Raw genomic sequence first — 72,089 nt, forward strand, 5'->3', positions numbered from 1 at the left:
GTATCAGAGTTTGTGCTGACGGAGCTCCCCTCACTTGCATCCTACTACATGCCGTTCCAGGCCATGCCCCCCCCAGGATGGACTTTTTAACAAGTCTGGCTGGTGGGGACTTTGTTGTTGTAAAAATGTGATTTTGCTTGAGTTTTTGATAACTAAGCAAACATTGTTATTTCATGATGGTTTGATGTTCAAACTGTATTATGGTTATTATATTTGTTTAAATCAAAATAAAGTGCCGCAGCCACAATTTTGCCAAACTGGTGTGTGGTATTCATTATTTATTTATAATTTATGGTTGTCTTTTGGGGAACAAGTGGTTATGGGTGGAGATTGCGTGGCCTGCGTTCTCATGCCTAAGTGGATCAGTATTTGGTCTCACTTGCGTTGGCCATGCAGCCGTCTTCTCCAATTCAATGCATAAATGGTTCTTATAGCTATTGTGGGCTAGTCTGTAAATTTAGGTACTGCCCCTTTAAATTTTTCCCCATATCTGTGTGCACAAGTAAGGTGTCCAATCAGGTGAAATGGAAAATTCTTGAAGGTAGTGGGCACTATATACAGCAAAGGGGCTGCATTCTTGTGACAATGGCTGTTATTTATTCAGCAAAAGAGCTTCCCTCCCCCCCTCCTGTCGTGTGCACTTATTTGTAGTACAGTATGTCACCCTTAGCATCTGGGGGGTGGGACTTCGTTTTTGTATAAATATGACTTTGCTTGAGTTTTTGATAACTAAGCAATTATTGTTATTTCATGATGGATTGATTTTCACATTTGTGTTATGGGTATATATTTCTTTAAACCAAAATAAAGTGACGTGCCAAACTTTTGCTAAACTGGTGTGTGGTATTTATTATTTATTTATAATTTATGGTTGTCTTTTGGGCAAAAAGGTTCTGTGTTTCCATGACTCTTCCAACACAGACTGCTGTAGGAGAGCACCTTTCCTAATAGGAATGCACCTGTCTCCTGAGCTTTTGGGACTCCAATAAGACCTGGACACAAAATTGAAGATTTTGTCCCACCAAAAACTCTTTAAAGCCTTCAGACTCTGATACAAAACCAGGAGACAACTGAAAAACCAGTGTTCTTGACTCAGATACACTACTCTGGAACCCCACCCTCTGCATTGGTGTGAACCCTGTGTCGCTTTTCCTTAAACTCAATGGCGGGGCCTAGCACATTCACAATACATATAATTGTGGAATGTAATGTGACTGTAATACTACTATAATTCTGTGTTAAATTACTTTTCAGCATTTTAGCTACTCATAGGAGTACAGTACTTATATATATTTCAGATTTTTCCTTTAAATATTTTTAATGGTTAATAAATGCAAATGTAGCATTTTCAAATTTCAAGCAAAATTAGAAGCTGCAAGACTATCTTTAACCTTCTGTTTTATTTTCTCACAACATATTGCACTCTTGGAACAGACTGGAAAATTAATTAGACTGTATTTATTAAATACTTAAATTATGCTAATTTTATTTTTGCAACATGGAGAATTCTATTTATATCCTAGTTAATGTAGAGATAATAGCTTTGCAAGACATCTTCCTATTTTAAAAATATCTATTTACTCAGACACATTACATCTAACTCAACAGTTGACACAAAGTTATTAAATTGGTACTTATGTATTCACTTTATGACAGTAATGATCATTTTGATTATAGATGCACAAACCTCTCCAAATAATTCCACCACCTATTCATCCAATTCTTCTTTGCAATGTGTTTTTTTTTTTTGGAAAATCTATTGCAGATTACAAATTGTTCAACTATAAGCTTTTTTGGGAGTTTGAAATAGTGTTTTGAGGGGATAAGAGGGAGGAAATATGATTTTTATTATGTTTTAACAGATGGCACCATTTAGTCATTTTGAATTTATACCTAAAAGGGTGTCTAGATCAAAAATGTATTGTGTACAAACAAAGAAAAACAAAACACAGGGACGTATTCACACCCAGGTGAGTTACAGTGCCTTGCGAAAGTATTCGGCCCCCTTGAACTTTTTGACCTTTTGCCACATTTCAGGCTTCAAACATAAAGATATAAAACTGTAATTTTTTGTGAAGAATCAACAAGTGGAACAAAATGTATTGGATATTTCAAACTTTTTTAACAAATAAAAAACTGAAAAATTGGGCGTTCAAAATTATTCAGCCCCCTTAAGTTAATACTTTGTAGCTCCACCTTTTGCTGCAATTACAGCTGTAAGTCGCTTGGGGCATGTCTCTATCAGTTTTGCACATCGAGAGACTGAAATTTTTGTCCATTGCTCCTTGCAAAACAGCTCGAGCTCAGAGAGGTCGGATGGAGAGCGTTTGTGAACAGCAGTTTTCAGTTCTTTCCACAGATTCTCGATTGGATTCAGGTCTGGACTTTGACTTGGCCATTCTAACACCTGGATATGTTTATTTGTGAACCATTCCATTGTAGATTTTACTTTATGTTTTGGATCATTGTCTTGTTGGAAGACAAATCTCCATCCCAGCCTCAGGTCTTTTGCAGACTCCATCAGGTTTTCTTCCAGAATGGTCCTGTATTTGGCTCCATCCATCTCCCCATCAATTTTAACCATCTTCCCTGTCCCTGCTGAAGAAAAGCAGGCCCAAACCATGATGCTGCCACCACCATGTTTGACAGTGGGGATGGTGTGTTCAGGGTGATGAGCTGTGTTGCTTTTACGCCAAACATAACATTTTGCATTGTTACCAAAAAGTTCGATTTTGGTTTCATCTGACCAGAGCACCTTCTTCCACATGTTTGGTGTGTCTCCCAGGTGGCTTGTGGCAAAATTTTAAACAACACTTTTTATGGATATCTTTAAGAAATGGCTTTCTTCTTGCCACTCTTCCATAAAGGCCAGATTTGTGCAGTATACGACTGATTGTTGTCCTATGGACAGAGTCTCCCACCTCAGCTGTAGATCTCTGCAGTTCATCCAGAGTGATCATGGGCCTCTTGGCTGCATCTCTGATCAGTCTTCTCCTTGTATGAGCTGAAAGTTTAGAGGGACGGCCAGGTCTTCGTAGATTTGCAGTGGTCTGATACTCCTTCCATTTCAATATTATTGCTTGCACAGTGCTCCTTGGGATGTTTAAAGCTTGGGAAATATTTTTGTATCCAAATCCGGCTTTAAACTTCTCCACAACGGTATCTCGGACCTGCCTGGTGTGTTCCTTGTTCTTCATGATGCTCTCTGCGCTTTAAACGGACCTCTGAGACTATCACAGTGCAGGTGCATTTATACAGAGACTTGATTACACACAGGTGGATTCTATTTATCATCATTAGTCATTTAGGTCAACATTGGATCATTCAGAGATCCTCACTGAACTTCTGGAGAGAGTTTGCTGCACTGAAAGTAAAGGGGCTGAATAATTTGCACGCCCAATTTTTCAGTTTTTTATTTGTTAACAAAGTTTGAAATATCCAATAAATTTCGTTCCACTTCATGATTGTGTCCCACTTGTTGTTGATTCTTAACAAAAAATTACAGTTTTATATCTTTATGTTTGCAGCCTGAAATGTGGCAAAAGGTTGCAAAGTTCAAGGGGGGCGAATACTTTTGCAAGGCACTGTACCTCACTGCGAGTTAACCTCCAGTGTTTGAGACAGTTTGTTAGGAGTTAGTATCATTCAGGCATAGCCCAGTTTTGTTCCAGCACTTCATTCAACAAGTGTGGTTTTAAGTTGGGGGGCTGGCCTTAACAGGGCTCTGGTAGGACAGTAAGAGGCATTTATACGCTGGTGGCATTGGGTGGAGGCCAGGGGGCCTTTGAGGGGTGGGTATTAGGGATAATCAAACTTTTCAAAAGTTCGGTTCGGCCAGAACATCTGAACTTCCCGAAAGTTCGGCCCGGATTTCAGAACCCCATTGAAATCAATGGGGCCCGAAATTCGGTAATCAAAAAACACCATTTTGAAGCCCTAAAACCCAATAAATGCCCCTAAAAAGTGCCTAGGGTTCTGGGTCATGCCCCAGGGACTATTAATCACACAAAAAAAGTTCTTAAAAATTGTCATTTTTGATAGAGAGCCAATTATTGAAAAAAAAAAAAGAGAGAGAGATTTTTGGATTTTGACTTTGGATTTAGTGTCTGGGGTGTCTAAAAGGTGTACCTGTGAAGTTCGGGCTCTGTAGTATGTCCAGAACCATAAAAAAAAGATTGTTTGTATTATGTCACTTATAGAACAGGGATATGGCTCCGCTATTTTCACACCTTGCCGGTTTAGTAGCAAGCGTTTTTTTGGGCATTTTTTGGGGGACTTTGGAGGCAGGCAAAACATCTGAACTTCTGTGTAGGGGTATATATACAGACACCCATGTCTGTATATATACACATACACATATATAGGTGTGAAAATAGCAGAAATCTATGCTTGCACTAATTCACACTAATATGGCTTCTCTCCTATAACACCTATATATGTGTATGTGTAAAATACATATAAGTGTGTGTGTATATATAACCCTATACAGAAGTTCAGATGTTTTGCCTGCCTCCAAAGACCCCCAAAAAATGCCCAAAAAAAACGCCTGCAAGAACACACCCGGGCATTTTTTTTTGGCGCAGGCATTTTTTTGGGCATTTTTTTGGGGTCTTTGGAGGCAGGCAAAACATCTGAACTTCTGTATAGGGTTATATATATACACACACACTTGTATATATTTATACACACATATAGGTGTTATAGGAGCGGAGACATATGCCTGTTAATTATTTAATTAGCGCAAGCATATGTTTCTGCTACTTTCACACCTATATATGTGTATGTGTATATATACAGACATGGGTGTATGTATATATACATCTACACAGATGTTCAGATGTCATTCCTGACTCCAAACATCTCCTCAAAAAAGCCCTATAAACGCCTGCAGCCAAAAAGCAAGCTGACCGGTGAGAAGCCATATCCCTGCTCTGAATGTGACACAAGAGAAACGATCTTTTCTCTAAAGCGGTCACCCTGATATGGAAGGGTTTTGTCACCCTGCCATAGCAGTCAGAGTCAGTTAACCCTACACTACACTACGGTCCCCTTATACTTAACACTTTCCGTACAGAAACTGAATAATTAAAGCTAACTATAGTGGAAAATAGCACCCTAACTACACTAGATATCCCTTTCCTCACACTAAAAATTGCTAAATGACACTTTGTAGCAAAAGTCACAGAACTGCTTCCACTCTCTTCCATGTCCCTGTATAACAATGCTAGGAATTTGGCGGGGGCTATCTTATATACTGGGGGGGCGTATTCACTAATGATTGGACTATGGACCCCCTAGTCACTCCAATCACATTCCTAGCATTCTCCTGCCCCCTCAATTGGCTTTTACTGATGGTTCTGGTCCAATCACGGGCTTTTAAAGCCCATTTCCTGAACCATTGCATTTTGGTCGGTTCTGGTTGCTGAATTCCGAACTTTTTCAGCAAAAAGTTCTAAATTCGGCCGAACCTCGAACAGCCAATGTTCGGGTCGAACTGATGGTCGACCCGAACCATTCGATCATCCCTAGTGGGTATGTCCCAGCTCTCACTGGAGGAATGTTTCCTCCATTGTAGAGGATTTACCTCTGATTTTCAGTAGGGGAGTTCCTCTCCTTGAATGCTTATATCACAGGGTTCCTATGACCACCAATTTCTTGGAACATTAAATTTTATTGTGACAGTGCTAGGCCCTGCAACTATATAATTAGGGGTACAGAGTACAGAGGGTTCTCACAAATGCAGAGTAAGGGGCACAGGATAGCTGTGTTGAAAAAACAGGTCTTTCAGGTTTCTCTGTTTTTTTTTCCTCCCAGACCCAGATCTGTATTTCAGAGGATTCAAAGAGCTTTGCAAGAGAGGAAGCTTCTATTCCTGTGTCCAAAAGGTGTGTGTGCACAGCCCTACAATCTAAGCACTGACAACAGTTCATAGAGCCCCCGGAGTCTGTGAGGCTGCAGGGTGTAAGATTCTGGTACCTTTGGTACCCTTATTGCCCATTTTTCGTTGCATATTGCGTCCCACCTTTTCAGTTAGGTGGAACGCATATACCTTTAAGCCGCATGACATCATCACTGAGCGCCGCTCTGAGCGGCTATTTCAATCGCCGGCTTTCTCTCACAGGTTGTTCGTTCAAACCGCATGCTTAACAGCCTTGTCTTATGCTGCCGAAGCCTCCAGCTATTCTCTTTACCTGGAACAGACCGGAACCTCGCTACTGATCCCGTATCTCGCTACCGGATCACTCCCTTACTACCGGACCCTCCTACTTACTAACCTCACTAGTGATAAGTACCCCACAGGGGATTCCTTCACAACAAACTTACACTATCTACTTCTGCACATTAAGGACTGTTACTATCTATGCATTACTAATCCTATCATCTGCACTGTTACATAGATTGCTAGCTCTTGAGTCTACTACCATCTATCCTTGCACTGGGTTAGTCTCTCCTGTATATGTCATCTGCTGTCCTTACCACCTGTTACTATACATGATTACTAACCTATCTGCATTCTACCTATTACCATCTACTACTCTCCTGAACATTACTATCAAGTGCTTATCATTGCTATCACTGCTCACGCCTGTCCCTTCAGCACATCACCTCTATACTGTCATATACATCCTATCACTCCAGGAACATCTTATTGAGTGTATGTATATTTGTATGCTGAAGCAGGCGGGTCCACAGTGATGAGTCTGGAGAGTTGGATCTGGTAATTCAACACATCTCTACATGACTACTGAGTGGAGATTCTGCAGCTGCAAATCCAGCTCACTATAACAAAAACGCAGAAGCGTTACAGATTGAACGAACACCAAAAAATGGATTCAGCAGAATTACCCACTCAAGTGATACAATTAACACAAAAAGTAAATGCATTAATACTTGCTCTTACTGAAGTAAAAGATGAAAATCAGACTCTGAGACAGCAGATAGCTCGTCTTTCACAGCTTACTGCTGCTCAGCCCCCTGAACCTAAAATAAACCCTCCTCTAGTGTTTACAGGTGATCGGAAAAAAATTTGTGAATTCAAAAACGCATTTCAATTGCTTTTTTGCTAAAACCTCGTACTTACCCTACTGATCAAATTAAAGTCTGTACCACTATTTCATATTTGACGGGTGATCCACGGGCCTGGGCAGACTCTCTCTTTGAGAAAGATGATCCTCTTCTCAACTCCTATCCTTTATTCCTAGCGGAACTCGCTAGCTTATATGAAGACCCCAATAGGCAGAGTACTGCTGATATCCAATTAAGGGCTTTAAAACAAGGAAGGAGACCTGTTGAAGACTTTGTAGCAGAGTTCAAAAGATGGACCCTTGATTCAGGGTGGAATGATACATTTCTGCGAACTCAGTTCAGACTTGGGTTGTCAGAAGCCGTTAAAGATGAGCTCGCCCGAGCGGATTTACCTGGCACTTTGGATGCCTTAATACAACTCAGTATCAACATTGACAGGCGACTGCGAGAAAGAAAGGCTGAGAAGATGGGAATGCCATTGTCCAGTCCTTCTCAGATTTCGGCCGTTGACCCTACTCCTATGGAGGTAGGAACCATACGCCCACCTTTATCGACTACTGAACGAGCCAGGAGAAGATCCAGAAATCTCTGCATGTACTGCGCCTCTCCGGATCATTTGATAAGCGTCTGTCCCCTTGTCCGCAAAAAAGAGGGTGAGTGTTCACATGTCTTGCTAGGGGGATTAACGACTTCCTTTTCTAATCCCTATCTCTTTATTCATTTGACATTACAGTGGGACCAAACTAGGATCACCACCAAGGCTATGATCGACACAGGATCTTGTGGGAACTATATCGATACACGTATTGTTACTTTAAATAAAATACCTATTATTTCAAAACCTAAACCTGTCTCTGTTAGTTTCATTAACGGTATTCCGTTATCTTCTGGTCCAATCACCAATTAGACACAAGCACTCCTTGTCACTGCTAACGAGTCCCATATGGAGACCACCACTTTTGATGTGCTACCTTCACCACATTTTCCCATTATTTTGGGACTCATACATCAACCAACCATAGATTGGAAAACGCGGACTCTAACCTTCCCTTCTCACTATTGCGAGATCACGTGTAACCTCCCATCTTATGGAAAGATCCTGTCTGTGGTGTCAGATGAGATTACACCACTATGCTACCAGGATCTGTCCGAAGTCTTCCTTGAGAAAAATGCTCAAGTGTTGCCTCCCCATAGGGACTATGATTGTTCTATCGATCTACTCCCTAATAGCAAATTGCCTTTCGGTCATGTTTATCCTCTTTCACAGGATGAACTTTCTCATCTCAAGGAATACTTGGATGAGAATTTGGCGAAAGGGTTCATCAGACCCTCTACTTCTTCCACAGCTGCAGGACTTTTCTTTGTCCGCAATAAGGATTCAAGTCTTAGGCCTATTATTGACTATAGGCAATTAAATACCATTACGATAAAGGATCGCTATCCTTTACCGCTCATCCCTGAACTCATTGAACAAGTGCGTGGGGCTACCTACTTTTCTAAATTGGACCTAAAAGGGGCATACAACCTAATCCGAATCCGTGACAGAGATGAGTGGAAGACAGCATTCAGAACCAGATACGGATTATTTGAATATCTTGTGATGCCTTTCGGGTTGTGTAATGCTCCCGCAGCTTTCCAACGATTCATAAATTACATCTTCAGAGACTTACTTGATGTCTGTGTCGTGGTATATCTGGACGATATACTTATCTATTCTCGATCTTTGTCTGAACACATAAAACATGTAAGACTTGTGTTATCCAGATTACTCGTACACAATCTATACGTGAAATTAAAAAAATGCCTATTTCATAAAGAAGAAATATTATTCCTAGGATACATCATATCTAAAACCGGAATCAAGATGGATATGAGCAAGATATCGTGTATTCTGGATTGGCCTATACCAACAACTCGTAAGGCATTACAGCGATTCCTCGGATTTTCAAACTTCTATAGGAAGTTCATCAAGAACTTCTCTGCTATTGTGAGACCTCTCACACAACTTACAAGTATAAAGAAACCATTCAAATGGTCAGAAGAAGCAAATGGAGCTTTCCGCTTGTTAAAATCAAGCTTTACTTCTGCTCCCATACTACGCCATCCAGACCCATCCCTCCAATATATCCTGGAGGTAGATGCGTCAAACATGGCAGTAGGAGCAGTTCTCTCCCAACGACCAACAAATACTTCACCACTCCACCCAGTTGCTTTCTTCTCAAATCACTAAGCAGCCCAGAGGTGAATTACCCAGTGGGTGAAAAAGAGTTGCTTGCCATAAAACTGGCACTAGAGAATTGGCGACATCTACTTGAAGGTACCCGATTACCAATACTCATATATACAGATCATAAAAATCTTCAATACCTTCAGACTAACAAAACTCTTTCCCACCAGCAGGTACGATGGTCATTATTCTTCCTAAGATTCAACTTCCTAGTGACCTACACGCCTGCAGACAAAAACAAAAAAGCGGATGCGCTATCACGATTAACCGAAGATAACTGCGCCGAAATCCCTTCTATTCCTATAATACCCTATGAACGTATTATTGGTGTTGTTCGTTCCCTGAAGGAAGAGATTTTGCACAGTATAGGACTGGATTCACCTCCACCACAACTAAGTACTGATGCAGAAGGCTTCCTCTACTACAACGACAAACTCTACATACCCCCCACTATGCGACTGATGTGCCTATGGCAGGACATATGGGTATGACTAAAACCCTTAATTTGCTTACCAGGCAGTTTTGGTGGCCTGATATGAAGACGTCTGTACAAAAATTTGTTTCTTCATGTGATATCTGTGCAAGGTCCAAAATTGACACTACAAAACCATCTGGTCTACTTTGCAGTCTACCAATACCCCAGGTTCCAAGGGAAGTTGTGTCCTTAGACTTTATAGTAGAACTACCACCTTCCAAAGGATTTAATACCATTCTAGTGTCAGTGGACCATCTGACAAAGATGGCACATTTTATTTCTATTCGCAGACTACCTTCATCTAAGCAAACAGCGGAATTACTAATGAAACATGTGTTCAAGTTACACTGAATTCCAAAGACTCTTTTATCCGACCGTGGTTCACAGTTCATCTCCAAGTTTTGGCAAGCTCTATGTGATATACTACGGATTGAGCGAAAGCTCACTTCTCCTTACCACCCTTAACCACTTTAGCCCCAGCCCTATTTCGGACACTTTTTGTTCACAAGTTAAAACCAGTATTTTTTCCTAGAAAACTACTTAGAACCCCCAAACATTATATATATTTTTTTAGCAAAGACTCTGGAGAATAAAATGTCGGTCATTGCAAAATTTTTTGTCACGCGGTATTTGCGCAGCGGTCTTTAAAACGCCATTTTTTTGGAAAAAATTTGAAAAATCACATTTCACTGCATTTAAAAAATACTAAACAGTAAAGTTAGCCCATTTTTTTTGTATATTGTGAAAGATGATGTCACGCCGAGTAAATAGATACCAAACATGTTACGGTTTAAAATTGCGCCCCCCCGTGGGATGGCGACAAACTACGGTCAATAGAGATCTCAATCTGCGACGCTTTAAATTTATTTAACGGTTACCAGTTTAGAGTTAGAGTGTAGCTCTTTTTTTTTAATTATTGCCCACGCTCTGGCGATCGCGGCGATACCTCACATGTGTGGTTTGAACAGCGATTTCATTTGCGGCTCGACTTGCGTATACGTTTTTTTTTGTGCGCGAGCTAACGGTGACGGGGACGGCTAAATTTTTTTTTTTTTTTTTTCCTATTTATTTTTTCTTTTTTTTTAAACTTTATTACAGGTTTTTAAAAAAAAAAAAAATCTGATCACTTTTATTGCTGTCACAAGCAATGTAAACATCCCTGGTGACAGCAATATGTCGTGACAGGTACTCTTTATGGAGGGATCGAGGGTCTAAAAGACCCTAGACCCCTCCACTACACTTCCCTGTATGCAAAACGCCGAAAACGGCATTTTTGCATACAGCCGTTTTTCAAATCTGCCGCCTTTTGCAGCACAGTAACCCGGACGTGACGTCATGGACGCCGCCTCCGGGTTACGTCATCGGAGACCCGATCGATGCCGTTTCCGGCATTCATCGGGACTCCATCCAGCCGGCGGACATGCCGGCTGGGTGCTCGGGGCTCCCGGTGGGACGGTAGCCCCGAGCAAAGCCGCGGAAGGCGGCGGGAGGGGGGGGACGTCCCCTCCCGCCCCCCCGGGTAACGATCGAGCGGCTCCCGAGCCGCATCGATCGTTACCGACGGAAAGCCGACCGTCGGCTTCAAACAACGGTACCGGGATGATGCCTCTAGCTAGAGGCATCATCCCGGTATAACCCCGCAAAGTCTGATGACGTAGAGGTTACGTGACTGGTACTAAAGTGGTTAAAACAACGGACAGACTGAAAGAGTCAACCAGTGCATTGAACAATATCTACGTTGCTACACCTCATACCTACAGGATGATTGGGTGGACCTCCTCCCTCTGGCGGAATTTGCTTATAACAACGCAACCCACAGCACTACCAAGCAAAGTCCGTTCTACTTAAACTATGGGTTTCATCCCACACTTCTTCCACCACGCATCCTACCATCAAGTAACCCAGTAGCCTCGGATTATCTTACCCAAATAAAAGACTCTCTGGGTTTACTTAATACCACCATCTCACACGCTCATAGTCAACAAAAAAGGTACTACGACCTTCGTAGGAAACCCTCTCCTCAATATGCTATTGGGGACCTCGTTTGGCTATCGACGAAAAATTTAAGGTTAAAGATCCCTAGCAAAAAGCTTGGACCTTTATTTCTGGGACCCTTCCCAATTAAGAAACTTATTGGAAAAGCTGCAGTGCAACTCACTTTACCGGCAGATCTCAGAATACATCTCATCTTTCATGTGTCACTACTGAAACCACATGTTCCTAAGCACGGAATAAGGCCTACCATCTTGCCTCCACCTCCAGTACAAGTTGAAGGCGGAGAAGAATTTGAGATTAAGGAGATTTTGGATTCTCGTATCCACAGAGGAAAACTCCAATATCTCATAAGATGGAAGAACTATGGACCCCAAGACGACACCTGGTTGGATACTTCTGATGTTCACGCACCCAGGCTTATATGAAGGTTTCACTCTAAATACCCGGAGAAATCAGTGCTATAGGCCTTCTGGAGCCGGCCTTAAGGGGGGGGGTACTGTAAGATTCTGGTACCTTTGGTACCCTTATTGCCCATTTTTCGTTGCATATTGCGTCCCACCTTTTCAGTTAGGTGGAACACATATACCTTTAAGCCGCATGACATCATCACTGAGCGCCGCTCTGAGCGGCTATTTCAATCGCCGGCTTTCTCTCACAGGTTGTTCGTTCAAACCGCATGCTTAACAGCCTTGTCTTATGCTGCCGGAGCCTCCAGCTATTCTCTTTACCTGGAACAGACCGGAACCTCGCTACTGATCCCGTATCTCGCTACCGGATCACTCCCTTACTACCGGACCCTCCTACTTACTAACCTCACTAGTGATAAGTACCCCACAGGGGATTCCTTCACAACAAACTTACACTATCTACTTCTGCACATTAAGGACTGTTACTATCTATGCATTACTAATCCTATCATCTGCACTGTTACATAGATTGCTAGCTCTTGAGTCTACTACCATCTATCCTTGCACTGGGTTAGTCTCTCCTGTATATGTCATCTGCTGTCCTTACAACTTGTTACTATACATGATTACTAACCTATCTGCATTCTACCTATTACCATCTACTACTCTCCTGAACATTACTATCAAGTGCTTATCATTGCTATCACTGCTCACGCCTGTCCCTTCAGCACATCACCTCTATACTGTCATATACATCCTATCACTCCAGGAACATCTTATTGAGTGTATGTATATTTGTATGCTGAAGCAGGCGGGTCCACAGTGATGAGTCTGGAGAGTTGGATCTGGTAATTCAACACATCTCTACATGACTACTGAGTGGAGATTCTGCAGCTGCAAATCCAGCTCACTATAACAAAAACGCAGAAGCGTTACAAAGGGGAGCAGCTAGAGCTGTGCATGTCTGCACAGTACAGATAAATTCTGTGGTGGAAAAGACAAAATACCTAAGCCTGAAGGCCAGAGCAGCAGGGAGCTGCAAAAAAGTTGAAAGAGCAGTGCAGAGCTGCGTGAGATGGTCTGAGGGACCGGCCAGAGGTCTAGGCTTGAGACCTAAGCAGCTGTGAGCTTGGAAGCAAAACTAGGAAGCTTAATGTCATTTATTTTAGCTATTTAGTATTTGAAGTGATGATGGAAACCCCCCTTTTTTTTTTAAGTGGGCCAACCAGCCTTGAAACAGTATTTCTGGTGTGGACTGAAGTCACTACACTTGAGCAGTACCCCAAGCATATCACAAAGTGTAATAGTTGTATAGTAAACTAGCAATACACATGGTTAGATCACACTACTGAGAACCAGTGTGGGTTGTAGCTAACCAATGTTTAAACCCTCTACTAAAGCTCTTTACTACACTTCACTCCTTTAAAACCATAAGGCTTAGTGCTAATCTCAGTATCTGAAAAAAGTACCTTACCACTGCCATCATTGTAGTGTTTGGCACATAGACTCTTTATTTGATAAATCTTGAGGAGACCTCTAGTTACCTGGTAAAATTTATCTTAAAATCATTTGTAATTACCTTATTGAAATTGATTATGTGTGCAAGTCTCTAGAAGCTTATTATATTATTAAGCTGATTGGTCAATGCATCTCTTACTAATTTTGTTGCTCTGTGGTAATAAGCAAGACTGTTATTCTGTGAGTTCTTTTCTCAGCTTTAGTGCACTCAAAAATACTAACTTAATATGAAGATTAGATATTATTCTAGCAAAGCAATCAGCTCCTAATTCACAGAACTAACAGGAAATCTTTAGTTTTATGACTGAAAAGTAAATTCACAAAACTTGAAATAAACTAAAACTATAAAAAGTACATGTTCTCATTTCCCCCTTAATTGCAAACATTATCTTCAACAAAACTCACTTGTCCTGTTCTGAAGTATTGAAAAGGAAAGCAAGTTTCAAAATGCTAAATAACTATAGGTTGGACTAACTACATTTAAGTTGCAAAAGTCCTTCATCAAAATACTCTTCAGACAAGTGTCTGATGCTTTAGTCTTTCCAGTGAGCCATAAACAAAGTTCAGACATGAATAGTCTTGCCTTCAAGCAATATAATTAATAATATTAACCTACATATGTATTGTCACAAGACACTTTATATGTTATTGGAAGATTACCATTTCCTCTGATGGACAGATTCATATAAAAATCACCACTTTGCAGTGCTCTCCAAGACAAAGCATGCTTCTCTGGATCCTGTAGGCATCTGTTCACTGTCAATCACTATACTATGCAGAGTTTAGAGTCTAAAAAGTCTTAAAAAGCTGACAAAACAAACCAGAAAAAAGGATATGGCACCATTAAAGCTTTCTATTATATTTATTTTTAGCACACAGTATCATTGGTGTTTGGTGAAGAATTAAGTTGAATTATTTTTTAATGGTTTTGAACAATGTACAAATGTAAAAAATAGAAAATACAAAATTGACCAATGTACCTCACATTTAAATTATCAGCTCATATACAGCAAAAAGATATGTAGCAGAGGGGCGTGGCTTGGCGCACAACGGTGATGGCTGCCTGATTCCTTTGCTCTCTCCGGCCTCACCTCATTCTGCAGCTTTTAGGAGTTCTCAATCAGCTGAGAGATGGGGAAAACATCGGGAAACCAGCCTATATCACGTTCTCGATCTCCCAGGGGGGTCGGCTCACAATCCTGTCAGAACATCCCGGAGCTTTTCACAGCCCAGCAGCCTGAGGCGCCGGCAATGGCCCAGGCAGCTCCTTCTGTCATGGAAAGGACCGGCCGCAGTACATCTATACCCAGAAACCTACAGGAGCTCCAGAGACAAAGAGATGACCCACCTCTGACCCTAAGGGCCTAATTCACTAGAAGTTTGGACTAGAGCTGCTCACTTCTCCAAAACTAACTCCAACCTAAACTCATTAGAAATTTAGTTAGGTGAAGCTGCTGGAGTTAAACCTTCAACTAGGTGCTATAGTGAATTTGGGTTTGGAGTTACCCAAATAGTGAATTTGGAGTTAACCAAATTCCGTTTGTGTTTTTCATAAAAGGAAATTTGTCTATTCTGAATCACTATTACACAGCAATGTCATCTATTATGGTTTATTTTATTTTTAAGGTATAGTTATGTATCTTATGTGTTTTAACCTTTAGATTTACTAATAGCAGACTACACAGCTGTCTAATTATCAATCTTCATTCATCTGAAACTTTCAGGCATGTCTGATTGTATTCAGCACTTTGGTGTAGTGATCTATGATCATAGACAAAGATTGCTAGATCATGAGTTCAAGGCCCAACCATGCTAACACCTTGTGTGTTCACAATTGTGTGTCATTATATTTTTTGCCACATAGTAATACATTGGCTACATCACCTAAAATTGCATGTCAATGGCCATGTATATTCAAGAAACAGACATGCATATGTGCAGGATGCAATTATGCATTTGCCAAGTTTCAGTATTTATTTACAGCTGTCTAAAATTTAAATAGGTGATGGCATATTTGGGATTTGAACTCATGCTCTCAGTGTTTATAGATAGGCGCACTAACCACAAAACCATTGAGCTGAGCATGGTTACCCTTGGAATATTTAGGCCCATGTTTCAATAGTTAACCACTTCCTTACAAGGCAGCTACACCCCCAGTGGTCTGTGCTAAACCCGGAAGTAAAGAGGAAGAAGTCACCTCCCAACTGTAGGCACTGGTATACAGATCGTATTGCACGTTACAGGGAGCAACACAGAGGGAGAACAGCAGGAGTCTGCAGATCCTGTCCCCATCCAGCCACCCAGAGCAACCAATGCCTATTGCCCTGTGCCAGGTGGGCACATCTAATAGTAAGCAGCCACTTTTTAAATAGATATTAATTTGTTAATAAAGTTGCAGTATTACACTATTTTTGGCTTTCTATTTGTCTCCCTGCACATGGGCTTTTAAAACACCTATGAGAGGTAATTATTTGGAGGAGTGAGGAGAAGGAGCTAATTACTTTGTGGAGTTATTTAACTAATATCCAAGAGGAGAGGAGGTGTTCATATGGTTTGATCCACCAAAGGATAAAGGGATCACAGGCTTGTGGGGTCTGTGTGACCCACCTGTATCCGGTAAGAGGCAAAGATTATCATCTTTATGCACTGGAGCACCTGATATTCAAGCAATATCATTCACTACCTTGCACGAACTGTTTTTCGTTGGATCACGGATTTAACCCTTTGAGCACCATAGAAATGCACCTTATTTGATCATCAACGACATTTTTTGTCTAAACAAATATTTAATTCTATTTATTTATTCACCATTTTGTATATGCGTTTTTATTCACATACGTTTCTACATTCGAAATTTACAAAGTGATCACTAGCACTGTATCGGTTCTTTATTGCACTTTCCAGCACCTTATATATATTTTTTTTGCACAATATATTCTGTGGCACCAGCACTTTATAAAAGGCTTATGATGGTATATATGATTATTGGTTTTGAAATTTAACCTACATATTTTTTTACCATTTTTTAGAATAAGTTATTATTTGCCATAATTTATTCCTTGTCACAGACACACATCCGATATTGCACCTTATATTTATTTATTTTTAGAATATTAATATTCTGTCACAGATATACACCAGATATTGAATCTTACATACCTATTTATTTTTTAGAAAATTTATATTCAGGTGCACCATTGTTACATATTTTATATTCAGGGATACCAGCGCCTTTTTACAATTTTTTTACCTAGCTTGTATTGCATCTTGCAATTAAAAGGGCAGCAGGTTCTACAATTCAAAAAAATCCCTAGGAACAAGGCGCCTTCACATTAATTACTTTTTTTTTTTTATATTTCTTACAATTTGGTCCCCCAACACACACACACACACACACACACACATACACACACTTGACTGGAGTACATGGAGAAACCGCTTTCCAGGGACGGAGCCATACCCCTGCCGCTGTACAGGGAGAAACCATACACATGTTCATACTGTACTGGCATTGCACGCACAACAAAAATACAAGAAATGGATTACATTCAAAAGACACAAAAGATATCTGAATTACATCCAGACAAATATGAAGAAAAGAAAACAAAAAAACAGGAGATGTATACAAATGAATAAGCTTTATTGAACATGTATAAAACATCAGTAATCACTCAAGCAGGCAGGTGAAATGTGAAATGTGAAATGCCCCCCCCCCCCCTAACCTCCAAATCAAGTATTCTTTATTCAAATTATAGTGCAAAGATACAACATATGATGAATAGGTGTAGAGCTTACAATATCAACAGTCAAGCAAAATAAGTTGTAAGTTAGTATTAAGCATAAAACATACCCAACATACTTTTATGGTTATTGTTTGCATGAACCTACTTTTCCATTTAAACTACCATCAAATCACTAGAACATACAGCTACACAGAGGCATGAAAATAAAAAAAAACACATGTATAGAGTGCAGAAAAACACACTTTGCAAAAAACTATACCAAACATTTAGAGCATGTAAAGTATTCATCCAACAAAATACACTTACTGCAATATGGGTCCTTAGGCATGCCAGCAAACCCCCCACCCCCCAAAACCAAAAGCAGATTCGGACATAAAGACACGTGGCCCTTCCAGAAGCCAAATGATCTGCTCTTAAATATGCCTTAATATAACATTGGTTAAACTACACCCACCTAGTATAGGAAACGCCCAGCAAAGTAATTAATTGTGTCTGTTGGTTCCTAAAGCAAAATCACCAGTTCACTAATGAATGAAAGTGTTTGTCAAAATGAAAAATCCATTTTGTGCTCATGACATGAGATTATTGAAAGCATTTCTTATGTGGGTTGACTTGATGTAGTATTTTTGGAACAGAAAACTGTGCAAAATAGCAAATGGTTTGAGCATGAGCAGCTGAACCCAGAGATGTTTCAGAAAAAAAAAATATATAAATTATATTTTGGGGATATATATATATATATATATATATATATATATATATATATATATATATATTTGTTATTTTTTGGGGTAGTTGAATTCTGAGTTCTGGGGTTCCACTGCATATGCTCAATCAATTTCCAAATTCTCGGATTTTGCAGCTATTTTTCAGAGTTTAATGTGGTTCTATGTAGGAAGCAACACTAATATGGCTCCCCCCTCAACCAACAAATATATTAATTTCACACATATACAATGTTTTATTTTTGGGGGGGGCGCCATATTATTGTTGCTTTTCATATAGAACAACAGAGACAAGTTGTAGGTAGATCAGGGATTGGAACACCCAAATACACTGCTGCACGGCAGATTTGCTAACCACTTAGCCACCTGGTGCTCATGGCATTTTTGAAAAGCATTTGTGATTTGAGTAGACTTCTTTCTTAAAAAAGAAAAAAAATATATATATATAGAGAGAGAGAGAGAGATACATATACATATCTGTGTGTATATCTATATGTATATATATATATATATATATATATATATATATATATATATATATATACACATATATATATACAGTATATATATATAGATATGTGCATTTCTCTCATTAGCGCCTGATTAACGCCGTTTTAACGCGGTATTAGCCGCAGTATATAGCACAATTCACTATACCTCCCGCTATCTTTTTCTAAAGCGTTATTTTTTTTGCCTACTTTTGGTATGGAGCATGCGCACATGGGCTATCTGGCATCAATAGACTCCGGAGCTAGTTTTGCGTTTTACACTTTTCTTGAAATCTTTTTATCTACTTTAGTGAATTTCGCATTGCTCATAACGTTTCTGATGCAGAGGTATAGTAAATCAGGCCCTAAGTGTCCTCCGCTTGGTGGCATCGGATATAAAAGATACACTAGCGGCTATCGCAGATCTGCGGCGGGACATTCACTCTATGAATGTAAGAGTGGAAGATTTAGAGGAAACCTCAGCAAGACATGAGGCAAATATGCACCGCTCACAGAAATCTATTGAAGCACACACCTCCCAGCTGAGAGATATGCAGAGGCACCTGGAAGACCTGGATAACAGGGGAAGAAGGCACAATTTATGGGTAAGAGGAGTCCCTGAATCTGTAGAATCTGCCCAGATAACTCAAGCTACATCTGTGATTTTCAATGATATACTAGGAAGACCCCCTGACACTGTCATTGAATTTGAGAGAATACACTGGGCCCTCAGACCAAAGGCTAGGGACACTGACCCACCACCTGACATAATTTGTTGCCTTGTCAACTTCAGTTTAAAAGAAAATATACTGAGACAGGCCAGAGACCACAGAGAGCTTCTGTACCTAGGACATTCCATTAAGATTTTCCAAGATTTATCCCCGATCACACTGCAGAAAAGGCGTGACCTACGCCCCCTACTGGACATCCTCCATACTAGAGGGATCATTTATCGGTGGAAGTTTCCCTTTTGTCTCTCCGCCACGCATCAGGGTCGCTCAGCACTTCTAAGATACCCAGAAGATGTAACAACCTTCTGCGCCACACTTATCCTGCTGACAGTATCTCTCCCTGATTGGATGGATCCATACCGAGCACCAACACTTCGTAGATCATCCTCAATAGATACCATCCCCGAAAGAGGATCTTCATAATAGTAGACGTAGATCCCCCTCTCCTCGACACACAGGCTCCTTCCCTCCATGCTCTGATGGCCTCAATAGCCCAACGGCTTCCCCTGTGCATCGGAGACCGAGGCAAGATTACCATTGCTAAAGCCGTCTGTAATCACGCTTGTTATTGCAGTTTCTAAGGCATTTTCCTGTGACCCTTCTATTGCTGTTCTTCATGTTACTCACACCATCCACCTTCAGGGCGGAAATGTTTTAGAGGCCCTTAACCACACTCTTATTTTTTCAGTCCTCTCATGGTTAAGTGTTTCCATATCAGTTCGACAGCTTCATCACTCTTCTGCCATATCTATACCCTGTCTACAGGTCTCCCCACGCCTGGTGAACATTTCCTGCTTGAACCCCAGCTGTGAACATGTCATATGCTGTCCAACTACATCTACGACATGGTACTGTGCACCCTCTAGGGTTTATTATGCTGGCACTAGCTACCTTACACTTTAAGGTCCTGGTTTTCAAACTTCTTCCGAATATAGCTCAAATAGTCAGGCTGGAACCTTATAAGGGGCTACAAGCCTATGTTTCGTTTCATCCTGCAACATAATAACATGCTTTCTTGAAAGAATCTATTTTTGGCTATACCCTTGCAGCACTCTTTTTGCTAGATTTTCAATTAAATGGTCAACCTCAGAGATGGGGTGCCATATTTGGTATATGGGGAGACAGTATTGTTTATCTCTGGTTGGTGGGGGCTTTGGTGCTCCGGGGGAACCTCCTCTTAATTCTTTATTATAAACCACGTTATACCCTAACATGTAGGCCACAAAACAACTTAGGATGGATATTTCCTATTACGACGCTATAGTTACAATCACCTATTAAAAGGTACATGTGCAGACGCATATTGCATACAATGTTTTATTCTTGTTGTGGGGTTGGTTCCCTCGGGCGCTGATATCCTTCTCTGAGGAAAACGAAGTTATGTTATAAGATATTTTTTTTCCTTTATGTCATTGTTTTTCATTCTCTTGGGTCTCTTTTAAATTGGAATGCTGGCCTTAAACCTACCATTCAATTAATGTATTGTTATATTACATTCTTAGACGTGAAAACATATCTCCTAACCTTTGATGCCTAGGAATCTTTTTAATGTTTGAATTATAGTTTCTAATTGAACAACATGCAAACCCCTACTTGTTTGGGCCTCACCCAGCACTAAATACTTTCTGGACACTTTGACCTGTCAGTTATAAATGCATGCCCCCAATTTGTAGGAGCCTTCACTCACAAATAGAATGATTATTTTGCCTATACAATGGTGATACGTTTTCACTCTCATCCGCTTCCCTCTATAGATCCATACGATCAATGGTACTAACTATACTTTCCCCCACCCCGACCCTCACTTATTTACATATTTACATATTTTATTCGGACTCCATAGAGGTAATGCAGACAGGTGGGGCGGGAGGAGAGACTTCTTGTGACCTCACTTCCTCCGCCTTCGATGACTCCCACCTAGTGGATACCTTTCTGAGGTACCCACTAACCTTATCCGGTTACATCTTTTTTTTTTTTTTTTACAGGGTTAGACTAGTCCTCCGGACAGTTTTAACACAGTCACTCTCAGTCTATAATCTCGCTATAAACACTAATCCTTTATACCTACACCCCGACTATAAAACAACTCACCCTTACCCCGGACCTATCCTACCCCCTTTTTTTTTTATTGTTTTGTTCCCTTCTTCACAATGGTAGCATCAACGAATATGTCTTTTATTGATTCCATTAAGATTGTCTCGCTCAATACTAAGGGTCTCAATATACCGGAGAAATGTAAGCAAATCCTTACCTTAGCACATAAACTGAAATCTGATTTTTTATTTCTTCAGGAAACCCATTTTCGAACCGACGCTACTCCCAAACTATCAGACAAATACTTACCCACGTATTTCCATTCCACAAACCCTCTAGCAAAAATGAAAGGGGTTTCTATACTGCTCTCTAGAAAGTTACAATGGCAACTTTTGGATTCTAACATTGATAATGATGGTAATTTGTCTTATTGAAAGGAACCATTCAGAATCGACCGGTGACAATTGCCAACATATATAGCCCGAATTCAGGCCAGGTCACCTTTTTCAGGAACCTAACAAACATACTGGCTGACTTCCAACAAGGTATGACCATCCTTGGAGGAGATTTTAATGTAGCCATGAACCCTCACCTTGACATCTCCTAAGGTACGTCATCCCTCACCTACGCAGCTCTCGCTAAAATTAAAAATTCCTTACAACAGCTCTCCATACATGACTCATGGAGATTTCTCAATCCCACCTCAAAAGATCACACCTTCTACTCCCCACCTCACAACAGACACTCCCGCATTGACTACCTGTTTATCTCGCAAAAGGATCTCCCCTTCATCCGCGATGCCTCTATAGAAATGATGTTATTGTCTGACCATCATCCAATCTCTCTCACAATCTCTCTGCCGGAGAAAACCCCTTTCACCAAATTCTGGTGCCTTGATCCTTCCCTCATGACCTCGGAAGCAAACATCTCTTGCATTCGCACCGATATACAAAACTTCTTTGCAGTTAATATGACCCAAGGCACCTCAGCTGTTACTCAATGGAAAGCACATAAATGCACTATCAAGGGCATCCTCTTAGCCATGAAGGTGACTAAAAACCAACAATCGCAGGCAGAGAGTAACTCCCTAATTGAGAAAATCAACGCATTAGAACGCCTACACAAAGGTTCGAGAGACCAGCAAACATACCAAAATCTCATGGAGGCAAACGGAAATGCCATGCCCTTTTGCACACAGTAACAAAAGTAGTAAAGTGTTAGCTAGACTGGTCCAAATTAAGAAATCCAATTCATCCATCCATAGCATTAAAGATTCTAGGGGGCAATACTTATTCCTCTACTTCGGATATTGCGGCCCAATTTGAAAGGTAATATTCGGACCTCTACAACATTACTCGTCAGAGGTCCAGAGCAGGTGAACAACCCAACAGAATAGCCCTTATCAAAAAATGTTTAGATGCCCATAGCCCAGCCCCCATATCCCCTGCCCAAGCTAAAGAGCTCAACGTTCCTATATCGGAACAGGAATTGACCTAGGCAATTAAACAATTAAAGGTAGGGAAAAGCCCCGGTCCAGATGGCTTTACAGCAGTATATTATAGAACATTCCTAGACCAATTAAAAGCCCCCTTCCTTCGAGCCTTTAACACTCTTTCTTCCACTTCTCCCCCCTCCTCTGGTCTGCTTGAGGCCCACATAGCGTTGATTCCCAAAGCAGAAAAGGATGAAAAGGAAGTCTCAAATTACCGACCTATCTCACTATTAAACACTAACATCAAGCTCTTTGCCAAGATCATGGCCAATCGTATCCAGCCTCTTCTTGCTTACCTCATCTGCAATGATCAGACTGGCTTTGTTCCTGGCAGAGAGGCCAGGGATAACACAACTAAAGCAATTAATCTACACCACTGGTTGCCATTTTCCAACACCCCTGGCTTCTTTCTCTCCCTTGATGCGGAGAAGACGTTCGACAGGCTGACCTGGGACTATCTAGAAGCCACGTTGCAATATCTTGCCTTCCCGAATCGCTTGCTATTATTCATTATGTCCCTTTATAATGCACCGACGGGTAAAGTCAGAGTGAACGGCCACCTGTCGAACGCCTTCTCCATCCGCAATGGAACGAGACAGGGCTGCCCCCTCTCACCCATCCTGTTCATCCTAACCCTGGAACCAATGCTGCATTGTCTTAGAGCTACTATAGAGGTAAAGGGTTTGGAAATCTCCAATAAGACATATAAAGTAGCCGCTTTCGTGGATGATATCCTACTCTTCCTCAGAGACCCGCTCACTTCAATTCCTAATCTTTTAACATTTTTTGCAGATTTCCAGCTACTCTCACATTTGAAAATAAAATGTTCGAAATCACACGCTCTAAACATTTCTCTCCCACAATCTCTTGTCAATTTAAGCAAAGTCAACTTTCCCTTCCAATGGGAAGACTCCTCTCTCACTTATCTAGTTATTTCCATCCCTCATAAACTTTCAGATCTCTTCAAAACTAACTATCTGCCACTTCTGGGCTCTGTTGTTCAAGATCTACACAAATGGGATAACTCATTCTTTTTGTGGTTCGGCCGACCAGCACTTCTGAAGATGAATATCCTACCCCGCATGTTATATATGCTACAAGCAGTCCTTATTTCGCTCCCCAACTCTTTCTACAAAAAATTCAGCTCCGAATGTATAAAATTCTTATGGAACAAAAAGCGACCTAGAATTAGCTTTGACCAATTGACAAAACCTAAAGACAAAGGGGGCAGCCCTCAAAAATTCCACTCGCCCGCTCGCATTTTGCGAGTGAAATTTAATTGAGGGCGAGTGTTCTAGCTTGGCTTAGATGAATGGCTCGGCTCGGGCTGGGGCGGGTGGATCGGATGGCTCGGCTCGGGCTGGGGGCGGGTGGATTGGATGGCTCGGGCTGGGGGCAGGTGGATTGGATGGCTCGGCTCGGGCTAGGGGCGGGTGGATCAGATGGCTCGGCTCGGGCTGGGGGCGGGTGGATTGGATGGCTCAGCTCGGGCTGGGGGCGGGTGGATTGGATATGGCTCAGCTCGGGCTGGGGGCAGGTGGATTGGATGGCTCAGCTCGTGCTGGGGGCGGGTGGATTGGATGGCTCGGCTCGGGCTGGGGGCGGGTGAATCAGATGGCTCGGCTCGGGCTGGGGCAGGTGGATTGGATGGCTCGGCTCGGGCTGGAGGCGGGTGGATCAGATGGCTTGGCTCGGGCTGGGGGCGGGTCTGCTCGGCTTTAGACAAGCCGCCTCCCCAGTCATCTCTATGGAGGGCTCTGTGAGCCGCACTGCACACTGGGAAATGTAGTTTCCAGCACAGCACAGCACCGCGGATTTTCTCCTCACTTACATGCCGGACTTGAGGTGGCAGAGAAGATGCGCGTCCCAGGGCAGTGAGGAGGAGGAAGAAGAGTCAGCAGCGAGAACTCAAACTTCAGGTAACAGCCTACTGGGGAGAAGTGAGAACCGAGACATTGGGGAGACCATCAGAGAGACAGAGAGAGACAAGTCCGAGTGTGTAAGTTTGCACAAGCAGGTAATGTACAGGGATGATGGGTGCAGACTGTTAACTTATCATATCAACTGTACTGGCTTCTGAATGGTTGCTATTAGGCCCCATTTACACCTAGTGTTTTATGCACAACATGCATAGGGCAGCCCATTCATTTAAATGGGGATACACTACATAAGGCAAAGTAGCTCATTGAGCTTTTTCTGCATTCAGTTTTTTTTTTTTTTTTTACACCACTTATTTTACAGTGCTTTCACATTTTTGCATGCAGAAAAACACATGTCAGCTTGTGGTGTTTGGGATGCCATTAACAACGAATGGCACAGCAAACGTGATGTGGTTTTAGCATGTTTTATAAATGCGTCCACATGCAATTTTGCATGCGTTTACAAAACACATATGAACACAAGTATGAGTGGCGCTTTAAGGATGGGGTCGGTGAGAACCCAGAAAGAAGGTGTCACTCCTGCACAATAATTTAGCGTAGTGCACCTCTCAACCCTGCACTCTGTATGTAGTGTATATTTACTTAGGAAGGCAGTAATGATGTTTACAGTGCCTGTGCCCATATTATTAAAGTTGTTGTTGATAAATATTTCTGTAACCTAATTTTGCATACAACATTTAACAGTGTTATTTAATGAGATAACTAGGAGGGCGTGTTTAGGGGCGGAATTAGGGGTGGGGCAGGGTAGGAGTTGGGTGGGGCAACTGGTGGCGAGTAACTCTTAAGGCCTGGCTAGTAGCTCAGGACTTGAAATTTTGAGCCCTGAAGGGGGTATTGGAATACCTGATCCCAGGAACTAACCTTGGGCCTGTCAACTTGCCAGAATTGTAGAGGTTCACTCCTCCAAAAAAGACTGGGTTTCCTTGGAAGACTCCTTTAGCCCACTTAATATTGAATCTACACCTTGGCTTCCCTCTAAACATATCCCAAAATCTCTATCCAGACACCTCTGATTGGCCATACCCTGACTGTCTTTCCTGCGGTATGCTCTATACTAAATCTTTCTTCTAACCCGGGACCACTCACACCAATTCTAAACAACCCAGACTTCACTCCAGGTCTATCCCTAACACCACCTAATTACCTAATTGTAATTGGAATACTCGTACCATGCTTACCCACCAATTTCTTGAAGATGGCGAAGACAAAAACTTTGACTCTATTGCTCCTCTGATGAATAACTCCTTCCCCCGGTAGCTCTTTCTGCAGATCAGTAGGTTCTTGAACACCAACAATAGTAACGGCTCCTTGTCATGCCCACTCACACAGTTTGAGATCCTGTGCTCTCAAACTACTCCCCAACAACATGTTATTTCTGCTATACATAATTTGCTTTTCACAAAGATATTACAGAGCAGCGGGAGATTCTGCAGAACTTGGACTTCGGACTTGCAGAGAGACCTTTCGGACACGGAATGGAAATATATTTATCACACAATACACAAGGGTTCCCATAATGTAGCCACACAGGAAAACAATTATAAATTCCTACACTACTACACAGATTTCATACAGAATCCTCGGAACAATGCTGGCGCTGCTTACAAGACACTGGTTCTCTCCTGCTCATATGGTGGTCTTGCCCGAAAAGTCAACCATTCTGGCAGGAAGTTCATAATATTATAGAAAAGGTATCAATGTTTTCTCTCAATTTCTCACCAGCTCAATTTTTTCTCCACTAAACTGTGCATCCCCTGTCATTGGAAATCTGAAAACGTCCCCTCGATCTCTGAATGGTTCTGCAGGATTAATTATATTGAGGACATGGAAGAACTTATATATTGTGCAAGAGATAACCCCACTAAATTTTACAAAATATGGTCCTGCTGGTTACACTTCCGTTCATCATCGGAATATACAGCTCTCACATCCTAGAGGTCCTATTCCTATTGTCCTATCATCATTAACTCTAATGTATCCCTCAACCCAAGTTGTTCATTATATCCACGACTCCTTATTTTTGATAGAACTCCATGAGGTATCCTCTTTCAAAGTGCTCTAGGGACAGGGGTCGGGCTCCCCCTTTAAACCAGAGGTGTGAGGAGTCTGCCCTTATCCTCTCTCACCGCATGTGCCCTCACGATAAACATATTATTGATTGTACTATGCGCTGACACCTAGCTCTTGATGCTCTCCCTTGCATTTACAGACCCTTATCCAATGTCTTTTCTTCTGGATTCCTTTACTTGCATAAATACGTACCCCTCTTTTCACCCCCCACCTCTTAGTCTCCACCCCCCTTTTTTCCTTCTCATACTTTTAAATATGCATTACGTTTATACTTGAGTGATTATAGGCGAATTGTTCGCAATCTCCTGTTTAAATCGCTTTGTTAGTACTCACAACTGTTTGTGCACTGTTTACTGTGTTTATTTTATAAAAAAAAGATGTAGCAGCACACCAATGATGCCATCCATTAAAATTATGACATAAAGCTCAGATATAAAGAGTCAGCATGATGTGTATAAATAAAGGTATACCAAGTGACTCACAATTTGTGTAACGTACAGATACTTATACATATCGTTTTGTATGTCAGCAATCCTGCGAATAAATAATAACAACAACAATGTAGATGAAAACCAGTATAAAAGATAGCTGGGATAGAATGATGCAACAAGTGATCAGGACCGGTAAAGTCTATGTGAAATCCATAGTTTCCAACTAGTATTTGGTGAAGAATTTAAAGCACCCTTGCAATCTCTTCAAAATGGAAACACTTTTTTTATTTTCTTAATAACAATAATCAAAAAAGAACACATATATTAGTAGCTTAGCATTGCTGTATCTTATTGAGAACAATAATCAATAACAATATACATTTAATTACATTATCTACAATGTTAGTTAACTAAAATATATATCACCAAAAGGTTAGTAGGAGTCTGAAACAAAGAAATGTCACTTTAATAATGCTGCGTTAGAGTTTCTTAAATCTTCTGATTCAGTGACAGAACAGTAACAAATGGACACATCCAACAAATCCAATGGCACACGGAAATCCATATTAGGGTAAGTGAGGAACTTTCATTATGCTCTCAGCTCTGTAAGTTTCTACAGCATCCTTTTAACCATAATTACCACCACTGGTAAAAGAAGACAAATCTCCTCCACTATAACTATGGTTTAACAATGTCTATGTTTAACCTACTCACAGAGGGCTTTACACTTTGCTACAAGCAAATCTATTTGCTTAAAACAATTTAATACTATGTATACTGAAACCGCTATCAGTTTTGTTAATTATGTAGTTAAGATATTGCTGAATAGATACATCTTCAATGGACAAGACAAAAGCACAACACTGTCATTTTGAACATTTAGATGACAAGACATATAATCATACAACTATTGCAAGCTTATAAGCAGAACTTTAGCACCCCATTCACACTTGTGCAACTTGTCATGCCACTTTGGACATTAAAGTCGCATGTCATGTCGTACCCCATGTTTTCCAATGATAACCATTCATATACAGTATGTACAACCTAAAGTCAAAGCGACTTCAAAGTAGATCATGCACTACTTTGGTCTGACTTTAATGCAATTTGAGGGCCATAGACCTCAATGTTAGCCCTTAAAAGTTGCATGAAAATCCTATCTGAATGCTTTACATGCAACAGTGGGGGATAAAAAGTTACATCCAAACCGCACCCATCCAAAGTTGCGTCAATGTTCCATCAAAGTTGCACAAAAGTTGCACTCCAAAGTCCAACATTACCACTGGTCGCTTAGTTCTGCTTGAAGTGGGATGCAGTGACTGTTGGTCACCACTCTCTGGTCTGTTCCCTGCCACATGAGCTGACAGCTGGCTATAGCACGTCTGTAACCCACAAGAGGAGTATGGGCAAAAAAGCCCTACTCGTGCCAGTGCACTCTAAAGTGAAAACAAAAAACAAATCAGTGCCAGTCCTTCTGTTTAATTTAAATTACACAGCCACCCCCCTATTTAAGAAACACACTCAATTTACATTACACAGTCCCCCATTTACATTACACAGCCTCCCCATTTACGTGATACAGGCCATTTACATTACACAGCCTATTTTACATTACACAGCCTCCCCATTTACATTACACAGCCCCCCCCCATTTACATTACACATCCCATTTACATTATACAGCCAATTTACTGTACACAGCCCCCCAATTACATGACACAGTCCCCCAATTACATTACACAGCCCCAGTGCTTTAAGTGGACCAAAAGAGGTGCTGGTACTCTATTATAGTCTATAAAATTTTCCGCCCACCCCCACCCCACATTATAGTCCCCACAGAGCACCCCCCCCCCCCCCCCCCGGCCTCGGCTGGGACTCCGGAGCAGGGGGACTCACTGGTGGTGACTGGTCTTGCTCTGGAGTGGGAAATATTCTTGGGGGGGACAATTGAGGGCGCAGATGTCCAAAATGAGCATACTGGTACGCTAAGGCGCACAGAGAGGTGGCGGTATGCTCAAGAGCCATATTTGGAAGTGGCGGTACTGAGCACCAGTGCATACCGGCCCACTTAAAGAACTGCCAGCCCCCCATTCACATGATACAGCCAATTTATAATATACATCCTCTTTTACATTACACAGCCCCCATTTACATTACACAGCCCCCTCATTTACATTTCACAGCCCATTTACATTACACAGCTTCTCCATTTACATTACACAGCCCCCATTTACATTACATGGCTTATTTACATTACCCAGCCCCTCATTTACATTACACAGCCCCCCATTTACATTATACAGCCCATTTACAGTACACAGGCCCTTTACGTTACACAGCCCCCTATTTACACTACACAGCCCCCCATTTACATTACACAGCCCATTTACACTACACAGCCTCCCATTTACATTACACAGCCTCTACCGGCCAGAGGGCACATGACCCTGACCGGCGATGAAAGATCGGAGATAATGAGGTAGAGGCATTGGTTTACATATTAACCCTTACACACTGTAGGAAGGAAAGGAGAACATTGGGATAGAAAAGACGGGGCTTTGCGGGCCGGTGGGAGTAGAAGGATCATGAGCCAAAACCAATTGTAAAATCAAAAATACATTTTATTGTAGAAAATAAAAAACAAAAAACAAGCATGGGTTACCATGCATGTATAATAGCACCGAAATAACATACAAAATTGTTAAAACCAAATTCTAACATCACTGTTTAAATAGAAACAAATCCCACAGGGGATTAGAGCGAACAACAAAGCCTGTGTAGGTGGATGATGGGTCTCAAGCTGAATTCGGTCACGGTAGGTCCCCAGCAAGCCGACGCGTTTCGCTTATGGCTTCCTCAGGGCCTGAGAGACCATAACAGACCGAGTGTTTCTATAAGTAACATAAATACAGATAATTACAATTCAGTTTACATGTTCAATAATATAACATATATCATGCTGCTGAATATTTTTATATTTGGTTCAAGTTTTGTACTGACCCTTTTTGAACAGTGACTTGTGTTAGGCGACAGGGCTATAGTGATGCATAGGCTGTTTGGAAGATAATATCTCCGTGTTCACCACATATACATTGTATAGGCATCAAACAGAAGTTTCTTGCATAATATCTGATATATTAGATCCCATCTGTGTCATCAAGGTCAGGGCTGTGAATCAAAGTATCAAATAGATGTATGTTTATATTTGCAAACTAGCTGCCAATAGTTCGAATAGAAGTCTGTATTGTATTTTGTGTTATATAACCAACCTTCTAAATACGACTCCACTTAAGCCTCTTGGGGTATAATCACCCCTCAGCGACTAGGTATCCTCTTCCTGGTTTGCTCATCCATATGTGCGTTGACCCCCAGATCCAATCAATCTAAGGATATGGGCACATATATTATACATTGTTCGCCATATATCCACAGTTACCATATCTCCAATATCTGAGCCTAATCATCAGATGATGGTAAATATTCCGAAAAAGTGATACATGGCTGAACATAGGGGAGAAGTGGGAACATGCTATTGATTATATAGAAGGATTGGAATACATAATGCAGACACTCACCTAGTGTATTATATTGCAACAACTTAAGCCAAACTCAAGAGACCTTTTTCTGTGTGGTTAGTAGTAGGGGGTATGTCCCCAACCTTGTCCTAAATGACCTGGAAAAGGGGGGGGGTACATATGTGAATTACTTCTTTGTTAGTAACCACAGTAGAGAACCAAAAAATCAAAAAAATCAAAAGAATCAGAAAAATCACAAGGGGCATCTGATGTGTTGAAGCAAGGATCCATTTATACTTACCTCTACTTAGATTAAACAGTACCTCAGGCAGGTAACAAGGGGCTCTATGTACATCTATCCAAAAATATGGACCTGTAGTCCAGGGCTATCCAAGCCCTAAAAGACATAGGTAGATGGATTAGTTCCAAAATTAGTTCCAAAATTACCACTATTTAATCCCATAAATAAAAGTGTTTGGTCAGTATTCCTTTGGCATGTTGGTTGAGCCCCCATTACTTACCTCTGTACTGTCATATACTCGCCTCCTGCCTACCTGTTCTTTGCCTGGCCTGGATATTATATAAGGAGGAAAGGTCCGCCCTTGTCGCTCTGTTTGGCGCCCAAACAGATAATCCCCAGGTGAGAGTGCTTGTGTGTAATTTTGGTCGGCGATGGCTTCGCCTGACCGAGTCACTTCCGGTCGCTCCGGAAGTGAGGACAGTCTTTTCTCCTGTTAGGGATTCCGGAGGTAACGTTGCCTTATCGTGTCATTTCCGGCTGCGACCAGACGCACCGGAAATGACGACACCAACAGAGCGAAGGATCTGCTCCCAATCTGCCCCGCATCTCTCAGACTGCATCCTCCAATCGGATGCCGTCTGATCTCCGACAGGATGCCAGCACATTGGGCTCCCTCTAGTGGATAAACTCCATATAACAACAGCCCTTCCTTCTATTATAATTACACAGGGGATATATATCAGTATTTAAATGCATAATGGTATTTTGGTATTTTCATTACAGAATTAATATTCAGTCATCTATATCTGTATAAATACCATCTCTGATAATATGGTGCCAATTATTTGTTCTACATCACTACGCCACGGCATCTGCCACGGCCCTGTCGCCTGTCCAGTCATCTATCATATACAAGACAGAATGTATATATACATATTAATTCTTTCTACATAAGCAAGATCATACTTTTTTATCTTCTATATGAAATATATATCTCTATTATTTTTTCATTATTCTAGTTCTTCAATTTTTAAATAAATATATTAGTCCCTATTTTAGAAATAGATCTTATCTTAGTTTTACCCTCTTTTTGATGCAATGGGAGATGCCCTGTGGGGGTAGAGGAAAAAGAGGAAGCAAAAAAGGAAAGGACAGGAAGGGGGGACAGAATTTCTTTTTATATCCACATATAATCTTGGAGGGAAGACTATAGTGTGGCTCCTATAGAAACGGTTTGTAACTGATAACATCATTCAAGCCTGGGTATATAGTAGCTTTTAAGTCATATATCCATCTGGCCTCACGTGCCAGAACTGTAGGAAGGAATCCATGAAACAGAGGGACTGACACTGATTTGTTTTAAATTTAGAGCGCACTGACAGGGCTGTCCCAGGAGAGGTAGGGGGAACCGGGATGACGCCATCCATGCAATCAATGCGGCTGTTCTCAGCATCGATGAGGAATCATTCAAGGCTGCATTGAGATTCTACAATTATTTTCAACACCCCTATTAAATACTGATGCTGTGTTTTGGCAGGAATCAATGCAATCTCAACACTGCCACCATTGTGGTGCTAGGACATAGTCTCATGACCTTAAAAGGCAAACTTTCCCCCAGCACAACTGTAGTGTTAGTTGCTTAGACTCGCTAATTCAAAATCAGACTCAATAATCAATAATTCAATACTCTCTTCAGACTTTGAAGATGTTTTCAGCTGCCTGACATTGTTCATCCTAAATTCATTTGCAATGATCCCAAGAGTACGTTATACTATGTATATGTGATCTAAGTCTCTTGATATAGTACCAGTGAAATCACACACATAATGAAAAAGAAATGCAAAATAACATTTACTTAATTGACAAAAGAATACAAGTTACATAAAATAACACAGGTTGCATAAAAATCCGAGATTGTTATTTATGTAACCCCCTAATTAAATGCTTAAGGGCCCCCACTCATGCTATCAAGGTCTGAGGATTTGAATGCTGTTGTTGACTAGTGAGAGTTCAGACTGAGGAGAGGTCCATCCAGACTTCAAGCAAGTTGTAGAAATAGGAAGAGATAGCCCAATTACTGCACACTTTGACTGGCCCAAGTGGTTAGTAGGGATGATCGAACTTTTGAAAAGTTCGGTTCGACCAGAACACCCAACCTTCCCGAAAGTTCGGTTCGGATTCCATAACCCCATTGAAATCAATGGGACCCGAACTTCTGGAATCAAAAAACACAATTTTTAAGCCCTAAAACCCAGTAAATGCCCCTAAAAAGTGCCTAGGGTTCTGGGTCATGCCCCAGGGATTATTAATCACACAAAAAAGTTCTTAAAAATTGTCGTTTTTGATAGAGAGCCAATTATTGAAAAAATTATTGAAAAAAAATGAGATTTCTTTGGATTTAGTGTCTGGGTGGTCTAAAAAGTGTACCTTTGAAGTTTCAGCTCTGTAGCATGTCCAGAACCAGAAAAAAAGATAATTCTTAGTAGCGCAGGGATGGGGTTCCGCTCCTTTCACACCTGGGCGTTTTTGGTGCAGGTGTTTATTGGGCATTTTTTGGGCGTCTTTGGAGGCAAGCATAACATCTGAACTTCTGTATAGGGGTATATATACACACATATACACATACACACATATAGGTGTGAAAGGAGCGGAAATTCTTCACCCCATGGGAATGCAGCCAATTAGCTTTAACTGTGTCAGGAAGACAGAGCAATGGGGAGAGAGATTAAAAAAATATACAGGTTGGGCAGGAAGAACTGCAGGGAGAGAAACAAAGTTACATAGATAACCAACTCACCTAGCAGAGATAACATAAGATCCAGGGCTGGGAGGGGGGGGGGCACACAGGGAGGGCGATTAGTGAGGGACAGCTGTCTCTTTCTCAGCAGATAAAAGCTGGCAGCAGGGAGAGGGGGAACCCTGGTTAAAAAAAACCCTGATATATATGTTTAACTATATATGTTTCACTTATCAGTTGCTTGGAAAAGGACATTTTTTTCTGCAATGGTTAGCACCACAGAGTTATTGTATGTTGCTTTTAACAGTAGATCAATACAGTTCTTTTTTTATATATCTGGATTGCCTATTTATTTTCTTACTTGACTGTGCATAGGAAAGGATCGCAGTATGCACACAGATATAAAAAGGAGAACATTTCTTCCATGTATATTAACTTCAACATAACACCATACCACAAAATGAAGCCTTGACACTTATCTTTTTCTGCACCAATAGCAAACAGTCAAATGGAAAAATTATGCAATAGCAAGACCCAGTGTAAAAGAAACTTCTGTGAGTTTCAAGGGCAACATTTGCTTTTTCTTTTTTTTTTTTTTTGTTATCTTATTAAAGTCTGCTCCATTTTTTCCAATCTCTTAATATGTTCTGTCTTTTAGAGAAAGTGATTCTCCCAGTCATGCAGAGCAGTCTTTTGGAAAAATGTTGTAGCAAAGTAAAGAGATCATTTGGATGGCAAAGTGGGAAGTTCTGATTTCCGGTCCAATAGTCCTTATCATACTGTTGTTCCAAATAAAAGAACTCCTCTAGCATACCACCAAGGTGGAGATATGGGGGCTGATTTACTAAAATTGGAGAGTGCAAAATCTGGTGCAGCTGTGCATAGTAGTCAATGAGTTTCTAACATCAGCTTGTTCAGTTAACTTTTGCCAAAAATAAAAAACTGGTACCTGAGTGATTTCTATGGAGAGCTGCACCAAATTTTGCACTCTCTAGTTTTAGTAAATCAACCCCATAATGATTTATAAGGAAAGGCCCTTGATCCTCAGTTGTGGCATTCTACACTGTATATTTGGCAAAACTGCCATAAACTGGGTGTAGAGTTTAGCTTAATAATGCTGTACCTTTTAGGTTTAGTTTGAGATCTAACATGTCTGCCACTGTACAAGTAATACAGCACATAGACTGCCAAGCTAAGAGTCAGACAAGCCAACAAATATATTAAAAACCAAATAATGTGGACTAATTGACAGTCCTCACATAGCCTGCATTTTTCTTATTATAGCCACAGACAACAGCGGAACAGCTGCATCTCCTATATCCATATGCAAAACTCACATAAAAAGCATTTCAAACCAAACAGCAAGCCAGATGGGAGAGTGAATGGTCCAAAATTCAAAGCACTGTAGCAAATAAAATATATTTTGTTGTGTTTTAAAATTACCATGAAACAAAAGGAATGCTATTCTAATTTCACACTACTCCTACACTTCATCAGGGCAATAAGTTTGACATGCTGACTGCAGCCTTTCAGCATACATAAAGCATACACAGAAAACTGTGAAAGTCCTTACAAGAAAAATAAAAAGCCCTGAGTGCTTCTGGTGTCCCTTGAAAATGACAAATATTGATTTGCTATCAATACAATTTTAGAAAAAAACAGAGAAAACTATATCAAAGATAATAACTTGAATTGATATTAAAGGCAATTTTTTTTTTTTTTAAATACCAAACATGGTATACTTACCTGCTCTGTGCAGTGGTTTTGTACAGAGCAGCCCCAATCCTCCTCTTCTCAGTTCTCCCACTGGCACTCCTGGTCCCTCCCTCCTGCCAAATGAAGCCAGAGCAAATACAGTATCCCACAAAAGTGAGTACACCCCTCACATTTTTGTAAATATTTTATTATAACTTTTTATGTGACAACACTAAAGAAGCTGAGGGTAAAGGTGATGGACTGGCCAAGCATATCTCCAGACCTAAACCCTACTGAGCATCTGTGGGCCATCCTCAAATGGAAGGTGGAGGAGCGTAAGGTCTCTAATATTCACCAGCTCTGTGATGTTGTCATGGAGGGGTGGAAAAGGACTCCAGTGTCAACCTGTGAAGCTCTGGTGAACTCCATGCCCAAGAGGGTTAAGGCAGTGCTGGAAAATAATGGTGGCCACACAAAATATAGACACTTTGGGCCCAATTTGTACATTTTCACTTAGGGATGTACTCGCTTTTGTTGCCAGTGGTTTGGACATTAATGGCTGTGTGTTGAGTTATTTTGAGGGGTGACTGCCCCCTCCCCTCACAGTGGCAGAATGGGCAGGTGGGGGTGGGTCTCCTACTCTCACAGGACCCGCCCCCTCCCCTCGCAGTGACAGAACCGCAGCTCCCCCACACAGTGGCGGAACTCTAGGGCCCAGTCGCAATTTCGACTGCGGTGACCCTGGTAGTTCCGCCACTGCATGGGGTATAGAACATTAATTTGTTAGAAGACTTAGATAAAAATATTTTTTCTGGTTTCAGCTTTAACTGTACAGTACAATATTTGCACTTCCACTGATATTATAAAATATCACAGATGGTAACATATATCATAACATATCTCACGCACTTATTGTGACTAAAGAATTATTAAGTACAATTTTTTTCTCCCTTCTGCTCCCTTGCAATAAACTTAGGAAAAAATCCAGTGTTTGCACCAATTACCAGTAAGATAAAAATAAAGCTGGGCTTGCATGTGGATTGCACAAATTAACACGACAGCAACATTTTGTGATCATTAAGTTGTGATTGTTCTTCCACGTTTTTTTTTTTTTATATCTTTTTTTATTAAATTTTTTATAACCAACAAGTCATACAAACATAAAAAGAAGAATAATCACAGTATCAAAATCTATGCTCTATTGTAAAAAAGAAGAAGAAGAAAAAAAAAGGGGGGGGGGGGAGAAAAAAAAAAAAGAAAGAATATAATTTCTCAATATCTTAACATATTAACATAGGCTGGTCAGCTTGATTCATTTTTGTTTTTTACTATTGCTATTAGAGATGGGTATTCCCATGTATATCCTAAAGTGTTGGTCCATCAACACTACATACATCCATATAAGTCCTAAGTCCTTAATATAAACAGAGAATAAGTCAGCAAATCAATTTAAGAAAGAAGGTGATTGTATTATTCAGGCCTACGGATCACTTATCTTTAATTTTCCCAAGGTTCGTTCTATTTCTGCCTTTAAGTACCAATCCGTGTATCTGAAAGGTTTCATAAAGTGTTGAATGTCCACATCCGTGAGTTCTTGCTCTATAAACGATTGCCATTTGTCAAAGAACATTTTTGTAGAGATATAGTGTTGTAGGACTGTATCCATACGTTCCTTATACAATAGTGACCGAAGCTCCTTTTTAAGAGCAGATAAAGTAGGGGGACTAGGCTGGATCCATGATTTTAAGATGGTCCTCTTAGCCGCCAAAAAACATAAATGTGTCCACGGAGGTACAGTAGGTGGTAGGTTTGCCTGAGCAGTGTTAATCGCCAAATTAATTCCAAATAGCATAAGGTGCGGAGATTTCCGTAGGTCAGTGTTCATTACTACATTGGCATAGTGCGCTACTCTATGCCAGAATGGAATCACTCTAGGACAGTGCCAAAATCTATGAGCCAATGTGGGCCTCATTGACATGCAGAGAGGACATATAGCTTTAGTTCTCTTGTCTTTGGTGAAGAGGGCTGGAATATAAGCTTTATGGATACATTTAAATTGAGTCTCTCTCCATATTTAATTCACCGTAAGTGACCTGATATGTCTATAGCCCTGGAGTATCAGATGTGAAAACTCTAGTCCGGGAAAATCTATATGTCACTTTTCAAAAATTCTATCTGTAGAAGGAGGAAGCAATTCATCTTGTAGTAATTTAAATATTGTAGATATTGAATAGGACTTCTGTTGTATCAGAGTGTCAATCATTGTATGTTGAAAGTCCTCTAGCAGGCTTGGAGCACATGAAGATATATACGAGGTTGCTTGGTGGTAGGCCAGGAAGTGAGATTTAGGGAGATCATATTCTGCAGCAAGATCCTGAAAAGATTTAAATTTGAGTCTGGAAATCCCACTTTCCATTTGTATCAAAAAGTGTGCTTTCACCAAGCCCTTAGATTTCCAATATTCGAAGGCTAGATGATCCCTTGCCTGAGGAAACATTGGATTTCCCACCAATGGTAGATACTTTGAAATACCTAGTGGTACATGTAATTTCTTGTGGGTTTCCCTCCAGGCTATAAAATCATCTCTTAGCAAAACATGTTGTTGTATATTTTTTGGTAAAGATGAAAATTTGCTATGCAGAATGCCCGCCAAACTCAAAGGATAAGCTATTTGTTCCTCCAGAGCATTATTGGTATAGAAATTTCCCTCCACAAGCCAATCCAGCCCATACCTCAACAGACATGTAAGATTATACAATCTAACATCTGGAAGACCAGCCCCCACTATGTTATTCGGGAGATGCAACTTATCCAGCGAAATTCGCGATCGTTTTCCTTGCCAAATAAATTTTGAGAAAGCTCTGTTTAAAGATTGAACATCTTTATGCTTCAGTAGAAGCGGTATAGTTTGTAACTGATACAATAGGCATGGGAAGCTGATCATCTTAATCAAGTGGCATCTTCCAAAGAATGACAGGGGTAATTTATGCCACATACGCAATTCTTTCTTTATTTTTTCAAACAATGGAGTAAAGTTTAACATATACAGTGAAGACAGATCTCTGCCAATTTTAATTCCTAAGTATGTAATATATGACTGTACGAGAGTAAAAGGACAGGATGTATCCCAGTGGAGTGTAGTAGGAGAAGTTAGCGGAAGAACCGCACTCTGATTATAATTTTCTTTAAGACCTGTAAGTTTTTCAAAGTCGTTTAAAATATGTTGTCTAGTTTTTAAATCTCGGGGTTAGACATAAAAATCAGCATATCGTCGGCAAATAGTGCCGTTCTAAATTCTTCACTCCCTATTTGAATACCCTGAATTGGAGCCTGGTCCAGAAAATATCTAGATAAAGGCTCCAAGGCTACGTTGAATAAAATCGGGGAAAGCGGGCATCCCTGTCTCGTACCTTTATGTAAGGATATAGAGGCAGACATCCCCGCTGAGGATACAATTCTAGCTGTTGATTTGACATACATAGCTCGCAGAAAATCCCAGGCGCATCCCGAGAAACCCAGTCTCTTCAAACTCAGAAATAGCCACTCCAGATTGATCTTATCAAAGGCTTTTACTGCATCAAGAGAGACTATGGCCATTAATTTCATCGGGTTTGCCTTTGCATGTTCCATGGCTGCTATAACCTTCCGGATGTTCAAAGTGGCAGATCGGCCTTTAACAAAGCCTGATTGTGTCTCATGAATGAGAAATGGTAAAATCGCGGCTATTCTAGTGGCTATCTGCCTAGCCAGTATCTTTGCATCTATGTTTAATAACGAGATTGGATGGTACGATCCAGGCTATAAAATATCTTTGCCCTTTTTGGGGATAAGTTTAATATATGATTCGTACCCTGTTGGAAGCTAAGTGCCTTTCGTCCATTGTTCATTAACCACTTGCCTACTGTGCACTTAAACACCCTTCCCATCCAGGCCAATTTTCAGCTTTCAGCGCTGTCACACTTTGAATGACAATTGCGCGGTCATGCTACACTGTACCCATATGAAATTTTTATCATTTTTTTCACACAAATAGAGCTTTCTTTTGGTGGTATGTAATCACCTCTGGGTTTTTTATTTCTTACAAAAAAAAGAATAAAGACAGAAAATTTTGAAAAAAAAAAGTTTTTCTTATTTTCTGCGAGTAAATTTTGAAAATAAATTTTTCTCCTTCACTGATGTGCGCTGATGAGGCGGCACTGATGGGCACTGATAGGCTGCACTGATGAGGTGGCACTTATGGGCACTGATGAGGAGGTACTAATATGCCGCACTGATGAGCACTGATAGGCGGCACTGATAGGCGGCACTGATAGGCGGCACTGATGAGCAGTGATAGGCAGCACTGCTGGGCACTGAGAGGTGGCACTGCTGGGCACTGAGAGGTGGCACTGCTGGGCACTGAGAGGTGGCACTGAGAGGTGGCACTGCTGGGCACTGAGAGGCTGCACTGATGGGCGGCACTGATGGGCACTGATAGGCGGCACTGATGGGCACTGGCGGATGGCACTGGACACTGACGGGTGGCACTGATGAGCGGCACTGATGGGCAGCACCATCAGTACCCACACTCAGTGCCTAGATGAGCAGGCACTGATGGGCACTGACTGGCAGCACTATGGGCACTGATTGTGGGCATTGATGGGGGCACTGATGGCGGGCACTGTGGGCACTGATGGGGGGGCACTGTGTGTATGTTTTTACCTTTTAGTAATCAGGGCACTGGTGATCAGTGCCCTGATTACATCGCTGTGTGTCCCCGGCGCTGTGAGGCTCCCCCTCCTTCCTCACACTGCAGGCTCTGTGTGAGGAAGAAGCGCCGGCGATGAGAGATGATCTCATATGTTTACATATGAGATCATCGCTCATTGGACGGCCCGATCACGTGGTGAATGGCCGCTGTGATTGGCCATTCACCACGATCTGTGATCGGCCGTGTCCAAGGGACAGACACGGCCGACACAGATTTTCCCCGCTGCGCGCGGGGGGGGGGCGTGTCACTGGAGGCCGTTTAAAAACGGCCTCCCGAAAATTCGAGTCCGCGCTGCAGCCGTATATAGGCTGTAGCGCGGATGGCAGCAGGTTAAACAGAGATGTAAGATGGGGTAGCAGTCTGTCCGACATTTTTTTATAAAATTCATTCGTATAGCCATCAGGTCCCGGGGCTTTTTCATTTACTAATATTTTAATAATGTTGTTTATTTCGCTTTGGGATATCGGAGCGTTAATCCGGCCTATTTGATCCTCAGAAAGGGAGGGAAGATTTATGGTATTTAATAATTCCACTGCTGCCTCCGAGTCTATAGAGCCTTCAGCATATAATTCTGTGTAGTATTTCTCCAGTATAGCTGTAATGGCTGCGGGAGAATGAGTGACTTGTCCTTGCAAATCACAAAGAGAGGTTATTTGTGTGGTGGAATGAGGCCCCTTTATTAATCTAGACATTAACTTACTAGGTTTGTTACCAAACCGATGAAGTTTGGCCTCTAAATATGAGTGCTTTAGTTGTTCCACCCTTTATGCCCATAGATCAAAGTTTTGTTTAGCGTTATGCCACTGATTTATATTTTCTGAGGTGTTGAGCTGTGTCATGTTCTGTTGGGCTATTCGTAGTTGTTCACTAAGTTGTGTATAGGTCGACATTAAAGTCTTTTTATAGCTTGTAGTGTAGGATATAATATTGCCCCGCAGAACCGTTTTACCCGCCTCCCATAATAATATGGGGTCAGTACATTCTTCCCCATTAAATAGTAGGTATTCAGCCCAAGAAGTTTGTAAAAAGCAAACAAACTCTTCTCTGTCTGCCAAGTAATTTGGAAATCTCCACATTCTAGGCAGATTCTGATTATATGTTAATGTTAGAGATATAGGGGCATGATCAGAAATTGCTATATCATATATACTTGATGATTTTATATATGGGACCAGATTTTGTGTACAGAACAGATAGTCCAGCCAAGCCATAGAATTATGAGGATATGAAAAGAAGGTGTATTCCCTTTCAATAGGGTGGCTAAGTCTCCAAAAATCGACCAACTTCAGGGAATCCATCATATCTCGAAGAAACGTAGTACGCTCTTCATAAGGGGTCTGAACTAAAGAAGCGGGAAATGGAGACCCTGTTTTACGATCCTCTTGCGAGCACATAACTGAATTGAAATCTCCTCCTACTATATAGTATGTAGCTTGGTCCTGACAGATATGATATATATAAATCCGCGCTTAGGATATTAATAGATTCCTTATCAGTAATGGCTGCTGCCCACCTATTAAACTATATTTCCGAAGATATATAGTGTGAAATAGAAGATCAAAGGAGGTGTGTGGCGCTGCCAATGTACTTTATCTTCCGTATACTTAATCTCTGTACATGTCTCCAAAGGTGTCAAAGTGCAGAATAAATAATCTCAAATATAATAAAATGTGAATGGTGTTAAAAAACTGATAAAGTGCTGAGTGCAATAATCCTGTGCTGTGTGTATTATAAATGAATCAATGAATCCGTGATAAGTGACTCTGTTGGGTAAATAATACTAAAAAATGACTACCACAATTTCAATCCAATCTAGTGGTAACCATATGTCAACACAACTTAAAATATAAATATATAAATAGTGATATACTGATGATAAAGTTGATGTGGTATAAAAATGGTGATAAAGATTGTGGAAAAATATAAACACCTATAAATATATGAATAGACACCTATATAAATCTGTTGGAGGAATGACATAAAACCGCGGACAACTGTATATAAAAAACTTGGCAGCAGGTATATGGAAACAACCATAAATTATAGCAGCATTAATCAGAGTAATATAAGAGCAAAATAGTCCATAAATGTTTAAAACAAGATAAGTAATGAGTCCATAGATATTAAGTGTAAACAAAGTGACTTCAGTGCAGGTGCATTTAAATGCTGCTTTGAGGGTGCCCGGATTTCAGTGACCGCTCTGTGCTCCCCGCACCCTTAGGACCACACTCACCAGAGGTAGTCACCCCTGCAGGGGTATCAGGCCTTGGATATATTGCCTCTGTATCCCCTCTGTTCTCCCTGGGTGGTCTTATAGATAGGGGTATGGTCCTGACCTGCCCGAGTCCTCCGTCACACTGTCCTTGGAAACTGGGGTATCATAGACTGCAGACAGGTGACACAGACCAGCAACACGCTCTATCAGAAGGCACCGCTGTCACCTCACTTCGGCTTTCATACACTTCCAATGCTATCAATGAACTCCACTCCGCGTGTGGAGTTAATTGATAGCATTGGAAGTGTATGAAAGCCGAAGTGAGGTGACAGCGGTGCCTTCTGATAGAGCGTGTTGCTGGTCTGTGTCACCTGTCTGCAGTCTATGATACCCCAGTTTCCAAGGACAGTGTGACGGAGGACTCGGGCAGGTCAGGACCATACCCCTATCTATAAGACCACCCAGGGAGAACAGAGGGGATACAGAGGCAATATATCCAAGGCCTGATACCCCTGCAGGGGTGACTACCTCTGGTGAGTGTGGTCCTAAGGGTGCGGGGAGCACAGAGCGGTCACTGAAATCCGGGCACCCTCAAAGCAGCATTTAAATGCACCTGCACTGAAGTCACTTTGTTTACACTTAATATCTATGGACTCATTACTTATCTTGTTTTAAACATTTATGGACTATTTTGCTCTTATATTACTCTGATTAATGCTGCTATAATTTATGGTTGTTTCCATATACCTGCTGCCAAGTTTTTTATATACAGTAAAAGGGTGCGAATTGTTATCTCCTCCATATATATCCGCTTATGCTCTTTACACCTGTTTTGACCTTTTCTTGATATCTCTAGAAAGGTCGATCCGTGCTTTCCTAGATAAAGCTGTTTTTCTGATTGAAGACGAGCTCTCCTCCATAGGTATATTAATAGAGATAAGATACTTCTCCGCATCTGCGGGATTTTTAAACGACATACGTTCACCCTTTGCCGAGTTGAGGTACAGTATTGCCAGGTAGGCCAGTGTAAATTTTATCTTATGATGATATAAAGTTGTACATATTATAGAGAATGCTTTACGTTTCCTTGATACCTCTGCTGAATAATCTGCAAAGATTAATATAGAATGACTTTCAATCTGTAATTTGTGCTGTTGTTTGAATTTCTGAAAAATAAGATTTTTATCTGCATAATTCAGATATCTTGCTAAGACTAGCCTAGAGTTGTTCTTGCCTTCTTTAAGACTGCCGATCCTATGTGCTCATTCCACTACACAGGTAGTTGATATTCCTAATGCATTTGGTATTATAACAGAGCAGAGATGAGTAAGCGCCTCAGATTGAAAGGTTTCTGGGACCCCAATAATACGGAGTTTGTTCCGTCTGATTTTCTAGGTCCTCTATTTTTTCTTGCAATAGCTGGAGGGCATTGTCGTGTGCAGATATATCACTACTATTGTCTATAACTTCTTCTTCCAAAGAGGAAATTCTCTTCTCTGCTTCCTGTATTTGCTGTTTATGCATTTGCAGCTCTTTTTGTATCTGTGTAAGCCCCTGCATTATAGCAGTTTCGACTGTTTAATTGTGGGTGCCAACAATGCCGCGACTGCCTCCGCTATCCGACCTCAAGATGGATCCTCTGGGAATATTTCAGAGATGTTGGTCTGCACATGGGTATTCATTACCACATGTTCTCTCACATGTTCTCTTGCCTCCTCCTGTGTCTTGATGATGGTCTGAAGCTCAGCTGCTGTATTTAAATCCTCCTCCGAAGGATAAGTTGTAGATGCAGAGATGACCATTTTAGGGACCCCCATCAAACGAGTAGCAGAAGCGGAGGATACAGTGAGTATAGATGTACCAGAGGAAACATGTACAGCAAGTGGGAGAGATGTAGTGGATAGGGTGGACATAGTGGTCATAGTAGGTATAGCTAGAGAGATAGTCACCTTAGAAGACCCCTCAGGTATCCCGCCTGTGTGAGATGCAGTATGGGACACCTCTGAGGCGATGTTACGGCTCTGAAGGCTCTGAAGGCTCTGGGTACGACCCCGCTCCACAAATCGGTCCATTTGCTGCTGTCTGCTATAACAGACATTTATCAGCCGGTGGCAGCCGGTGTTAACCCCATGCTATAAGCACAGGCAAGCACAGGCGCACAAGTGTAATAAAGTGCAGTTCAGTGAAAGCCGAGTTAGGAAAAATTGCAGAGTAACAAAATAGCTCAGTCTCTCCCCAACTCCAGTTATTACTGTGGTCAGCAGTAATAACACAGGTGCAGTCATGCAGTGGAATGGTGCAATACGATGTAGAACAATCTGAGAAGTTCATTTATACGCAGTATAACAATATAGCAGATTTTATACAAATCTCCACATACCCGGCAGCTCCACTTAAGCAGCTCTGATATCGGCCGGCGTCATTCCCGCTGGTGAAGGCTCTCTCCATTACTCCCACTCTCTCCACTGCTCTGGTTGCCAGTCTGACTGCATAAACACATAGACACAGCACACTAGCGTGGTCAGTGCAGTCGGGGCTTTGCGGTCAGCATTGGCATAGGCAGTGTTGGCGTACAGCAGCTAAGAAGCTCCGCTATCCCCGACTCTCACACAAGCCTCGTTGCGGTGCAGGCAGGCAGGTAGACTAGGCTCTGGTGGCAGGGATCTGTCAATTTTTCTCCGGTATCTCGGGTATCTCGGGTCACATCACTCAAGATGGCTTACATGTGGACACAAACACAGGCGGTGCAGGAGCCTAGAACGCTCACTCCTCCCCCATGAGCGCCGGATCCGGAAGAGTGTTCTTCCACTTTCTTACATGAGTCCATTGGTTGGTTTACTAAATCAACTAGGCTATTTACTTTTCAAACTCACACTTAGAATTACAATTGTGCAGTCTGGCAACACTGTTCCCAAATTACATTTTTATAATTTTATCATTTTTGGACACAGATGGAGCTTTCTTATGGTGGCATTCAATCACCACTTAAATGATTTTCTTAGTTTCTGTAATAAAATTTTTCAAGTAAGTAATTTTTCTTCTTCATTTATGTCCACTGATGAGGCTGCACTGATGGGTACTGATAGGCTTCACTGATGAGCAATGATGAGGCTGCACTGATGGACACTGATAGGTGGCACTGATGGACACTGATAGACAACACTGATGGACACTAATAGGTGGCACATACACATTGAGTGAAGAAATAACTGCTGACAATGGGCAAGTCTGTTTACATGTGATTAGCTGTGATTGGACACAGCTGATCACATAGTAAAGATCCACTGTGATAGGCTCTATACCCCAATCTATAATCAGCTGTGTCTGAAGGAGATGTGCAGGTGATGGGGTTTTGGGAAGGCGTCTATGAATGCCCTTACAGGACTATAGATCCGTGCTGTAGCCATCTTTTGGCTGTAGCATAGTTCTAAAGTGGTTAATGAGGGTTTGCATCAGCAAGCACAGGGTTAACCTCAGCAAAATATTGACCCCTTTCCCAATGAGGATCAAATATGAAGATGTCTGTGAGAATATTTATATATCTCAGTGTAATATGAATTTCCTATTTGTTTGCAGTCTGAGTTCATAAATTACATATAAAATCAACAATTTTGTTTGTGTTCTAAAATGTTATCCTCAACTTTCACTTGAGGGAGTGCTTCATTTTACATGTGCTTTATCTTAGTCTACATGTGTGAGACTTAGCAAGGACAGATGAATACAGAATTGATCAGAAACATTTATGACAGAATAATGGAAATATGATAAGCAGTCAAGGCAATAGTGAACACAATAACAAATACAAATATCAATTTGCATATGTATGAATTGTAACACATCTCTTACTGCTCCTACAATCAATTCATTGTACTGCACAAAAATATACTTGTGGATCTTTTCTATTAATGTTTTGAAGTTCCTAAATAAAACATCACATTTATTTAGCCTTTAAGCAAAAGGGAAGAAATTGTTATTTCTTGCAGAAATTCAGAGATTTTAGATAGTTGTATTTTTTTAATAATTTTTGCATTTTTGTGAAGTTCCCAAATCAAAATAAAAGCTTGCTGTCAAAGACTTTTCTATCAATCTAAGAGATTTAATCCCTCAAATACAATCATTAAAATGATAATGGTTTAGAGTATAAAAGCTGAAACCTGAAGTAACTTGTAAATATGTAAGTCACCTTTGTTAAAAATGTAATACATCAATTTAAAAGGGATTATTTTCAAAAAACATTTTTAGATTTCTTTGTAATCAAGTAGGTATGAAATTTTGCATATAAATAATTTACATTTACCACTTGCAGCCAGAAAGTCGAAAACTCTAATAAAATCTTAACTTACAAATGACTGAAATTATAAAATTATAATTGCCTCAGTGACCGGTACATAGACAGGTATTGAACTGTCCTTGCACGGATCTTTCGGAGTATACCCTAACTGGCTTTCAAAATTCAATATGCTGATCAGTGAAGGATCCCAAGGATAAATATTCACACAAAATGTGTATCTTTTAAACAACAGCATAGGATACAGGGTTGTATGGCATGATGTTTGACTGACCCATGAGAATATCATTGATCAGTGAACTCGTTTTTTCATAATTTTTTTTTTTTTACAGAAAAAACAATGGTGTGCACATTCTGTGGTATACTTATAGGGACAGAAGGCACAAAGGTTACATTATTTGGGTATTAAATTCACACAGCAAATAAGGACCATACCATATGAATTGAACATCAATGTACCATCAGCCAGATAGGTTCATTATTTGTGATAAATCTGTTCTTGAATGTTCGCATGTACTTGCAGACCTGCAATTCAACCCACCCTAGAAGTTTATTCCTGCTGTTTTCAATTCTCAGTAAATACACCCTACTATGTCAAAGAGGGTCACCCCATAAGAATAGACTGAAGGGGCAGAAAGTTAGGCTTTCTTACTTGAAGCCCCATTTGAAAACACACTAGTATGTCTATACCCTGTAACAAATGTTTATTTGTAATATATTTATAGATACTTTTAAAACATTAGTTTCAGAAATTTCCGACAACAATTAAGTTAAAATAAATATTAACCAAAATTATTAGTTTATCTTCAAACAATTGTGCGGTCATGCAATGCCATACCCAAACAAAATTGACGTCCTTTTTTTCCCCACAAACAGAGCTTTCATTTGGTGGTATTTGATCACCTGTGCGATTTTTACTTTTTGCGCTATAAACAAAAAAAGAATGACAATTTTGAAAAAATAACAATATTTTTCACATTTTTTTATATGAAATTCCCCCCAAAAAATGTAAAAATCAAAATTTTTTATCATTTTAGGCCAGTTTGTTTTCTGCTACATATTTTTGGTAAAAAAAAATCGCAATAAGCGTATTTTGATTGGTTTGCGCAAAAGTTATTGCGTTTACTGACTAAGGGAAAGATTTCTGTCGTTTTTGGTGTTTTTTTTAAAACGAGTAATGGCGGCTATCTGCGATTTTTTTGCGGGACTGCGACATTGCGGCGGACAGATCGGACCCTTAACTGACATTTTTGACACTTTGGGGTACCAGTGACATTACTACAGTAATCAGTGCTATAAATATGCACTGTTACTGTAAAAATGACACTGGCAGGGAAGGGGTTAATTTTTATTGGTGATCAAGGGGTTAATGTATGCCTGGTACTTACTGACATGTGTGGGGGGAGGGGACTATGTGACACAAGGACAGATCGCAGGTTCAACTATGCTGAATCCTGCAATCTGACCCTGCCTGTCACTTAGGAGATCCACCCGCTTGTGTTTACACAAGCAGGCGGATCTCCACACTCGATTCCCCGACGATTGGGGAAGAGCGGCGGCGATCACCGCCACTCCTCCCCTGGCCTGACTCCCACTGTGACTGAATACAGTGGGAGGGAGCTTCCGGCGGCACGCGCGCCCTGCCGAGAGAGGGGAATGTCTGGCGACGTAGGTCTACGTCGCCAGACGTTATCGAGCCACTTTGCCGCAGTAGAGCTCTAGTGAGCAGCGGTAAAGTGGTTAAACATTGGATGGGACCACCGCCAGACTTGGCAATGTGAGTGCCATAGGTATACTGGTGTTTACATGGATGCCACGGTTTGATTTTAATAAATATGAGTGTTAATTTTTTTTTTTTACCACTAATACAGTAAATACTCTACAGGTTCACACTATGAGCTCTCTCTGTATACTTTTTTATGATAATTAAACCCTAATGGAGGAGTAGAAGCGAGCTACAGAGGAAGGTCCTGTGGATGTGTCATGACTGGACTGTATTTGACCTCTGACCTTTGAGGATCACTGGTGGTGGAGTGGATTTGCACACTGTAGAAGAGGTGTATTGGAACACTATTTGGAGTGTATAGAGACTATCATTATTCACACCTAATGTGATTGTCGTTTAGAGAATTTGCATATATGGATGGTGGAATTTGTGGGTTTTTCTGTTATGTGTTAAGACTATTATGTGTTAAGTACATATATTTGTTCTTATTTTAATATATATTGGCCAATGTTTATCTCACAGGATTTATATGCACTATTTTTTATTTATTTATATATATCTGGGCTGTTGATCAAACAGGGGCACAGCTAGCAGTTCTGTATATATATATATATATATATATATATATATATACTACATATATGTTTCCTATAATAGCTGTTTAGCTGTGTATAGATAAAAAATGTAGGTTTAAAACTGTGCTCTGACAATGGTCAGAGAACCTGAGACTGCTGTGCATGGTACATGTGCACATGCAGGCCTGCACCCCAAGCATCCCCAAACAAGTTCATTCCTGCTGTTCTTCTTTTGTTGTCAATATTTGTGGTGGTCAGAATGAGATTTGAACATCTTATAGTGAAAAGTACAACGTATTCTAATGAAGAACTTTTTAGTTGTTTTCCGCCTTCTCACCATAACCTGTGTAGTGGTAGAATAATTATTTTTCTGCTAAAAGTGTGTTAATATGTGTTATTTTAGTTTATCATATAATCAACTTTTTGTGTTTGTAATTTTTTTTTCCAGATTGCATAGTTTTAAAGAAAGTGCCCTCTGTTCAATACACATCTGTTGTTGATGTAAGATACTTGAAGCCTCTGTTTGTACAGTGGGTACGGAAAGTATTCAGACCCCCTTAAATTTTTCACTCTTTGTTATATTGCAGCCATTTGCTAAAATCATTTAAGTTCATTCTTTTTCCTCATGAATGTACACATAGCACCCCATACTGACAGAAAAACACAGAATTGTTGACATTGTTGCAGATTTATTAAAAAAGAAAAACTGAAATATCACATGGTCCTAAGTATTCAGACCCTTTGCTGTGACACTCATATATTTAACTCAGGTGCTTTCCATTTCTTCTGATCATCCTTGAGATGGTTCTACACCTTCATTTGAGTCCAGCTGTGTTTGATTATACTGATTGGACTTGATTAGGAAAGCCACACACCTGTCTATATAAGACCTTCCAGATCACAATGCATGTGAGAGCAAATGAGAATCATGAGGTCAAAGGAACTGCCTGAAGAGCTCAGAGACAGAATTGTGGCAAGGCACAGATCTGGCCAAGGTTACAAAAAGATTTCTGCTGCACTTAAGGTTCCTAAGAGCACAGTGGCCTCCATAATCCTCAAATGGAAGACGTTTGGGACGACCAGAACCCTTCCTAGAGCTGGCCATCCGGCCAAACTGAGCTATCGGGGGAGAAGAGCCTAGGTGAGAGAGGTAAAGAAGAACCCAAAGATCACTGTGGCTGAGCTCCAGAGATGCAGTCAGGAGATGGGAGAAAGTTGTAGAAAGTCAACCATCACTGCAGCCCTCCACCAGTCGGGGCTTTATGGCAGAGTGGCCCGACGGAAGCCTCTCCTCAGTGTAAGACACATGAAAGCCCGCATGGAGTTTGCTAAAAAACACCTGAAGGACTCCAAGATGGTGAGAAATAAGATTCTCTGGTCTGATGAGACCAAAATAGAACTTTTTGGCCTTAATTCTAAGCGGTATGTGAGGAGAAAACCAGGCACTGCTCATCACCTGTCCAATACAGTCCCAAAAGTGAAGCATGGTGGTGGCAGCATCATGCTGTGGGGGTGTTTTTCAGCTGCAGGGACAGGACGACTGGTTGCAATCGAGGGAAAGATGAATGCGGCCAAGTACAGGGATATCCTGGACAAAAACCTTCTCCAGAGTGCTCTGGACCTCAGACTGGGCCAAAGGTTTACCTTCCAACAAGACAATGACCCTAAGCACACAGCTAAAATAACGAAGGAGTGGCTTCACAACAACTGCGTGACTGTTCTTGAATGGCCCAGCCAGAGCCCTGACTTAAACCCAATTGAGCATCTCTGGAGAGACCTAAAAATGGCTGTCCACCAACGTTTACCATCCAACCTGACAGAACTGGAGAGGATCTGCAAGGAGGAATGGCAGAGGATCCCCAAATCCAGGTGTGAAAGACTTGTTGCATCTTTCCCAAAAAGACTCCTGGCTGTATTAGATCAAAAGGGGGCTTCTACTAAATACTGAGCAAAGGGTCTGAATACTTAGGACCATGTGATATTTCAGTTTTTCTTTTTTAATAAATCTGCAACAATGTCAACAATTCTGTGTTTTTCTGTCAGTATGGGGTGCTATGTGTACATTCATGAGGAAGAAGAATGAACCTAAATGATTTTAGCAAATGGCTGCAATATAACAAAGAGTGAAAAATTTAAGGGGGTCTGAATACTTTCCGTACCCACTGTATTTGTATTTCTTGCAATAAAGCTTTTTATTGGAAAAAAAAAAAAAAGTAAGATACATACCATGTTTCCCAGTGAACCAGTTCACCTTTTACTCCTTAAATCCCAGAGCATTTTTTTGTTTGTTTAATTTTGTCGTTGACTTAGGCTCCGTTCACATGTCAGCGTATGGATCGCGGGCAGAACCGCCGCGGTTCCGCCCGCGATCCGGAGATTATTGCAAATCGCGGGACGCCTGTGCGTTGCCCGTTGATTTGCAATAGCCCCCCAAACGCTGAGCGATGTTGCCGCGATTTCCGCCTGCCGAATCGCGGTAACATCGCGCAAAAAAAATCGCGGGACGCAATACGCTCCAAAGAAGCTCTTTTACTTTTTTGGGCATAATGCGTCCCGCAATTTTTTTTGTGACATGTGAACGGAGCCTTAGTTCTGCACATAATACCTTAGCACTTTTAGTCTACCTCTTTTGCTAAGGAGTGATTGCATACACTAGTTTACCAAAAGTGGGACGCCTGCCTTTACATGCACATGAACTTTAATGGCACCCTAGTCTTAGTCCGTAGGGTTCAATATTGAGTTGGCTCACCCTTTGCAGCTATAACAGCTTTACCTCTTCTGGGAAGGCAGTCCACAAGGTTTAGAAGTGTGTCTATGGCAATGTTTGACCATTCTTCCAGAAGCTCATTTGTGAGGTTAGGCACTGATGTTGGAGAGGGCTCGCAGGACTCTGTGCAGGCCAGTCAAGTTTTTCCACCCCAAACTCACTTATCCATGTCTTTATGCTTTGTGTACTGGTGTGCAGTCATGTTGGAACAGGAAGGGGTCATCCCCAAAATGCTCCCACAAAGTTGGGATCATGAAATTGTCCAAAATTTCTTGGTATGCTGACACCTTAGAAGTTCCTTTCACCAAAACAAAGGGGTCAAGCCCAACCCCTGAGAAATAACCCCACACCATAATCCCTCTCCACCAAATGATTTGGACCAGTGCACAGGCCTTCCTCTATCTAAATTACAGAACACCTCCTTGTAGAATGTTAAACTTTTTGTCTGGCAAGAATGGCCCTTCACAAATTCATGTTGATTACTACTAATAATATTGTCATCAGCAAGTTCTTGAATATGGTCCCTTATCATTCCTTATGATAGTTTACATACTGTCACATACTAGGCTGACCAGTCTGTAGTTTCTGGGTATTTATCTTGGCCCATTTTAAATATTGGTACTGCATTTGTTTTTTGCCAGTCAGCTGGTACCAAAAAGTTATGAATAATGGTCTTGCTGTTTTATGGCTTGGTTCTTTGAGAATTTTCAGGTATAATCCATCCAGTTCTAGTAATTTGTTTGCATTAAATGTTTCTAGCCTTTTTTGAACATTGGTCGTCAGCTACAAGAGTATATTTAATATAAAATGATAACATTACTGTCTTGTTTATTATACTCCTCATTTTCCCTTATATACACTGAGGAGAAGAATATATTTAATACAGTTGTCTTCTCCCTGTCATTTGTCACCAACTTCCCCTGATCATCTTTTATGGGGTCAATATGTTCAGATCTAGCCTTTTACTATTAAGATAATTGAAAAAGTTTTCAAAATCACTTTTACTCTCCTCAGCAATGTGTCTCTCCATATCTATTTTAGCTGCCCTGATCGAAACTCTTGCATTTCCTATTGCATTCTTTGTAGTTTTAGAATGTCAGTGGTAACCCTTGCACTCAAAAACTCTTAGAATATACAGATTTGCAGAGGTCCCTTGAGGCAAAAGAGTTACATCTCTAGAAGCACAGAAAGTTGAAACAAGGAACATTAGGGATTACTAGGAACTTGGAACTCTCTGAAACAGGGAACAATGGGGATCACTAGAAATGCAAAATAAGGGGTACTTACTGAAGCAAGGAACGCCGGTGATCATTATGAACAGATTGGCTGGCACTAGGAAAACAAGTTGTTACAGTGATGTGAGTCAGAGCAAAAGGTAAATGAAGAGGCATATTTCCAGGCTGTAAGGGGACTGGCTCTGTAGCTAAATATAGCAAACAGCAGGTGAGAGATGGCATTGCCAGTCCCATGGAGCATGCATAAAGGACAGCTTTGAATGTCTGTAGAACTACAGGTAACAGGTCACCCTTGCATGTCTGTGGAACTAAAAGTAACAGGTTGGCCCTGCATTTTTGTGGAAGTACAAGTGGCAGGACAGCCTTGCATGTCTGTAGAAATGCAAGGATCAGCCCAGACTGTGGAAATACAGTTGACAAATTGGCTTTTCAGCTGATCTTGGACGGTAATGATTCCTAAGTTTAGTGTTCAAACTAACTGACTTTAGTAGGTGCCTTTTGGATTGTCATATTTGTATACCCTGTGCAGCTGTTATAACCAGAACGTGGAGATAAAATTTTGTAGTACAATGTCTTTCTGATTTTATATGTATTTCCTGACTTAAAATAGGCCCTAATTTGTAAGCACTTTAATACAATTTCAAAAGTTTGTTTATTAATAGCTGCATATTTAAAAGATTGAAAGTATATTGGTTACTATTAAAGTTCTTTCTCAGGCACTTTCTGTTATTGGACAACACCTGTCTTCCAGCTGTGTACCCGTGTTGTCACCCTTAAATGCGTATGTAGAAATGAAATGGCTGAAAGAAGCTAGAGGACATCAGCAGCACTAAGATAAATGATAAAGAAAGTTGATGAAATAATTTAATTAAATAGCAAATTATTTATCATTTAGTGAGGGTTCTGTTAAATAATGCTGACCACTTAATGCATTATAGCCCTGCATCCCACTTACGCCTAACCGAGGATATATTTTATTTTTGATGTGAATGTTTTTTCTAAATCTTAAAAAATAAAAAGAATTGCACAATAAGTTAGACAAGCAATAAACTATATGTTGCATATACTAAAAGTGCAATTACACTTTTATTGTAGTCCCCTTGCCCCCATGGCCCCTCTACCAAGTCTTTTACTCATCTGCACCAGACAAAGTAATGTACTGTCCATGAGGATGTGCAGCTGCTTATCAAAATCGTATGTGAGCTGGGCTTGTGTATATGTTGTGCAACCTAATGAGATTGAATGAAGATGGCACAGTAGATTTTGAAAGCAACTTTGTGTCCTTATCCTGCTGCATCAGTGGCATGCAAGGTGGGTGGGGTGGGGGGGGGGGGGGGGGCAGAGAGTTGGGAAAAGTACAATATAAATGTACCTGTACTATAGCATTTATTACTATCTGTTTCAAATAAACTAGTAAAAACATATTCTATATGATGTTTTTAGATTCTAATCTAAGTTCAAAATAATTATATATAGAAGCTAGAATAGATAATTACTCTTATTTATTTTATTTAATTATATTAAATGTATTCAATGGTAGTCTGTAAGTGTTATAGCCTCCATATTCTGTTCCCTGTATAGAATACTTGCTTCTGTTAAACTGGGTAGTAAAGAAGCGTGTGGATTGTTATTCTAGTCCTTTAACATTTGTATAGTCAGTTCTTTAATTTCTTAAGCCTGATGTTTAATTGTAACAAGCCTATGCTAATCATATGCTAAATGCCTTCAAATGGGGACATGTCAGGTTGCTTATTGGGTTAACTGGAAATCAGAAACATACACTTCACTGACACACAGGAACCACATTGATTCAAGCAAATGATTGTTAAAAAGTGTTACGTGAATTCATCTTTGCATTTCTAGAATTTGGTAGAAGGGAAGGGGGTGACTTGGACGTTTTGATCCAGTGAGTAAGCACAGCCACCTTTTTGGTGTACTATCACAGTAACATGGAAACATCTGTTATATTCTGAGAAGCAAATGCCTTATAGGAATTCTTTCCATAAGTGAATCAGTTATGCAAAACAGACACTAAGAAGTTAACAGGCTTATTCTAGTTTTTATTGTAAAGATGAGAAGAAATTTAACAAATACTAATAAATCTGTCATAATAATGCTAACTGGCTGCCAGCCAAATTGTACCTCTTACATGGCAGCATAGTCAGTCAGGTTGAAAAAGAAATCCATTATGTTCAAGCAAACACTTCAATAGTTTAAATCAGTGCTATTTTTTTTTTTTTTTATGCGACCATAACGCATAAGTAAAGATAATGTGTTTATTCACTTTAAGTTTAGTGGCTTTCTTAATTACATTAGGTAAGCTTTCTTTTCATGAATACTAGTCTAACAATCCTTCACAGCTTCCTTTTGGTTGGAACTGGAGCTATACTGGGGATGTGTACTCTTGTTTTTGTCCCCTGCCTAGTTGATGAACAGACAAAACATTTCCCTTAGTGATGCTAAACACACATTGTTTAATTTATATATCTTAAATTTAATATTACATTAATATTAAATCTATATGGATGATGGCACTGTAATTAGTTTATTAAAAAAAAAAAAGACATCTAAGTACCTTTTTCCTAATTGATATACAGCTGTCACATGTCCCAGCTCTTTCCCAGCCTGTCAGCAGGGAAACATAAGCAAGAGAAGCTTCTAGTCCTCTGCTGCTGGTCACATGTTCAAAAAAAAAAAAAAAAAACAGCCTTTGGAATACAGAGTATATATAAATAATCAAGAAATTGTTTTACATTGTCATACAAATATATAATTAAAATCAAATCTTTATTACTTTTTGGCAATCACATGGTGTGGGTGGATTTCTGCCAGTCACATGCTGTGTCACGCTCCTTTAGCCTGTGTCTTAGAACAAGAGGGAGGTGAAGCCACCATCAATCAAGATGTAATATCCCTCCCTCATTGTGTTTAGTTGGTTAGAGAGAATGGAGGAGAGAGGAAGGAAGTGGGTTGTCATTTACCACTGTGTATACGCCCACATGTGTGACTCTATAGGCACATGGGCTGCTGAGATGCGATCAGAGAGGAAATTCAGCATAGAAAATCACTAAAAACTGAGCATGCACAGAGTTACCACCAGAGATGCAAAATCCTTAGCTGAATTGAAGACATGGACAGAAGGTAGAGATAGAGAGCAGTAGGATCAACCAGGTTTTTTTTGCAGAAAAAAAACCTTAGAAACACAAATAAATCTCATAGTGACTGAGAGGGCATGAACAGCATGTAATATTGCATTTATAGTTTTTAATGGTGTGGGTTTAGTGACACTTTAACTGTTTAGGTGATTTACTGTAAGCCAGTCACAGACAACTTGGTCAATCATCATGACACTAAGCAGAAGTAGACAGAGGATTCTTCCCTGTTTTCTGTCATTTGTAAGGTTCTGGCACTCTCAGTGCCTCCTATCACATTTATTCCGGGTGATTTCCATCTACCTAGACAGAAGAAACACATATAGGTGTGTTTCCCTTTAAGGCTGAAGCTGTCATCACCCAGCGCCGGACTAGATGGCTATTTAGGGCGTCGGTTCTCACTCACATGTGTTCGTTCAAACACCAGTACCTGGATACTAATCTTGCTTGAAGCTTCCATGCTTGCAAGCTCTCCTCGCTGACGAACCTCGCTGCGCTGATCCCTGCATCCTGCTACTGGATCATCCGCATCTCCTGAGCGATCCTTCGGCTATCGCTATTAGTGCTAAGTACCCCACAGGGGAAATCTCTATAGACTTGTACTAGGCTTACACTATTTAGCTCTGCATAGCAAGGACTGTCTTTTACATCTGCATAACTAGATTGCTAGCTCTTGAGGCTACTGCTACTATTTCCTGCACTGGGTTGATCTCTCCTGTATGCACCTGCTACTCTGTCATCTGTTATCATACATGATCGCTAACCCTTCCTGCATCCATCTGCACTGTCTCACCTCAAGTGTCTGTCACCTACCACTTCCACTCAAACCTATCCCTAAGACCTTTATCATTGTCTTACCACATGTATATAAAGTCACACTAGGAACCAGCTTAATTACTGTGTGTATTTACTGGCTGAAATAAGACCTTCCATACATGATGAGTCATTGAGGTTGGGATTGGTATCTCAGCATATCTCCTACATGACTACTGACGTGGAACTACTTCTGCAGCTGAAAATCCACACCATATAAGAAACACAAGGAGCGTTACAGATTGAACGAACCTAAAAAATGGATTCAGCAGAAGTAGCCACTCAGGTGACACAATTAAAACAGCAGGTATCTGCGTTAATACACGCACTTGCTGAATTGAAAAACGACAATCAGGCTCTGTCGCAGCAGGTAATTAGACTGACACAACTTACCTCTGCACAGTCTCCTGAACCCACGATAAATCCCCCTTTGGTATTTACAGGCGATCGCAAAAAATTTCGCGAATTTAAAAACGCATGTGAGTTATTTTTTTTGCTAAAACCTCGTACCTACCTTACTGATCACATTAAGGTTTGTACTATTATTTCTTACCTATCAGGCGATCCTCGAGCCTGGGCAGATTCTCTTTTTGAAAAAAACGACCAGCTTCTCAACTCCTATGCCTTGTTCCTGGCAGAGCTCACTAGCCTATATGATGACCCCAATAGGCAGAGTACTGCCGATCTTCAGTTAAGATCCTTGAAACAAGGAAAAAGGCCTGTAGAAGACTTTGTCGCAGAATTCAAGAGATGGACCCTTGATTCAGGATGGAATGATGCATCTCTGAAAACCCAATTTAGGCTTGGCCTATCAGAAGCCGTCAAGGACGAGCTCGCCCGAGCAGAGATGCCAAAAACCCTGGATACATTGATACAACTCAGTTTCACCATAGATAGAAGACTACGAGAAAGGAAGTCTGAAAAAATGGAAATGCCATTATCCAGTTCTTCTCAGAATTCAGCTATTGACCCCACTCCTAAACCCGCTCCAGGTAACCACAGACCCTGGCTACCTAAGGAAAAAAGGAGACCTAGTAGATATGGTGATCCTGCCTGGTCATGGTCCGAGCCTGCCTCAAACAGTCGACCTTGTCACTCTGACACATCCCATTTGGACCCTGATCCTACAGAGATGGATGAGGAGCCTATGGAGATTGGTGCCATACATGCTAGGTTGTCCTCACAAGAAAAAAGAGATCACAGGAGAATCTGTGGCCTTTGTTTTTATTGTGGTGAAGGGGGACATTTCATTACATTCTGCCCAACCAGACCCCATAGGCCTAAGGCTCTCCCAATGGAGGCCAGGCGAATCCGAAGGGTCTTCCCTGAAAAACAGCCTGGAAATTATCAAGGCTGTTGCCAGCCCTGTCCCCGTTCTATATCAGTGAAGGACACCCAGAAATTAACAAATATTGGAATAGATATTCCTTCAACTCCAGTGAACTTTATACCACGTTCAAAAAACCCTCCTGTACCACCTCCTGAGGATACTCCTATTTTTGCAAGCACATTTCTGGCTTCCGATGAAAATACAGAGATTCTTGCACCTGACTGCGTACGTGCTTCTAATGGCACGGTGGTATGTAGGAAGGATCTGAGGATGTTTGAAGAAGCATTGGTTGCTAGGTCTACTAGGATTATTTCGGATGGTTATGCGTCCGATTCTAGTGAGGGGTCCATGTAGCAGACACCCTAACAACAAGTGATCCGATTCTCATCGGTTACCAACCTGATCCGATTTTTATATCGGCAACAAGGGATCCGATTCTCATCGGCTACCAACCTGATCCGATTTTCATATCGGCAACAAGGGATCCGATTCTCAGATCGGTTACCAACCTGATCCGATTCTCATATCGGGAACCATTTTTTTTTTTTTTCCCGATTTTCATATCGGAGACCAGTCTTATCCGATTCTCGTATCGGCAACCAGTATTATCCGATTCTCATATCGGCAACCAATTTTTTTTTTCTTCCCGATTTTCATATCGGCAACCAGTCTTATCCGATTCTCGCATCGGAGACCAGTCTCATTCCGATTCTCATATCGGCAAAAAAAAAAAAAAAGAGAAATTTTTTTTTTTTCCTTCCGATTTTCGCATCGGCAACCAGTCTCATGTGATTCTTATATCAACAACCAGCCTTAGAGGCCTTCAGGAGCCGGCCTTACGGGGGGGGGGTAATGTAAGGTTCTGGCACTCTTAGTGCCTCCTATCACATTTATTCCGGGTGATTTCCATCTACCTAGACAGAAGAAACACATATAGGTGTGTTTCCCTTTAAGGCTGAAGCTGTCATCACCCAGCGCCGGACTAGATGGCTATTTAGGGCGTCGGTTCTCACTCACATGTGTTCGTTCAAACACCAGTACCTGGATACTAATCTTGCTTGAAGCTTCCATGCTTGCAAGCTCTCCTCGCTGACGAACCTCGCTGCGCTGATCCCTGCATCCTGCTACTGGATCATCCGCATCTCCTGAGCGATCCTTCGGCTATCGCTATTAGTGCTAAGTACCCCACAGGGGAAATCTCTATAGACTTGTACTAGGCTTACACTATTTAGCTCTGCATAGCAAGGACTGTCTTTTACATCTGCATAACTAGATTGCTAGCTCTTGAGGCTACTGTTACTATTTCCTGCACTGGGTTGATCTCTCCTGTATGCACCTGCTACTCTGTCATCTGTTATCATACATGATCGCTAACCCTTCCTGCATCCATCTGCACTGTCTCACCTCAAGTGTCTGTCACCTACCACTTCCACTCAAACCTATCCCTAAGACCTTTATCATTGTCTTACCACATGTATATAAAGTCACACTAGGAACCAGCTTAATTACTGTGTGTATTTACTGGCTGAAATAAGACCTTCCATACATGATGAGTCATTGAGGTTGGGATTGGTATCTCAGCATATCTCCTACATGACTACTGACGTGGAACTACTTCTGCAGCTGAAAATCCACACCTTATAAGAAACGCAAGGAGCGTTACACATTCTGTTTGGAGAGTATATTTTAAATGGAAGCAGGAAAAAGTTATAATCCACAAATGCAGTAGACTAATTTTCTTAAAATTAAGTAACATATTAAGTTGGTAACTAATTAGATTAGCATTATAAAAATATATTCTCTTATTTAATAGTTATTTTCATACAGATTTTCAGTGTATAGAGTTATCTTGGCCATTACATTTTCAGACTAAGCAGAGATCAAAAATACCATTTAAACGGTAGCTTGTACCTACATTTTGAAGGAAAACGTTAATGACATGTATAATACATAGAATAAATATTTCTGGATTTAAGGCTACATTTTAAGCTTTATTTCCTCTTATCCTGCAAATGACTTAATTGAATTAATCATATGTTGGTGTAATTCACCTTATGCCTGCCTAATTACATTGCAAGTGATGTCTACTAATCTTCATTAACTGTGGGAAGCTGACCAAACTGACTCACCTTAAACTTCCCCAACTCTGCAATTTAAAAGTACTTCATTAAAAAGTAACAACCCAATCTGTCAGAAAAAATTAAGTAAGAATTACCTCATGCCTTATTTTATTAAAATGTAAATAGAAACTGATTCAACATTCTTAATGCAATTTATGCTAAGTATAGATTTGGCAATTTTCTCAAGACAGGACTGAAAGCTAAAGGCACTTAAGATTATATAACAAAAGGAAATCTTACTGTGAATTATAAAAATTATGGGGACAGAGGCTGGAAAGGTGCAATTCTAATTGCAATACATTTCCATTTAAAGATTTAACTTATTTTGATTAATACTTAAATGTCTTTCCTCATCTGTACATGTTAACACAAAATGTACATATACTATACATTTACTTAAAATGAAATTCCACCTAATATTCCTTTTTTGTTTTAGATAGCAAAGCAAAAGGTTAGACCTATTGCATTTTTTTACTGCTGTCTGTGTCTTAAAAGGGTCAATTTTATATTGAAGGATGGATATCAATATATGCCCACAGTTACTCATTAGGGCTACTCATAGATGTATCTTTTATTTTTGATCAGCCAGTGTTCTTATTGAACAAAAAAAATATGAATCGATTCTCCCATCCGCAAAAATAAGGTGGATGGAGAAATCCTCCCTACTATGTTATTGTATTCTGACAGCGGGGACTTTAGATCATCTTCTGTTGAGTGGGAATGCCCATAGATGGATCAAAATTTGGCCTTTCTCTGCTGAACCTGCCAAATTTCGATTCATCTATGCCTAGCTCTAGGCTACTATATAGTGCAATTCAGCCATTCAGGAAATATGGGCTGAGAGACAGCTGGTCATGTGACTTTGGTATTTCATGTGGCTAGGCTTTCCTCTCTGCTGTTTCTTTTAAGGGTTTCCCATTCATTCCCCATTATTTATTTTTTCATTTTTTTAAACCAGTATGATCATATATTTTCTTTATAAATAGACCCAAGAGGGACACAGATGGCAATAATAAACTTTCTTTAGTCAAATGAAAAAAAGTTAGAAATTCTGTAATTTTTTTGGACATATGAGATTCTGTGGTACAGACTGGAGAGAGCATTTCCAAAAACTGTTGAAACCCAACAAAGGTCATAACCCTAAACTCACACAATTCTTCAATAAAAGCAAAATTCAGGAGTTTCTATGTCAAATAGGTTTTAAATGCAAATAGTTAAAAAAAAAACTAATTGTAGGAGCACAAGTCCTATCACTCTTGGAACTCATCCAGGAAAATATTCTATACTAAATATTTATTTAGGATTAGGTAGAATTAGTGAACTTTCAGAGGTAAAGCAAACTAATCCTGTTGTGAATCACTTTGAATCCATTTAGAATCGCACATTCTTGTTTTTTGTCAGGTCTAAAGCTCTACTCTACTATGGCAATTGAAAAAAAAAAAAAACGTTTTTGGTAGAGTGGGGGAGGGTTGGAACCTATTTCTGTCTCTGTCCCCATAGGGAAATTTCCTATAATTTGTTATCTAATAGCTAGTGTCACATCCAATAGGTAGTGAGAGGGAATCACAAATATCTCCTGACAAAGGTTCAAAACCTTACTGGTTTGAACCCACTTGAATAAAATGTATACCTATAAAACTAAAGTTAAAAATATTCATAAAAAATAAATGAATGTCACGCAGTCTTTCTGATTTTTTTAAATTTAGTTAACAATGGTGGTGGCTTTGGTAAAAGCAAATAGTAAAAAATAGCTCATGCTTTGAGAAAGGGTTGTAAATAAATGTGTTAACACTATTGAAGGTCCAGATTTGTAAATCCTTCACTGATTATTACTCTCTGTTGTTATCTACAGAGAAAATGCTAATGTTAAATTAAATTTTCCAAATTTAAAACTTCATGTATGAACAAGGAACATCCGGTCAGTGATAGTTTTTATCAGTAATTTTTAAGCCATAAAAAAATATGGTTCATATGTTTTTTCTGATGTGCCCTTTATCACGGACATACTAGCATAATGATGCCTTATCTTTATATTTTTCAGTGTTGGGACAAGGGCCAGTGAAATAGGCAGCATGGATGGATTTTGAATAAACTGTCTTATGATGGGCTTTTCGTTGAACTAAAGTTCTTAGTGTTGTTTAAACAAAACAATGAAACTCAAATATTATTAATAATATTAACAATAATTAACATCACTTCATGAGTAGTGTAGGCATTAAAGTTTTTTTGCAACCCCCCCCCCATCTGCACACACTCTGCTTTACAGACCCAAAGCAACCACAATTCATCATCTCAGTAAGAATAAGAATGTCTGTTGTCCAATGCAAAGTCTGTATTCCATTCACTTCTATCTCCTTCCTCCCTTTTACTGCCACTAGTGTTCTCAACTCCTGTGTCTGACCTTATCTCCCATTGCTTCGCGGTGCCCAAGTCAGTCACCACTGGTCCTCCGCAATATGGATAGGGGGCGCTCGAATTCCATACGCTCTAATCCAGTGTCCTATCTTACAGAAGGAAACATGGTAGCATGCCCTCTCTGAGATCCTGGACCATCCCCAAGCTCATGACCAAGCTGCAGCACAGGGGTATCTCATACCTAGCTTCGGCTCGGTGTTCCCCAGTGCACCAGGCACCAACACTGAGCAAGTCACCTTACACACGGTTGCCATATCCCTCTCACAAATTCACACTACCCTTAGCTCATTGGCGACCTTCTTGCGTAAGTTGCGAGCCAGGGAAGATGCATTGGAAAGCTGCCCAACCCAGACCCCTAAGGCATCCTCCATTTTCAGGACACCAGCAGTTCCTAAGACACCCACTATCTCAGCCCCCATGCCATTAGCCTCAGGTAAGGGCGCTAGTACCCTCTGTCACCCCAGCTTATTTTATACTAGTAAATATAAAGAAAGATATTCTAGACAGTAAAGATGTCAATTTGACCTCCCTTTTAATAGCTGCCTACAATATAGCTGAGAACAAGTCATACGCTTTCGCTGATGTCTCTGTGGTGGTTAAGACCAGGGGCCACAGGCTAAACCGTAAGCTCTCCATCCCAGACTTTGTCCTTGTGTTTAGTATTTTCAGGGATGTAATCTGCTCTGTAAACCCACATAGGAGGGAGGGGCTTGACATCTACCTTTACGCGGTAGTGGAGTTGGGTTAGAAATACGATGAGCCAGCCTTTTATGACTACCATCGCTCCTTTTCCGCCAAGGCTGCCACTATTCTGTCCCAGAACCAGGTAGTTACAGACTGGAGCAACATAGACACAGAGTTATTTTTCCGGAATTTTGCTGAACTTAGGTCTCAAGTTTGTGCGACTTGCCAGTGATCCACACACACACTAGCTACTGGTGCCCCAATGGGGAACCCCCCATCCTACCAGGCACCTCCAGAGCATCCACAGGTTTACTCCTGGCCCAAGATCATACAGCACACTTAGAGAAGCTAGGGTGCCCAATTCAGTTTTTAGGTAAAGCACAGCTTTGCAACAATTTCAATCAAGCCGCGTTCAATTATAGTAAGTGATGCCTCCTGCATGTCTGTGCTATTTGTTATAGGGCTCACCCCAAGTCTGCCTGCATGCTCAGACATGCCAAGACCACATGACTAAGCTGCATCAACATTCAATACTTGCAGGCCTGTTTGACTACTCACCCTTCCCCCACTTTAAGCCAGTTTTTGGGGGATGGTTTCACACAGGGGTTCCACAGGGGGTTCATTTCATTACCACAATCCACAATTGAGTGTAAAAAGCTACTGTTGACCACCACGGATATGGAGGCAGTTGATTGTTTACTCCAAGCCGAACTATAGAAGGATTTTATTATAGGGCCTCATGACACCTCCATTCCACAACTGGAGAGTTACCCGGTGGGATTGGTTAAGGGTAAATTCTCCAATAAATTACATTTAAATTACGATTTGTCAGTGCCTCATTCTTAATTCCTTGATCAAATCTGAGGAATTTGCACTCAGATATACAGTACATCAGTTGATCAGGCTATCCAGGAGATTATCAGTACAGGTAAGTATGCATGGCTGTCAACATTTCTGATGCCTTCAAGCTTCTCCTCACATTGCCTTCCCTCTAGCAGCGGCATGGTATCAAGTGGAGAGGTCTGTATTATTTCTCTACCAAACTTACTTTCTGGTCCAAAAGTAGCCTTTGGCTGTTTGATTCCTTTGTGCAGGCACTACATTTAATTCTCATGCATTACGCACACTGTCAGAGGGTTATTCCCTATCTAGGCGATTACCTTCCTATTGAAAGTCATCAATAAGCCCCTACTGATCAACAGAAGCTCATGGCACTTTTTTCTGCATTTAACGTCACAGTGGCAGCTAAGAAAGTTGAGGGCCTAGCTACTGCACTCACCTTTCTGGGGATTAGGTTAGACACCCATTCCATGCAGGCTAGTCTGCCTGTGGACAAATTAGCCAGAATTAGAGACTATATCCATGCGTTTATGATCTCCCAAGCCTGTACAGGAAGGAACTGCAATCACTGCTGGGTGTGCTAAATTTTGCTATGAGACTTATTCCCCAAGGTAGGTCCTTCATTTCTAGGCTGTTGGCATTGTTACCCACAGCCTCCGACTCTGATTCTCAGATCAAACTAGATCCAAGACCTTATCCAATTTTCACATGTGGGACAAGTTCCTTCAGCATTGGAACGGCATCGCCATACCTGCAGTATCAGTGCCATTTCCCTGAGTAATTACCGATGCTGCAGCCACCAAAGGCTATGCAGCAATTTTTGGCACTCACTGGTTAGCAGGACCGTGGCCTGACGAAAGTCTGGCAATTCCCAGGTTTGCAAAAATGTCATCACTTTTTGAAATGTACCCTATAGTTTTTGCAGCACAGGTCTGTGGTCACCAATGGACAGGTAACACTGTAGTTTTCTCCACAGACAATCAGGCCACCTCAGAAATCATTAACAAAGGTAGGTCCAGTTCATTACTTATCATGTCCTTTGTACGCAGGATAATTTGGCCGTCCCTCCAATACAAATCCCATTTTCACTGCAAATTAATTAACAGTGTATATAATATAGCCGCAGATGCTTTATAACAATTTATTTATTCACTGTTTTTACAACAGGTTGCAGATGCCATTGCCACTCTGGCCCTGCACTACTCATTGTTAACAATGGATTAGATACTCACTGGGCCTGTGCAGTTGCATTGATCAACATTTCACTATCAGCCAACACAAGAAAGGCATACAATACGGCATGGAATACTTTCCAGTAATTCTAGTCTCAGTATCCCAGTCTAAATTACTATGACATTCAATACCTGCTGGCTTTCATAGCCTACTGCCACTCCCAGCTTAAACTTTCTCACAACACCATTAGGATATATATGGCAGGAATTCCGCACAATGCGTCCTTACTGCACCCCAATAGGCCCTCTGTTTTTTTTTCAGCACACCCCATTAAGGCCATGTTAAAGGGGATTCAGAAGAGTAGTCCCTCTGCCTTGGCCATCAGGCTCCCTATTACCAGGCATATATTCTGCAACATGTCCGATGTGCTTACCAGGTCCCCTTTTGGGCTACTACCTAGCTTGGTCCTCAAAGCAGCCATATATTGTATATGGCCTTCTATGGGTTTTTAAGACCAGGCAAATTTACATGTACTGGTACTAAGTCCCGTATTCTCCTGATTAAACAGTTAATCAGATACCCTGACCATTTCAGGTTGCACCCAGACGTCTACAAGACACAGCAGACTGGAGCCGGCACCGATATTAGGTGTTTTGAGACCCATACCACTTGGTGCCGTAGCAGTCCTGGATCAACTCATGGCGCAGTTGGCAGACAAACCCAAGGATAGCCTGCTCCTACCATTCCCAAGTACACCGCTTACTATAACACAATTCATTAAACATTGCCACATCCTCCTAGTGAACATGGGCTCAGTAATACTCTGGCAATTCCTTTAGAATAGGAGCTGCTTCAGCAGCCTCTCGCCAAGGGGTTTGCGTTCACATCATTAAGAAGTTAGGTAGGTGGAATTCATACTTCTACTCCAGGTAATCCCCGATCCACATGTTGAGATGTCTCACGCATTTTCACACTTGGCTGACTAGACTGTTATGCAAATTGTTCAATAAACCCCTTTTCTCTTTCATCTTACTGTCTTTATTTTTGACCCCATTTAAACATACTGTCCACGTAACCACGGCACACTCCAGGTCACTATTTCCCCCTCCCACCTTTACCTTTCCTGGACTATTTCTAAGAGACTCCAAGTACAAATATATATTATATACAGTATATACATATATACACATACACACACACAGTGTGTGTGTGTGTTTCCCAAGTGCACATCAAAACAAAAGATACATTTAATTTCATACAAAGGCCCTTTCAGAAGCCCTGTTATGGATTCTCTTTAGTGACATTCATGCACTAAATATATAATTTTCAATTGCGCTTTAGTCAACCTCAACTGGATCTGACCAGCAGTGAATAATTCTGTTATTCCACATAGAGAGATAATTGTGACCCTATTTAGGTAGTACAGACTTGCTGTATACATGTATGACTTTATACAAAAATGATGGTCCATTGTACATAGTGAGGATAACACAATCAAAGGTGCTGACAGTTAACCACTTAAGCCCCGGAGGATTTGGCTGCTAAACGACCAGGGGGTATTTTGCGATTCGGCACTGTGTGACTTTAACGGACAATTGCGCGGTCGTGCGACGCTGTACCTAAACGAATTTGACGTCCTTTTTTTCCCACAAACAGAGCTTTCTTTTGGTGGTATTTGATCACCTGTGCGATTTTTTGATCACGCGCTATAAACAAAAGAAGAGCGTCAATTTTGCAAAAATAACAATATTTTTCACATTTTTTTATATGAAATTCCCCCCCAAAAAAATGTAAAAATCAAAATTTTTTTAACATTTTTGGCCAATTTGTTTTATGCTACCTATGTTTGGTAAAAAAAATCGCAAAAAGCGTATTTTTATTGGTTTGCGCAAAATCGCGTTTACTAACAAAGGGAAAGATTTTTGTCATTTTTATTGTTTTTTTTTTTTAACGCGTAATGGCGGCGATCTGCGATTTTTTTTGCGGTACTGCGACATTTCGGTGGACAGATCGGACCCTTGACTGACATTTTTGACACTTTTGGGGTTACCAGTGACATTTCTACAGTAATCAGTGCTATATATATGCACTGTTACTGTAAAAATACACTGGCAGTGAAGGGGTTAACTTTATTTGAGAGGGAGGGGCTGTGTGTGTCCCTAGGGGCGTGATTCTAACTGTGATTGGCTGCGGCTTGAGCTGTAGGGACACTGATCAACGGTTCTACATTGTAGAACCGTGTGATCAGTGTTTTTACACCGAGGAGAATGACAGGTGGCTTGTTTACACAAGCCGCCTGACTTTCTCCCTCTCCCCCGACGAGCGCCGAGTGACCGGCAGACATCGGGTCCGCCGGTCACACGCGCGGGGGGTTCCGTGACCGCGCGGGAGCGGGAGCGCGCCTCCGCGGGCGCACGCTCGCTCCCCAGAGCCTCACAGGCTAGCGACATATACCTATGTCGCTCTGCCTGTGAGGGGCTGACTGTCGCAGTAAATATACTGTGAGCAGTCGGCAAGCGGTTAAAGATATTACCCAAGGTTCTTGTAATTATGTACTGTAGCATAGTGTCTCAAAGGGAGCCTGGAAAAGTCCTATTTGAGGTTTACACATCTCCCAGGCTCCTCTCATACATTTTTAGAGGCCTCTGATTCTATATCCAGTTTGGTTTTTACACCTCTCCCTTTTGACAATTTAGGCTCATCTGGAACTCTGTGAGAGTTGCAGGGTTGGTGGAAGCTGTAAAATTATATGTGGAGACTGACAAGCATTAGGCTTGCTCAGCCTGATAGGATGTAGATTTGTGTGGTTAGTGCCTGACATGGCTAAGATTTTGTTTTTGCCTCGTTTATTTGGTGGAACACTGTACAGCACCTGTAAAGAGCACCAAAAACACTGTGCTGTATGTCACTACATCACTGCACTGGTACCTGTGCCTGAAAGTGTGCTCACCCCTGGAATCTTTGTACCTGCTACCTATCCCCAGTTCACAGCACATACTGTAAGTGGCCTTTTGGTTCTTGCAATATTTAAATGGCATACAGCCTATTAAAAATGTATCCTATTGGAAAATAGAGAGTAATCCATCTATTGTTTTGTGCTGGGAGAAAAATATATAGACAGTATATATCTTATTAGATAATATAACATTTGTACATCCTATCAGTGGGAGGTCCTGAAGTTGGGGACCACCTTAAAGTACAATACAAACAACCTTTTTGTCTTGCAACCGGAGCAAAGAAATGTGTTACTTGATGCAAAATTCTTCTAAGCACTCATATTCTTATGATTTGGAATGCATTAATTATAAGGTTCTGTGATTGGGAACCAAAATTATTTTGATGTTTATAAACACCTACTGTATAAGTTTTAAATATGCAATAACTGTGTGCCAGATGAATGGAACTAAGCACATTTGTTTTGCTTCCATTGAACATTTATACTTGGCTTTCTGGGAGTTTGTATGAAGTACTTTCATGGGACGATCAGACTTTATATATTTAAAAACAAACTATCTACTGTCTGTATTTAACCTTCGCATAAAGTAATCCATTGGTGAAATGTGAGTGCAATGTGTTTCTATACTATATATTTATGTATATAAAAATAACATAAAAGCGCTCTATGTTATAAGGGGACATCACTATACTTAATAGTAAATGGCTTGTTTGACTTGAATTATAATTGCAGGACCCTGCTTTCATTTGTTTTTTGTTTTATACAGCACAGTGTCTTCAACCTTTTCTTGCTATATGATATAGTCTGAGTCTATAGTTGAAGGACTGACCTATTAAATCCCTTACACTATCTCTCTCTTTTTTTTTTTTTTTAAATTGGTCGGTTCCTCCCTCCCTCGGTGTCTCATTTTTCATTTTCCTTTTTTTTTTTTCCCTTTCACTTTCCCTCCAATCAGCTGTCAGAGCTCTCCTCACTGAGCTCTGCAGAGTGTAACTTCAGCTCTCTGCCCCCTTTTTTTCCTGACAGCTCAGACAAGCTTTATCAATTCTGCACTTTGAATTAATGTAGAGAAGAGAAAACTGCACATAAAAAGGTACAGCTTATGTAGGAGGAATTGTTTCATCTCTGTGTATCGCCTTAGGCTAGTCACTTTACTGGGTATATGTAAGGGTTTACAACTAGTGTTGAGCGAACACGGACTGTATTATTCGTGTTCGTACCGAATAATTGGATTTTTTGTACCCGAACACGGACACGGACACTTTACTGTATGTTCGGGTAAAAATCCGTGTTCGGTCGTTTTATTTCCGGGTTTTGCATGCTTTGGCGCTCTTTTCATGGCGGGCTTTCAACAGCCAATCAACAATCGTTTAACTGGTGTGCCTTAAGCCATCCCAGCCATGCCTGCAAATGTCTCAGTAGCTGTGATTGGCCGTCTGAAGCATGTGACCAAGTCTTTATAAGTTCGAGGCAGCCGCAGCGGCGTCATTATGCTGCTTAGATTCAGGGACAGAGCACACATCAACGTGCTGGCTGCTGATTAGGGAAAGATAGGCAGGAAAAAACCATTTGTGTCCGGATAGAATTGAGGGACAGGTCGGAGTGTTTAGGCAGGGCGAGTTGTAGGCATTTTAGGGATAGAGTCTGCTGAATTATATAGGGTCAGTGTCTTCTACAAACTACAATCGATATTGCTGTGTGGGGGGTGGGGTGAATCTGCACTCAATCCTGATCTACGATCTCTTCTCAATCCTGTTAGGGACAGAGTCTGCTGAATTTTAGGGAAACTGTGTTCTACAAACTACAATCGATATTGCTGTGTGGGGGGTGGGGTGAATCTGCACTCAATCCTGATCTACGATCTCTTCTCAATCCTGTTAGGGACAGAGTCTGCTGAATTTTAGGGAAACTGTGTTCTACAAACTACAATCGATATTGCTGTGTGGGGGGTGGGGTGAATCTGCACTCAATCCTGATCTACGATCTCTTCTCAATCCTGTTAGGGACAGAGTCTGCTGAACTTTAGGGAAACTGTGTTCTACAAACTACAATCGATATTGCTGTGTGGTGTGGGATTGGAGATAGGCAGGTGTCAGTGATCCACATCCATTTTTCTGTGTGTGAGCTGCAGTGAACACAATCGTTTTGGGCTGCAGTGAACACAATCTTTTTGGGCTGCAGTGAACACAATCTTTTTGGGCTGCAGTGAACACAATCTTTTTGGGCTGCAGTGAACACAATCTTTTTGGGCTGCAGTGAACACAATCTTTTTGGGGTGCAGTGAACAAAATCTTTTTGGGGTGCAGTGAACACAATCCTTTTTGGTGTGCAGTGAACACAATCTTTGTGGGGTGCAGTGAACAAAATCCTTTGTGGGGTGCAGTGAACACAATCTTTTTGGGGTGCAGTGAACAAAATCCTTTTTGGGGTGCAGTGAACAACATCCTTTTTGGGGTGCAGTGAACACAATCTTTTTGGGGTGCAGTGAACAAAATCCTTTGTGGGGTGCAGTGAACACAATCTTTTTGGGGTGCAGTGAACACAATCTTTTTGGGGTGGAGTGAACAACATCCTTTTTGGGGTGCAGTGAACAAAATCCTTTTTGGGGTGCAGTGAACAAAATCATTTTTGGGGTGCAGTGAACACAATCTTTTTGGGGTGCAGTGAACACAATCTTTGTGGGGTGCAGTGAACACAATCTTTTTGGGGTGGAGTGAACAACATCCTTTTTGGGGTGCAGTGAACAAAATCCTTTTTGGGGTGCAGTGAACAACATCCTTTTTGGGGTGCAGTGAACACAATCTTTTTGGGGTGCAGTGAACACAATCTTTGTGGGGTACAGTGAACAGAATCTTTGTGGGGTGCAGTGAACACAATCTTTGGGGGGTACAGTGAACACAATCTTTGTGAGGTGCAGTGAACACAATCTTTGTGGGGTGCAGTGAACACAATCATTGTGGGGTGCAGTGAACTCAATCTTTGTGGGGTACAGTGAACACAATCTCATACTGAAGGTTTGAGGGTGCTGCCTGTTCCATACTCCCCCTACTCCTCATCTAGCCTTTTAGGGGTACAAACAATAGTAATTGGGGCCTAGTGTGGTTGTGTACGTGTGATATACATACACTTTTTTGGGATCATATTTTCTATTCCGCTATTTAATCAAAAACCTTTGGGGATCAGTTAAATTGGGGGATAGTCTGTGTTGGTACGTGTGAGAGAGATCCACCTTTCCAAGTTGTTGGGGTTCATCTCATACTTCTGAAGGTTTGAGGGTGCTGCCTGTTCCATACTCCCCCCTACTCCTAGCCTTTTAGGGGTACAAACAATAGTAATTGGGGCCTAGTGTGGTTGTGTACGTGTGATATACATACACTTTTTTGGGATCATATTTTCTATTCCGCTATTTAATCAAAAACCTCTGGGGATCAGTTAAATTGGGGGATAGTCTGTGTTGGTACGTGTGAGAGAGATCCACCTTTCCAAGTTGTTGGGGTTCATCTCATACTTCTGAAGGTTTGAGGGTGCTGCCTGTTCCATACTCCCCCCTACTCCTAGCC

This window comes from Pelophylax lessonae, assembly GCF_965119305.1.
Source record: "Pelophylax lessonae genome assembly, chromosome: 2".
Lineage (NCBI taxonomy): Eukaryota > Metazoa > Chordata > Amphibia > Anura > Ranidae > Pelophylax > Pelophylax lessonae.